Here is a 71,213-nt window from a genome sequence, read left to right as displayed (position 1 = left end):
AATGAAGGGAGAGTTTTATGTGGCAGGACCCAAGGCAACATCTAGGACAACTCATGGGAGGAAGCTTGGAGATTCAGAAAGAAAACATACTTCCTCTTCAAGGCAAGAGATAAGGAAGATTGCAGAGCAGCCCCCTGGAGCCTGAGGAGATGACCTAAAATTTTCATCTTGAAGGGAAGACTAGAAAACAAGGTCTAGACACCACCTATTTTGGAAGGACATTGTTGTATGGCATGCTTTAGAAAGTGGGTTCTGACATTCTTCTTTTTCTCATTTCCATTTCTTAAAAAATTGTTCTTTTTAAACCTTCTAGACAGTTGTGAGTTGGTTAAGAGAAAGATTTAAATGTCTTCACGTTTATGCTAATACAGCCTCTGCAGCAGTTATGCCTTTGGTGGCTGGCTATGGTGGTGGCACTGATAACATAGCTCTCTAAGATTTTTAAAAATTAAGATCTATTGGTGTTTTGGTTATTTTTGTCTTTATCTCTGGTTTCAGGAGTTTGGATATGATGTGTTTAAGTGGTGTGTGTGTGTGTGTGCGTGTATTTAGTCTGCTTATAGTTCTCTCAGCTTCTTGGATCTATGGTTTGATAACTTCTATTATTTTTGAAAAACTCTTGGCCATTATCTCTTAAAATGTTTCTTCTCCCCATTTTTTCTCTCTTCTTTGGGATTTCTATTACACATACATTATACCAATTTATAATTATTTCACACTTCTTAGATGTTCTATTTTCTTTCTTTTTTCACATTTTTTCCTTTGAATTTCAGTTTGGATAATTTCTGTGAATCCATTTTCAAAGTACTGATTATTTCTCAGCTGTATGGAGTCTACTGATGAGCCTATTGAACATATTCTGCCTCTCTCTTACCATGTTTTAACATTTTCTAACATTTTCATGTGACTCTTCTTATAGTTTCTCTCTATTGAAATTCCCCATCTGTTCATGCATGTTGTCCATGTTTTCTACCAAAGCCTTTAACATATACTTATAATTAGTGCCAACATCTAGATCATCTCTAATACAGTTTCTCTTGCTTGAATTTTCTTTTGACAAGGTTGTTTTTATCTTGCTTTTTGGGGTAGTTTCATAATTTTTAATTGAATTCTAAATATCATATACAGGACAGTAGAGACTGAGGTTATTTATACTTATGCTTGGAAATGGGCACTCCTTTCTTCTGTTAAGTTATTAGTGTGGAGGTTGAGACAATTCAATCAGGGGTTGAGCTGGGTTTGGGTTTTCTTTTTGCCATATTTACCTTCAATTCTTCTAGTGTTATTTTGTGCTTGGGGTGGGGTCTGGTTTTCCTGGTTTTTTTTTCTCAGTGTTCCTGCTCCACCCTCAACTTTAGGCCTTCCTTGTGTACCTGCACCTCAGATGGTCTCTCTCCAGCAGTACTGTGCTACTGCTTCTTTTTCAGGACTTGCTAGCCTTGGAGGTGGGGCAGAGATTTACCTGTTGTCCTGGATTCACCTCAGTCTTAGGCAGGCCCTTTATCCCTGGATCTTGAGGATGGGACTTTCTCCAGTGATTCTGTACCTCTCCAGTTGCACTCATGTCCTCCTCCAGGGGTAGAGGGTTTTTTCTCTTCCCTTCCTCCAGGTGTAATGATCTTTTATCTGTGCTCTGGGTCCTTCTCCTAATAATTTAAGGTGTTTGCTCCTTAGGGAAAATGATTTAGGTGGGCTTCGTGCCCTTCCCACAGGGGCAGCTGCTCCTGTTATCTAGGCATGTGACACCAGGGAGGCTTTCTCTAGTCTCCCTCCTCGACCCCAGCTTTTTCCATGAGTACTGGATGGTGGTCCACAGAGAAGACCCTTTAAATGGGTGTGAACTCCTCTTGAATCAGCAGCTTCCAGTTCTTGGCCATGCTGGGCTTTGTTTAAAATGTTAGCTGAATTCTTCTAACCCATTTGTAAGATAGGTCCTTCTTCCTCCTATGCTTTGTTACAGGTAAGCCAGTGCTCATCTCCTAGCTCTCCTTGCAAGCACCTATCTTTCCCTCTATTCTGTTGCATTGGTCTGTGTGTCTATTTTTGTGCCAGTGCCATACTCTTTTTATTACTGTAGCTTTGTAGTATAGTTTGAAATCAGGAAGTGTGAGACCTCTGGCTTTGTTCTTTTTCCTAAGGATTGTTTTGGCTATTTGGTATCTTTTGTGGATTTTTTTAGGATTTTTTTTCCTATTTCTGTGAAGAATGCTGTTGGTATGTTGATGGGGATTGAATCTATAGATGACTTGGTGTATATAGACATTTTAACAATACTAATTGTTCTGATCCATGAACATGGAATGTTCTTCCATTTGTTTATGTCTTCTTCAGTTTCTTTCAGCAAAGTCTTGTAGTTTCAGTAGTACAAATCTTTCACTTCCTTGGTTAAATTTATACCTAAATATTTTATTGTATTTGAAGCTATTGTGAATGGAATAGTTTTCTTTATTTCTTTTTCAGATGTTTCATCATTTGTGTATAGAAATGCAACTGATTTCTGTATGTTGATTTTTGTAGCCTGCAATTTTACTGAAATCGTTGATTAGTTCCAAAGGTTTTTTGGTTGAGTCTTTGGAATTATCTGTATACAAAATCATATCATCTGCAGATAGTGAAAGTTTTACTTCTTCCTTCCTGATCCGGATACTTTTTATTTGTTTGTCTTGACTAATTGGCCTAGCTAGGATTTCCAGTACTATATTGAATAAGAGTGGTGAGAGTGGGCATCCTCTTTGTGTTCCTGATCTTAGAGGAAAAGTTTTCAACTTTTCTCCATTAAGTAAAATGTTAGCTGTGGATTTATCATATATGGCCTTTATTATGTTGAGCTATATTCCTTCTATCCCCAGTTTTCTGAGGGTTTTTATCATGAAAGAATGTTGTATCTTGTCAGATGCTTTTCTTGCATCTATTGAGACAATCATGCGATTTTATCTTTCATTTTATTAATGTGGTATATTACACTTACTGATTTACATATGTTGAATCATCCTTGCATTCCAGGGATAAATCCCACGTGACTATGGTATAAGGTATTCCTGGCCTTGTAGAATGAGTTTGGAAGTATTCCCTTCTCCTCAATTTTTTGGAAGAGTTTGAGAAGGATTGGTGTTACTTGTTCTTTGAATGTTTGGTGTAATTCTCCAGAGAGGTCATTTGTTCCTGGGTTTTTCTCTGTGGGGAGGTTTTTGATTACCAATTAAATCTCTTGTTATTGATTTGTTCAGATTTTCTATTTCTTCATGATTCAGTCTTTGTAGGTTGTATGCTTCTTGAAATTTATCCACTTCTTCTAGATTATCTGATTTTTTGGCATATCATTGTTCATAATAGTCTCTTATGATTCTATGTATTTCTGTAGTCAGTTGTAATGTCTCCTTTTTCATTCCTAATTTTATTTGAGTCTTTTCTCTTTTTTTCCTTAGTCTAGCTAAATGTTTGTCAATTTTGTTTAGTTTTTTTGAAGAACCAACTCTTAGTTTTGTCAATCTTTTCTGTTGTTTTTCTGGTGTCTATTTTATTTATTTCCACTCTGACTTTTATTATTTCCTTCCTTCTGCTAACTTTGAGTTTAATTAGTTCTTCTTTTTCTAGTTCCCTGAGGTGTAAATTTAGGTGGTTTTTTGGAAATCTTTCTAGTTTCTTAATAAATGAATTTATTGCTATTAACTGTCCTTTCAGAACTGCTTTTGCTGCATCCCACATGTGTTGATATGGTGTATTTCCATTTTCATTTGCTTAGAGATCATTTTTATTTCCCCTTTGACTTCTTCTTTGACCCATTGGTTGTTTAGAAGTGTGTTGTTTATTTTCCACAAATTTGTAGATTTTCCAGCTTTCCTCACTTGTTGATTCCTAGTTTCATACCACTGTGGTCAGAGAAGATAGTTGGATTGAGTTAAATTTTCTTATATTTGCTAAGTTTTGTGTCCTATCTTATGATCTATCCTGGAGAGTGTTCCATGTGCACTGTAAAAGAATGTGTATTCTGCTACTCTTGGATGGAATGTTCTATATGTGTTTGCTAAGTCAATTTGTTCTAGTCCATTGTTGACTTTCTGTCTGGATGACTTATCCATTGCTGACAACGGGGTATGAAAGTCCCATACTATTATTATATTATTGTCTATTTCTCCCTTTATATCACTTAGTATTTGCTTAATATAGTTTGGTGCTCTGATATTGGGTGTATATATGATGTATTGACCCTTTCATAACTACATAATGACTGTCTTTGTTGTTTGTTACTGTTTTGGGCTTGAAGTATATTTTGTCTGATGTAAGTATGGCTATGCCTTTCTTTTGGTTTCCACTTGCATGGAATATCCTTTTTCATACCTTCACTTTGAGCCTATGTGTGTCTTTAGAGCTGAAATGAATCTCTTGTAGACAGTACATAGTTGGGTCTTGTTCTTTTCATTTTTATTTTTTAATCCATCCAGCCACTCTGTATTTTTTGATTGGTGAATTCAATCCATTTATCTTTAGCATGATTATTGATTTGTAAGGACTTACTACTGCCATCTTATCATTTACCTTCTGGTTGTTTTGTATGTCCATCGTTTCTTTTTCCTTCTGTTTCTGTCTCAAAATGGTGTGTTTTAAAGCTCCTTATCAAAAGTGACTAAGAGTTAGACCCTAACTATGACTAAGGTGTTACACAAGCAGGAGGCATGCTATAATGGCAGGATTTCTATATGTTCTTCTCATCACTACTTCAATTTGCAATCTTTCTTTTTGCTAAATTTTCACCACCTGTGATATTGGTATTTGTTTTCCCTGAGGCTGTACCGTTTGTAACACAAACATGATTTCAATTTTATGACTACCATAACACTTTATGGTGCAAACCTGCCTCTCTTAGCTGCTGTATTCTTCATTGTTTTCTCACATTTATGTTATTACTGCTTGATCTTCAGACCTACCCTGCAGCTAACCTGCAAATGTGTCTGAAATCAAATCCCTTTTTGATAAAATGATTTAGCTCTACAATTAATAATTACCTTGTCTAATACTCATACTTTTCCCCAATTTTAAATTCCAGTCACAAACTCAAAGCTCCTTTCTACTATACTAATACAGGTGAAAGACAGGACGTGTTTGTGTTGCTTTGTACCTATCTCTTGCATGTATCCTGTCTTCCCCATTATAATGAGAGTTCCTCAGGGCAAAGACTCCTGCCTCTATTTATTTCTTCATCTTCTCCTCCCACCATTAACCCATTTTATTTTATTTTTTATTGAAGTATAGTTGATTTACAATATTGTGTTAATTTCTGCTATACAGAAAAGTGATTCATATATATATATATGTATTCTTTTTTAATATTCTTTTCCATTCTGGTTTATCATAGGATATTGAATATAGTTCCCTGTGCTATATATAGTAGGACCTTATTGTTTAATCACCCCATTTTATCAGCAGAGAGTCAACACTGGGTGCTGACTGAGTCACTCAGTCTCCAGTTAATTGCTTCCCTGTGGGCAAGTTCTTCCTTGCACAGCATTTGGTGCTATTGCCAGCCTCAGTATCCAGTTGTCCCAGAAGACCTAGCTTCACTTCTGCAATTCTGCCAGGGCCCAAGTTTACTCCAGCCTGCCACCTGCTTTGCACCTTTGCCAGAGAAAATTCTTTTTCTGGGGTCCTCTACTGAGACTAGGGGCCACAGGAAAGAACAGATGCTAAACTGAGAACTCCCACTGTCTTCTTGTACAAAATAACTTCCCAGTTTCTAGATTGATAAAGTGACCCCCATGGAGGAACTTTTCCATAAGGCTCCTCAACCAGAAACAACACTAGCTTTATATTTGTGACATTACTCAACTGCTATGGTCAGAGGAGATCTCCTTTATTTATATTCTTATCCTTTTAGGGATCTGTCCTTTCCTAGCAGTCTGCCAACCAATGCTTGAGAGGAATGAATGATGGGAACTTCATTTTGGCAAGATTTGTTCCAAACTGAATCTGGACCCACCACTTCTCTGGATACCTTCCTGACTTCTCATCCTCCAGTACTTCTGCTCTGGATACCTGATTAATGGCCCTCTCTGGCTCCTCACTCTTCTTTCTCTCCAGGTGATGGCATGCCTCCTTCCTCATGGCACAGCACCTGCTTAGGATAGCAGTTATGGTAAGATATCTCTTGGTTCCACCCTTCTGTGTGTTGCCCCAAAGAGCAGCCTGCCCGGGTGTGACCTAGGATTCCAGCACTCTCTTGTCCTTGACAGGTTGTGGAAGATTGGTCACTCTCAGCCTAGGAATCACTATTGAAGAGAAAGTACAGTCTGGAGCCTTAACTGAGTAAAATTGGAAATGAACCAGTGTTTATCTTCATTAACATATAGTTTAATGACCAGGAAGAACTGGTTAGAACAGGAAGAGCTCTCAAAGAACATCCTATTATCGGCAAAAGAATAGACAAATAAATCACTGGAACAGAATAGAGAGCCCAGAAATTGACCCTTATAAATGTAGTCAACTGATCTTCGACAAAGAAGCAAAGGCAACACAACAGAGAAAACACAGTCTTTTCAACAAATGGTGCTGGAACAGCTGGACATCCACATGCAAAAAAAAAAAAGAAAAATCTAGACACCAACCTTACACACTTCACAAAAATTAACTCGAAATAGATCATAGACTTAAATGTAAAATGCAAAGCTATAAAATTCCTAGAAGATAACAAAGGACAGGGGACACAGGTTCGAGCCCTGGTACGGGAAGATCCCACATGCTGCGGAGCAACTAAGCCTGTGCTCCACAACTACTGAGCCTGTGCTCTAGAGCCCGCAAGCCACAACTACTAAAGCCCGCATGCCTAGAGCCCGTGCTCCACAGCGAAGAGTAGTCCCCGCTCAACGCAATTAGGGAAAGCCCACACGCAGCAACAAAGACCCAACGCAGCCATAAATAAATAAATAAATAAATTTATATTTAAAAAAAGATAACAAAGGAGAAAAATCTAGATGACCTTGGGTATGACAATGACTTTTTAGATACAACATCAAAAGTATGATTCATGAAACAAATAATTGATAATTGACTATTAAAATTTAAAACTTATGCTCTGCACAAGACTGTCAAGAGAAAAAGACAAGCCACACACTGGGAGAAAATATTTGCAAAAGTCATTTCTGATAAAGAGCATCCTGTCCATTCCCCTCATTTCACTGAGGTCCAGAGAAGCAAAGTGCCTTGCCCAATACCACACTGTGGCAAAGATGGCTCTGAAATCTGGTCTCATCTCTCCCTTCCTAACCTAGGTCCTCAGAGATAAATAGCCCTCTGTTGTCTAAGCCCCTCACTTTGTCATGGGTCTCTGCTTCCTGAAAAATAGCCCTTCCTCTCTCATATTATTTCTCTCTCCTTTCATCAAAATTCTTCAGCACTCTGCTGTTCTGAAAAAGAGTGACTGGTGAGCAGATCCTCACTCTGAAGTTAACGATCAACATAGCTTAGGGTATTTGCATTTCTAAAAGGTTGTTAAAGGTGACAATGCTTTAACGCAAAGACCTGAATTCCTAAAGGAAGTTTTCAGGCTGGACTGTTGATGCTAGTGTGTGGGCCTGGCTGAGCCCCATCAAACCAGAGCTTCTATAACTCCATCATTTTTTCTCCCCTCTTCCCTTCTGTGGTTGCCTTTCCTTCCAGACTTCCTCCTCCTTTGGGGGTCAGCGGTTGATTGTAGTGTTGCCTGGGTGTCTTGGCTCTTGAGGAAGTGGCTGTAACAAGGAAACCCTAGGAAGGACTGATAAAGCAATTACAGAGATCTGCTGATATGGTGGTCAGGGTATTAAGAAGACGAGAAACAGAACCCAACCAAGCAGAGAAACAAAGAAAAAAGCAGCTTCTAATTCAAGTGGCTGGAATCCGAGAGTATCTAGAGTGGGGTCAATTGAGTTTCTAGCATTTATCTGTCCTTCCCAAAGTGGGAAGGACACCATCCCCCACTGGAAGCAGTGGACTAGATTCTCCTAGTCTTCTTTTTTTAACTCACTATATGGCCCACACTGTACCTTTCATATCCATGACTCATTTATTTTGCAAGTGAAAGTTTGTACCTCTTAGTCTCCCTCATCTATTTCTCTCTTTGGCACCCTCCTCCCCTCTGGCAACCACCTGTCTGTTCTCTGTGTCTATGACTCTATTATGTTTGTTCTTTTGTCCTGCTTTGTAGATTCCACATATAAGTGAAGTTATATAGTATTTGTCTTCCTCTGACTAATTTCACTTAGCATAATACTCTCTCTAGGTCCATCCATGGTGTCACAAATGCAAGGTTTCTTTTTTTTTTAATGACTGAGAAATCTTCTATTGTGTATATACACCATACCTTCTTTAATCCATTCATTTATAGATGGACACTAATGTTGCTTCCATATCTTGGCTTTGTAAATAATGCTGCAATGAATGTAGGGGTGCATATAACTTTTCAATTAGTATTTTCATTTTCTTCAAATACCCAGGAGTAGAATTGCTGGATCATATGGTAGTTTTGTTTTTAATTTTTTGAGGAATCTCCTCAAATACTGTTTTCCATAGTGGCTGCACAATTTGCATTACCAACAGTGTATGAGGGTTTTCTTTTCTCCACATCCTTAGCAACACTTGTTATTTGTTGTCTTTTGATAATACCCATTCTGAGAGGTGTGTGGTGATATTTCATTGTGGTTTTGATTTGCATTTCCCTGATGATTAGTGATGTTGAGCATCTTTTTATGTGCCTGTTGGCCATCTGTAAGTCTTCTTGGGAAAAATGTCTATTCAAGTTCTCTGCTGTTTTTAATTTTTATTTATTTATTTAGTTAGTTATTTTTATTTGGTTGTACTGGCTCCTTAGTTGTGGCATGTGAACTCTTAGTTGCAGCATGCATGTGGGATCTAGTTCCCTGACCAGGGATCAAACCTGGGCCCCCTGCATTGAGAGTGCAGAGTCTTAACCACACTGCAGCACCAGAGAAGTCCCATCTCTGCCATTTTTTAATTGGTTTGTTTTTTTTTGTTTTTGTTGTGCAGTTGTATGAGTTATTTGTATACTTTGGATGTTAACCCCTTGTCAGATACATTGTTTGCAAATATCTTCTCCCATTTGGTAGGTAGCCTCTTCATTTTGGTGATAGTTTCCTTTGCTGTGCAAAAATTTTAGTTTGATGTAGTCCCATTTGTTTATTTTTGCTTTTGTTTCCCTTGCCTGAGGAGACATATCAAAAAAAATATTGTAAAGACCAATGTCAAAGAGTGTACTGCCTATGTTTTATTCTAGAATTTTTATGGTTTGTGTCTTACAGTTAATTCTTTAACCCATCTTGTATTTTTTTTTTGTATATGGTGTGGAAAAGTCCAGTTTGATTATTTTGCATATAGATATCCAGTTTTCCCAACACTATTTACTGAAGAGGCTGTCTTTTCCCTATGGTATATTCTTGTCTCCTATGTCATAGATTAACTGACCATGTAAGTATAGGTTCATTTCTGGGCTCTGTATTCTGTTTCAATGATTTATGTGTTTGTTTTTGTGCCAGTACCTTATTGTTTTGATGACTATAGCTTTACAGTATAGTTTAAAATCAGAGCATGTGATGCTTCCTGCTTTGTTCTTCTTTCTTAAGATTGTTTTGGCTGTTCAGGGTCTTTTGTGTTTCCATTCAAATTTTAGAATTATTTGCTCTAGTTCTGTGAAAAATGCCATTGATATATTAGTAGGGATTGCTTTGAATCTATAGATTGCCATGGGTAGTATGAACTATTTCACAATATTGATTCTTCCAATCCCTGAGAATGGGATACATCTTTCCATTGGTTTGTGTCATCTTCAATTTCTTTCATCATCTCCTAGTCTTTTAACTGTAATGATAAAGACTAAATTTGTTTGCCAGGTTCTGTATGAAACATTGTTAAAAACAACGGGCCCCAAATGGAGTCACTTATGCTAAATACCACATCATGAAACTGAGACTTACTGCAGTTTTGGCTCTCCCAGAAATGGAATCTTAAACCCGTCAATCAGGAATTGCCTAATAAGCACCAGTTAGGTAATCTGCCTGATAGACCCTTGCCATCCCTTAAAGGAAAGTAACCCTGCCATAACCAATCTGTTTTTTTAGCCTAGTACAACTTCCTTGTTCCTGCTCCTATCTGCCTATAAAAGTCTTTCATTTTGTACAGCTCCTCAGAACTCCTTTCTGTCTGCTAGATTGCATGCTGCCTGATTCATGAATTATTGAATAAAGCCAATAAGACATTTAAAATTTACTCTGTTGAATTTTATTTATTAACAGCACAATTTATGGATTTTCTCATTTAATCTTTGCAGCATTATATGGTAAGTAGTAATCTCCATTTTACAGATGAAGCAATGGAGCTTACAAGGGAAGATTAATATGTTTAAGATTACACAGCTGGTAAGGGATGAGGGTTTTGATCTGTGTCTGCCTGTCTACAAAGTCCATACTCTTAATCACTGGACTTTTCTGACTTTTGAGTTATTCATACATTTCCTATCTCCAGACATATACATTTTATTTTATTTTATTTTTGGGGGGTGAAAGTGTTTCTATTTTTCTTTCACTTTTTAAGGATATTTTCACTGGATACAGAATTTCTAGGTTGACACTTTTGTTTTCTTTCAACACTGCAAAAATATCATTATATTGTCTTTTGGCTTCCATACTGCCTGTTGAGAAGTCTGGGGTAAATCTTGTTGCTTCTTTGAAGGAATGTGTTTTCTCCTCTGGCTGCTTTACAATTTTTCTGTTTGTATTTGAGTTTAAAGCAGTTTTTTATTTTTTATTTTGTGCCTAGATGTGCTTTTACTTCAGACATATACATTTTAGATCGAGCCGTTCCTTTTAAAGAATTCTCCTTTCTCACTGGCATATTTCAGTTTTGAATAAATTGTGTGCCCCTATATTTATAATCACTTTCTTTTAGAAACATCTTGTACTTTGTTCTTTCTTTAGTTTTGTTGTTGTTGTTGTTTGTTTGTTTGTTTTTTCCCCCAGCTCTGATGGGAAAGAAAGGCTCCTCTGTTTTGCTTCTGCCAGGGAGGAAAAATAGTTTTCCCTCCACCCTTCTAAGGTCTTGACTGAGACATCCCCCCACCCTAATAAAAAAACAGATTAACAGGAGAAAAACAGACAGAATTTTAATAATACGCATAACTCCTCCTGTATACATGGGAGATACCCAGGAAAACTGAGTGACTACCTGAAATGGTCAAGCCATCACCTTAAATACTATCTTCTGCTAAAGGCAAAAGAAAGATTTTGGAGTTGGGGAGCCAGTTTTGGGAGGTTATCAAGAAAAGCACAGTAAAGAATAAGGTTGTTTTGCAGATTTAAGTCTGTGACTTCTCCATTGATAAGAGTTCCTTGTGATTTAGAGTCATCCTTCTCTTCCTGGTGTATATAGACACCTTATAGTGGAGATTTCCCTTATAAATGTAAATTTCCCTTACAGCAGGTAACTTCTCAGTTTTCAGAACTTTTCCAGTGTCTGCTGTTTCTTAAAAACAACCAGATCAAGATAATTCTTATGCCAAAGAAGCATATTTTGGAGTGGCATATTCTGCTCCCCTTCACAATGAATTACAAACAGCCAACTACTCTTTTCCAAATAATGCAAATGCTTAAGCTATAGCTAATCAAATAATTTCCTTGCTTTGCTGTCACCTTTTCTCTATAAAAGTCTTTCTCCAGGTTCCTATTTGTGGAGCACTCCTAACCACTTTCAGTTCATCACTGCCCAATTGGAATTGATTTTTGCTCAAATAAACTCTTAAAAAATTGTTAATACACATCAGTTTATCTCTCAATAGTTTGTGTGCAAATGAGGATTATGTAATTTACCTTCCAAAATTGTAAGTATTAGAGGTAATATATGTAAAGTGCCTCCTCCATAGTAAGCATTCATATGCTTACATACTAACTATTAATTTTGGTCTCTTAGTGTGTAAACTATATATTGCTCTTTGCTTTTGTCTTGTCAAATGACAAAACTAAAACAATTAAAGAACAAGTTTGATGATTTTTATTGAAGGAAAAGCAGTCTTTGGATTGGGGGTGTATAGTGCCTCACAAGAAGTGGAGCACATTTCCTGAGGGATTTTGGGCAAGAGTGTTGTTTTCTTTTTTATTTTAATGTTTTTTTTTGGACACGCAGGCCCAGCCGCTCCACGGCATGTGGGATCTTCCCAGACTGGGGCACGAACCCATGTCCCCTGCATTGGCAGGGGGACTCTCAATCACTGCGCCACCAGGGAAGCCCCTGTTTTCTTTTTTAATAAATTTATTATTCATTTATTTATTTTAGCTGCGTTGGCTTTCGTTGCTGTGTGCGGGCTTTCTCTAGCTGCGGTGAGCGGGGGCTGCTCTTTGTTGTGGTGCGCGGATTTCTCATTGCAGTGGCTTCTCTTGTTGCGGAGCGCAGTCTCTAGGCTCACGGGCTTCAATAGTTGTGGCACGTGGGCTAAGTAGTTGTGGCTCGCAGGCTCTAAAGCACAGGCTCAGTAGTTGTGGTGCATGGGCTTAGTTGCTCTGTGGCATGTGGGATCTTCCCGGACCAGGGCTCGAACCCGTGTCCCCTGCATTGGCAGGTGGATTCTTAATGACTGCACCACCAGGGAAGCCCCCAAGAGTGAGTTTTATCGGGAATTATAGGAGGCAATGTGAAAACAAGGCATGACTGGCTAGGAGGGCAGGTATTTTTCTATAAGGCTGGAAAGTCCTATTTTCTAGGAAAAGGTAAGCTAGTTAGATTTGAGTTTGAAAATTCTAGTTGATGTATTTTAGGTTTCCTTGATAGGTGTTTTCTATAAGTGCAGGCTAACTTAGATTTAAATCTGTGATGCGGAAGGCCCCTGGGGCAGCTGACATTTTTGTGGATCCCAGTATACTAATTAACTGTATCAATTCCCCCCATTTTGATCAAACTTTCAGTTGCACTGAGAGTATTGATCAAAACGTAAGGCATTAGCCTCACTCTAAGCTATCACTTCTTGTCGATATTGGAGTCAGGTTGACTCTCGCCACGGGTTAGTATATGGAGGTCTCAGTCCTTTAGTTGGCTGTTTTCTTCATCTCATTTTTGACATTCTAGGCAAAGGGAGATCATTTGTCTCATTGCCAGTGGCTACATATTTGCACTTAAAGCTTTTGAGACAACACAGCACACCAGGGAGACTATTAAAATGACTATAAGCAGAATAATTCCCACTCCAAAGCCACAGTCCCCATGGCCCAAAACAACTTATATCAAATAGATCAAAGAAAGACTGCATTGAAGAAGACAATTGAGGGCTTCCCTGGTGGCGCAGTGGTTGAGAGTCCGCCTGCCGATGCGGGGAACACAGGTTCGTGCTCCTGTCTGGGAAGATCCCATATGCCGCGGAGCGGCTAGGCTCGTGAGCCATGGCCGCTGAGCTTGCGCGTCCGGAGCCTGTGCTCCGCAACAGGAGAGGCCACAACAGTGAGAGGACCACATATCGCTAAAAAAAAAAAAAAAAAAAAAAATTAAAAAAAAATTTATTGGCGTATAGTTGATTTACAATGTTGTGTTAGTTTCTGCTCTACAGCAAAGTGAATCAGTTATACATTTACATATATCCACTCTTTTTTAGCTTCTTTTCCCATATAGGTTATTACAGTATATTGAGAAGAGTTCCCTGTGCTATACAGTAGGTCCTTATTAGTTATCTATTTTATATATAGTAGTGTGTAGATGTCAATCCCAATGTCCCAGTTTATCCCTCAGCACCCCCCACCACTTTCCCCCTGGTAACCATAAGTTTGTTTTCTACATCTGTGACTATATTTCTGTCTTGAAAATAAGTTCTTTTGTACCGTTTTTTTAGATTCCACATATAAGTGATATCATATATTTGTCTTTGTCTGTTTGACTTACTTCACGAAGTATGACAATCTCTAGGTTTATCCATGTTGCTGCAAATGGCATTATTTTGTTCCTTTCTTATGGCTGAGTAATATTCCATTGTATATATGTACCACATTTTCTTTATCCATTCCTCTGTTGATGGACATTTAGGTTGCTTCCATGTCCTGGCTATTGTAAATAGTGCTGCAATGAATATTCGGGGGTGCACGTATCATTTCAAATTATGGTTTTCTTAGGATATATGCCCAGGTGTGGGATTGCGGGATATGGTAGCTGTATTTTTAATTTTCTAAGGAACCTTCATACTGTGTATGAACCTTCATACTCCACAGTGGCTGTACCAATTTACATTCCCACCAGCAGTGTAGGAGGGTTCCCCCTTCTCCACACTCTCTCTAGCACTTATTGTTTGTAGATTTTTTTTTTTTCTGTACGCGGGCCTCTCACTGTTGTGGCCTCTCCTGTTGCGGAGCACAGGCTCCGGACGCGCAGGCTCAGCGGCCATGGCTCACGGGCCCAGCTGCTCTGCGGCATGTGGGATCCTCCCGGACCGGGGCACGAACCCGCCTCCCCTGCATCGGCAGGTGGACTCTCAACCACTGCGCCACCAGGGAAGCCCTGTAGACTTTTTGATCATGGCCATTCTGACTTGTGTGAGGTGATACCTCATTGTAGTTTTGATTTGAATTTCTCTAATAATTAGTGATGTTGGGCATCTTTTCATGTGCTTGTTGACCATCTTTATGTCTTCTTTGGAGAAATGTCTATTTAGATCTTCCATGCATTTTTTGATTGGGTTGTTTATTTTTTTTGATATTGAGCTGCATGAGCTGTTTGTATATTTTGGAGATTAATCCCTTGTTGGTCACTTTGTTTGCAAATATTTTCTCCCATTTTATGGGTTGTCTTTTCGTTTTGTTTATAGTTTCCTTTGCTGTGCAAAAGGTTTTCAGTTTAATTAGGTCCCATTTGTTTATTTTTGTTTTTATTTTCATTACTATAGGAGGTGGTTCAAAAAAGATCTGGCTGCGATGTATGTCAGAGAGTGTTCTGCCTATGTTTTCCTCTAAAGTTTTATGGTATCCAGCCTTACATTTAGGTCTTTAATCCATTTTGAGTTTATTTTTGTGTATGGTGTTATTAGGAAGTGTTCTAATTTCATTCTTTTACATGTAGCTGTCCAGTTTTCCCATCATGTGTCATTGATCTATATTTCTGGTTTTGTGCCAGTACCATACTGTTTTGATGACTATAGCTTTGTAGTATAGTCTGAAGTCAGGGAACCTGATTCATCCAGCTCCGTTTTTCTTTCTCAGGATTGCTTTGGCTATTCAGGGTCTTTTGTGTTTCCATACAAATTGTAAAATTTTTTGTTCTAATTCTGTGAAAAATGCCATTGGTAATTTGATAGGGATTGCCTTGAATCTGTAGATTGCTTTGGGTAGTATAGTCATTTTGACAATATTGATTCTTCCAATCCAAGAACATGGTATATCTCTCTGTTTGTGTCATCTTTGATCTTTCATCAATATCTTATAATTTTCTGAATACAGATCTTTTGCCACCTTAGGTAAGTTTATTCCTAGGTATTTTATTCTTTTTGATATGATGGTAAGTGGGGTTGTTTACTTAGTTTCTCTTTCTGATCTTTCATTGTTAGTGTTTAGGAATGCAAGAGATTTCTGTGTATTAATTTTGTATCCTGCATCTTTACCAAATTAACTGATGAGCTCTAGTAGCTTTCTGGTAGCATCTTCAGGATTTTCTATGTAGGGTATCATGTCATCTGCAAGCAGTGACAGTTTTACTTCTTCTCTTCCAATTTTGATTCCTTTTATTTCTTTTTCTTCTCTGAAAAAGTCTTAGCTGCGGCTAGGACTTCCAAAACTATGTTGAATAAAAATGGCAAGAGTGGACATCCTTGTCTTGTGATCTTACAGGAAATGCTTTCAGTGTTTCACCATTGAGAATGATGTTTGCTCTGGGTTTGTCATATATGACCTGTATTATGTTGAGGTAGTTTCCCTCTATGCTCACTTTCTGGCAAGTTTTTGTCATAGGAGACACTTTCTTAAGCCAAGTGGCTTTTTCAGTAATCTTAGGTAGCTGAGTTTCAACTTCCCCAGAAGTGTGACTCCAAGTACAGCAAGTGGTGTTGGCTAGAGCACAGACACCTTCTTTGGGTCTAAAAGATAATCAAGGTCTATTCTATTACAAGAACAACTTTGGCCAGAGAGTCTACAGATTATTGTCAGGCAGCTATTGCTTTGCCAGTAGCTTCTGTGATAACTTTAAGAGTTAAGGAGAGGTTCCTGATCACAGCCTCATTTACACTTCCTGCTAATCAGGGAAGTAGGAATCTGCCACAGGAAGCAAATTTTTTTTTAAATTAATTAATTAATTTATTTATTTTTGGCTGTGTTGGGTCTTCGTTTCTGTGCGAGGGCTTTCTCCAGTTGTGGTGAGCGGGGGCCACTCTTCATCGCCGGGCGCGGGCCTCTCACTGTTGCGGCCTCTCCTGTTGCGGAGCACAGGCTCAGTAGTTGTGGCTCACGGGCTTAGTTGCTCCGCGGCATGTGGGATCTTCCCAGACCAGGGCTCGAACCCGTGTCCCCTGCATTGGCAGGCAGGTTCCCAACCACTGTGTCACCAGGGAAGCCCAGGAAGCAAATTTTGAATCAGGAATGCCTCCTGGTAATTCTCAATTTATCTGTAATTTTAGTTGAGAGGAGCAGCCCAACGTGAAGCCTTGGTTTGATTGTGGACAGTCAGAGACATAAAGAGTTAGCTCAGGACATAGCGTCCTACCATTTCCCAATTACTTAAACATTGAGCTTCCCGTGCATGAAGGGGCACTATCCTCCACAGATAAAGATAAACCTGGGAGGAGCACAGATGGCACCACCGAAAAAGGTATTCCATGATGGAGAATATTGGAATAGGAGTGTAGAGTGATCAGCCAAGCCCTGGAGGTCAGATGATTTATGATTTAAGAGTTAAGGGTCTGTAGACTGCACAGAGAGTATTGTTCTGATTTCTCTTTGTTAGTTCTTATTTCTCTTTGTATTAGTTGTTAACTGAACGCAGAGAAATTGACTTACAGGGTCAAGGTTAGGAGTCCAACAGGATATAGAGGGTACTTCATTTGGTCCAGAGAAACTGAGGCATTGGAAATCAGGGAGACGTTTGTAACAGGCAGACTACAAAATCACCCCAGCATCATAGACCAACTGGGGTCTTTGGTGGCAAGCCCAATAATCAAATAGGTCTCCCCTTTTGCAAAAGCCCCAGAAATACAGATGCTAGCATTATCTTTACAAGTGACAGAAAGAAAAAGAAGAGTGGTGAAGCAGGTACAAAGGGGAGAAGGTATTTCATGATGATAGTGAAAGGACCAGGATTCTTTTTCCAAAGTCTCGGGTGGAAGCATTCTACTTCGTGAAATCAGCAGCTTCTCATTGAAGTAAACTTGATTTTGAGCATTTGTACAGGACCAGATGTCAGGTGGAACCTTTTCAGTTGTGAAATATGCATGCAAGATTTGATACCTTGTAATTTGGTAGCAGTGTCAGTGGTCAAGGATTCTTGGTAGAGTCCTTTCCATGAGTCTCACTTTTGCAAAAGCATTAGAGTAAAATAATAACTGTCTGTTAATGACAAAAGACTTAAAATGCCCATGGATAAAAATCTGATAATTCATTTGATAAGGAAATGTAGTGACTTCTGTGTTATACAATAAGTTAGGATGATAATTGGACACTGAGTGTATTGACACAATTCTAGAATCTTTAAACAATTTCTGGAATACCTGTATCAGTAACATATATCCATACACATATAACCTAAGAAGGTTTATCATCACTTATTTGACAATGCTTCCCATGTAATTTAGCATACCAAATAAACCTAATTAGTTCAACATCTCTCCTTTACAAGCTGAGAGACAAATCCCTTGAGAATTCCCAGGGGGTCTCTGGGAAATCTCAGTGTTACCTCTGAGGTAAAAAGTGCTGCATTTAGAATTTGATTTTGGGAACGTGTGAACATGACAAAAGGTTTGAACGTTTGACTAAATAGGATCACAGATCATTATGAAATAATACTTAATTATCTATTTAACTAAAGTGACAATAAAAGATTTTAAAGGCAAATGCAGAAGGTTGCATAGTTATGAACAAAACTTAGCTCTTTTAATATTGAGAAGACTGTGTTTTCTTAAGTAGTCAATGACCTGGTAAAGGCAACATGAAGCACAGGAAATTATTCTGGTAAGATACAAAATATTTGCTTTCCAGGTAGGTTATCAGAAAGATTAAAAAATAATAATAATAAACTTTCACAGCCTTTTATATTAAGAGCAGACCAATAGTACAATAAAACTTTTTTTTAACAGACAGAAGACCAAGTCTAATTTTGCCCCAGGATACTTTTTGATATTAAAATTCATTAAAAAAAATTTTAAATAGATCCATTCCGATCTTAGCCACACCTTCCTGCTTGACTACACCCAAAATTTCTTTTCCAAGAATCCTTTTCCACAAATATTCTCCAACTTTTTATATCCATTCTAGTTTTGTCCTGTTTTTAATTTTTTCTTTTTTTTTCCCCTTTCTCATTCTGGAATAAACATTTTACTTTAGGACAAAATTACTCTTTTTTCCCTAACAAGAACACATCTCCATGTCTTGCATAGAAATGTTTCCCTTATTATTTTTAGTAGTTTTATATTAATTATAATTCTTATCCTTAAGAATCCCTTGATTCCTAGTGAAAACTAAAAAGTAAGCAATTATGGACTGTCATCTGCCAATTCTGTGGATTGGCAAATTTGCAAGTACATTTCCTAATTTCGAAAAACATATTCTTCCTCATAGTACATTTTTTCAATGTGACACAAACCATGTTTACCAAGAGATCAAAATATCTCTAGTTCCTCTGTAAAAGGAAGTCAAAAGTAGATAAACCTATGTTCAGTACTTAATGTTTCAGTATTTTATCTTACTTGGAAATGATCTAGATATTCAACAAATATCCATCATTTAAGTTACCTTAGTGTAACTTTAGGATTCAAATAACCAAAGTAATTTTGGAAACTGTTTTTAAGTAGATGTACCATAAAGCATAATAATTGTTGAAAAGTTCACTTACAAACTTGTATCTTATTTACATATATTTAATTTACTTGTTCTGAACATTTATGTTTAGATTCCTCATGACAATTTAAGAGTCATTAAACAGCTAACCATCATCATAAGTTAGCTTTCTTGCTGACAAATTCTCTAACAGAGATAAAGTGAGCTTATTTGACTTTTAGTAAACCCAGGTAAAATAAAAGTATTGTATTTAACGCTGATAACTCTGAAGACATGCCTGTTGGAATTAAACAAATTTAAACTAGCTTTATTTTACAGAAGCTTATCTTACATCATGTGACCTTGGCAAACATTTGGGTTAATTTCTGTATTACTGAGAGTATAGTTGATTTATATAACTGCTTAAATTTCTTTAAGCCAATTAAGTTGAGCTCGTTACAAATTAATTTTGGCAGTACCACCTGAAGGTAGAAAAAACCTATGTATGTATGTATTATAACATATAGACATACATAAACATACAGACAGATGCAAACAGAAGTCTTACAACTTTCATTTTAAAATTTTAGTCATGAGACAGCTATGATAATACAAAACTCAGTGGTTTATAAAAGAACAGTTGGGTCAAAATTGTATTTCTGGCAGGTGGAATAAGTTAAAACTACCTGCTCAGATGGCTTAAATTTTTTACTAATATTTGTGAAGACTGAAAATTTTTCATGTATGTAGTTTCCAAATAGCCTTTCCTTTTTTTTTTTTCCTAATAAGGATTACTTCTCTGAAGTCTGAATTTCAAAGAAATGGCACAGAGAAAGAATGCAAGTTCCTCCAAGAAGGACTTTTATTTTCTATATCTAGAATTTTATGATACCTACAAGATTTTTGAGATGAATGGGGAGGTTTGGGAATTGGTAAAAAGGATAGGTTGGCTTTGCATTTTTTCTAGAGCTGCATTTCTGATCTTACAAGACAAGGACAGTTTTTTTCCTAATTAATTAATTAATTAATTTTTGGCTGTGTTGGGTCTTCCTTGCTGTGCGCCGGCTCTCTCTAGTTGCGGCGAGCAGGGGCTACTCTTAGTTGCACTGCGCGTGCTTCTCATTGTGGTGGCTTTTCTTGTTGCAGACCACGGGCTCTAGGCACGCAGGCTTCAGTAGCTGTGGCATGAGGGCTCAGTAGTTGTGGCTCACGGGCTGTAGAGCTCAGGCTCAGTAGTTGTGGCGCACGGGCTTAGTTGCTCTGCGGCATGTGGGAGCTTCCCAGACGAGGGCTCGAACCTATGTCCCCTGCATTGGCAGACAGATTCTTAACCACTGCACCACCAGGGAAGTCCCAGGACAGTTGTTTTTAATTCCTCAAAGAATTGGGTTGCAGCCTGAATGATCTCAAAGCATTGATCCACCCATCCAACTATATATTATCTTCATTTTGCTTCTTTATATCAGGGAAATCTTTAAGATACAAATCAAAAGAACGCTATGTTCTAGATTTGTAGGGTTTTTTTTTTTTTTTTTAGTATTTTCTTTCATTCAGCTTAGGGAAGACGGCCTTAAAGAAAGGTCCTATCAGGCTCTGAATATCAGCTTCCAATTTGACCGACTTCTGACCATAGAGCTGCTTAAAAAAAATCCTTTCAAATATCTTGTCAGGTTTCAGCTGGGAAAAATAGTAAATAATTCTGGCAGTGTTGAACAACCCCATGAACCCAAGGGCGTCCTGAAAGAGGGTACAAAAGATACGAACCCTCCCAAGGTCCAGAGTGACTTGCAGAGATAGCCACGAGAAAGAAGACTTAGACAATTCCCCTGAGAGCTGGCAAAAGTCAGCAGAACCCCAGAAGCCAATGGGGTGCAACCCTGTTTTGTGCTGATCTCAGCCTATCAATAACCAGTGTTGTGGTTGGACCAGCTCTTGGGGTTCTTATAATGATTGCCAGATGCCCTTCAGCAATAACCATCAGGAAACTTTGAAAAAAAAAGAGGCTCATTACTTATAACACCTGGAAATTACACAGCACACCTGGGGCCACACAGCAAGGTCATGGGGAGACAGAGAGTGCATGTGGGCCTGGGGTTCTGCTTTTATTGGGGCTGAGGGTGGGTCCTAGGGTTTGCGGGGCTCACTCTTTATTGGTGAATTTAAAACATAAGAGCAGGAATTTAAAGGACAGGATGGAATAAAAGAAAAACCTTGTAGACCAATTGGTCAGTTATTTAAATGTACCAAAATCTCTAAAACAAAGGAGCCTCAGTGAGTGGAGGTGGCCCGGCTCTTTATCTACTTGTGTGGTTGGTACTGTGTTTAGCTGAGACAGCCTTCTTTGAAAGGGCCGCCCCTTGAAATGGATGCCTTGGCAATCAAAGCTTAAGTCAGCCACTTGTATTGCAAAAAAGAAGAAAACTGTCATGGCTTACACTACAGACCCATATTTCTGCCTGGCCATATTTTGGGGGCCCTGACCGGATGGTTGCCAAGTCCAGTTCTCAACACAAAATGAGACAAACAGAAGAAAATAGCTGTCCCTGGGAGAGAAGAATTGACAACCAATAGGTACTCCAAAACCAAAATCAAAAAAGCCTGAATTTGGAAAAGAAAGGACCACATGAAATTTTATTTTCCTCTCTTGACCAGGCACTACAGAGATCTGGGAGACCTGACTGTGGTAAGAATCCTCATCCTTCACCAGCTTCTGCCAGTTTTTCCAGGATCCCTTCTGGAGGCTCTGGAGCATGAGGTATTTAGAGTGTAGCTCTGGTATCTATCAGAATTTAACAAGGGTTTCCATTAATCTTAGTTTTAGTGTCCCCTTGGCTGTTTAAGGGAATAATTGATAGCAGTTTACCAGAGACTCCCTCAGTCTCACCATCCCTGAGAGGGGCCATTTGGTGACCTTCCTTTGAGGGTAGATACAGGGTATCTGTAAGGCCGCTAACTTGGCAGACTTTTGTTTACAGTTCTACAGTCTGTTCGGAGTGGAAAGGCAGTTCAGACAGAGGATTAGCAGACTGTGGGTACTCAGGTAAAGGAGGACAGAGGGGAGTAGTAGTCACATCAGTCTTGTAGTCTTTTGTTTTAGGTACCTCTTGTGTCTTTACTTTTTCATTACCCTTTTGCAATGAATCTTTCAATGAAGCTCTCTGGGACTCTTGAAGCCTTTTGGAGGCATACCAATTAAAATAGGTATCCCATTCTGTTTGTTTGATTTGAGGACTCTTACTTTCAAGTGCACTCGTAAATGAGCCATCTTGTCTAACGGGAAGATTCCCTATAACGGCCGTTGTCATTCTAGGTTGTCTTAGTAAGATGTTGCCATTTTTGTAGATATTTATAGCCTCTTGGACCGCATTTATCAGACATAAAGTAGGCAGGTGTGCCAGAAGGTGGCAAGCTTAATTCTTTGATATTTGAGGGTCCCACTTCTGTAGCTAAGCCTTGGATCTCTTAGAGCCAAATTAATGCCTAATAAGGATGTGCCACCAGATTATGTGGTATTTTTTTTAAGCAAATTTATGTATTTATTTACTTTTGGCTGCGTTGGATCTTAGTTGCTGTGTGCGGGCTTTCTCTAGTTGCAGCGAGCGGGGGCTGCTCTTTGTTGCGGTTTGTGGGCTTCTCATTGTGGTGGCTTCTCTTGTTGTGGAGCATGGGCTTTAAGTGCATGGGCTCCAGGAGTTGTGGCACGTGGGCTCAGTAGTTATGGCTTGCGGGGTCTAGAGTACAGGATTAGTAGTTGTGGCACACAGGCTTAGTTGCTCCGTGGCATGTGAGATCTTCCCCGACCAGGGCTTGAACCTGTGTTGCCTGCATTGGCAGGTGGATTCTTAACCACTGTGCCACCAGGGAAGCCCTGATTACGTGGTATTTAACAGTGTACCTTGTTACATGGAAATTTTCCTGAGGTTGGCATGTGACCACTGTTGTTCTAACCCATTCCTTGACCAGCTTATCCTAGCCCAGGAGTCTGAGAGTGACGTGGTGAGCACTCAGTACAGTCCACATTTATTGTCTTAATTTAATTCCCCAAGTCCCTCAGCAGTTCATGCTGTGGACTTACCTCAAGCTTTGTGAGTTTCCTAATGGCTGCCATCATGGTTTCTTTTGCTTCAGGGGCACCTATTATTTTCCCTCATTTAAATAATTCTCCCTAGTTCAACCAGACTTACTGTTTCTGACCGCTTGAGCACTGTTCCTGAGATCTGTCAGTACCTCCTGAAGGTGCTTACACTGTAGCTCAGATGGGGCATAAACTCAAATGTTGTGGCCTACTAGGTCTCACCATGAAATATCTGAAGTCTCTCATACCCCAAATTTCCACCTAAAAGGATTAGAACAAACAAACTTGAGCTTCAAATGGGTACTATGTGGAGCTCAATCTAAGAGAATTTACCAGAGATACTGGAGAGCAGCTGGAGAGGTAGCAAACTACAGTGGCTCTGTAGGAACCTTCACCTTCATCTAGGAGCCAACCCTGGAATCTTCAGTAGCTGTTTTCACATCACACCTCATTGACAATAGAGGCTATACCTTGCAAAGATTGGGGGTTCACTTCCAGACCACTGTAATAAAGACAATATTGCAATAAAATGAGTCACACAAATGTTTTGGTTTCCCAGTGCATATAAAAGTTACGTTTACACTGTAGTCTATGAAGTGTGCAATAGCATCATGTCTATAAAACAACATACATACCTTAATTTAAGATGATTTTATTGCTAAAAATACCTAAACAATTTCAATAATAACATCAAAGATCACTGATCACAGATCATTATAACACATAATAATAACGAAAAAGTTCAAAATATTGTGAGAATTACTAAAATATGACACAGAGACACAAGGTGAGCCAAATGCAGTAGGGAAAAATGGCACTGATAGACTTACTCAACAAGGGTTGCCACAAACCTTCAATTTGTAAAAAATGCAATATCTGCAAAGTGCAGTTAAGTTAGCACAATAAAATGAGATATGCCTGACCTGTCCAATGGTAAAACTAAAACAATTTAGTTACAACATTATTCAAGGGAAAACAAGCCATGGATTGAGGTAGTACAGTTCCTCATAAGCAGTGGAGAACTCTTCCCAAGGGATTTGGGCAAGACCAAGTTTTATAGAGCTTTAGAAGAGGCAATGTGGAGACAGGGCATGACTGGCTAGGAGGTTGGGAATTTCCTTATAAGGCTAACAGGTCCTGATTTCTAGAGTAAGGTAAGCTAAGTAAAGCTGAGTTGGAGGATTGCGATTGGTGTATGTTACCCTGGACAGGTTTTTCCTGTTAAGTGCAGGCTGACTTAGGTTTAGATTTAAAATGTGGTCTGGTCCAGTGGGGTGGCTCCAATGTGTGGGTCCCATTATATAAATTAACCTTTAAAGTGTTGCACACCATTGTAAAACAGTTATAACTCCAATAAAGATGTTAAAAAAAAAAGTGTTGATGTCAGCTCACTGGAGTCTTTTCAGTGGTTAAAGAAATTTTTTCACCTAAAAATCAGATAAGGGTTGGAGGTAGATTGGGGGTGGGAGGTGGGGTAGAACGGGGCCAGCAGAAAAGCCCTGGCCAAAGGAGTGTGGTCGTTGAGGTTTCTGAAGACCACAGAGTGTAAGAACAGGTTTTACAATGTCATTTCCTTGAGTATTACAGCTCGCTTCCTGAGAGAGCTTTTGGGAGAGAGGCCCCAGCAGAGGGTCCCAAGAGAAACCCCAGAGCAACTCATATTCTGGAGATGTTGAGGGTGAACTAATGTTGATGAGAATGACTACAGAAAGCAAAAAAAGGGAAACTAGCATTTACTGGATACCCACAACGCACCAGGGACTTTGCTAGCATGCAAATTCTCTTTTAATTTTCAAAAACCTTGAGTGCAGTGGTTCTCAACCAGGGGAAAATTTGCCCCCTAGAGAACATTTGCCAATGTCTAGAGACATTTTTATTTTCACAACTAGGGGGTTCCCCTGGCATTCTAGTGGGTAGAGGTCAGGGATGCTGCTAAACATCCTACAGTGTATAGGACAGGTCCTCACAATGGGAATTATTTGGCCCCAAATGTCAGTAGTACTGAGGCTGAGAAACCCTGCTTGAAGGACAGGCATGCTAATCTTCATTTATACAGGTGAGGAATCTGAGAAGTTCTGAGAAGCTACCTGTCATTCAAAATTAGACTTACACAGCTCTAAAGCCCTGCTCTTTGACCATGCCACAGTGATAAGAACAGTGATGGGTAAGAAAGATAAAGAACCAGGGCGCTAATTGCTGCTCAAAGATATTTGTTGGAGGAGTACAAGAGGAGTACAAGAGTGAACGACGAAGGGGAATAAGAGGGTGGGTGTGATCATCCTAGTGCCACTCTGACACACGTCTTTGTCCTTGTTCCACAATCCAAAACAGAGTCAGGATTATGATAATAAAGAAAATCCAGTGGTGGGGGCTGGCCTCAAGTTGCTATGCTCGATCTCAGGAGGAGTCTGATGCCAGTGCCTGCGCCTCTAAATAGATCTAAAAGTATGGGGAGTCTGCTGACACACTCTCCTCCATCGCCTTTTCTAAGCAGAGAGACAGACAGGAGGTTCTGAGCTGAGTTTGGGTCACCATTTATTCCCCTCTTCCTCCCAGAGGCTGAGCCCAGCTGTGGCCCCAGAGGAAGAGGAGAATCTGTTTCCCAGTTTCCACATTTTCTGTGAATTTGGAGTGGGACTGAGCCAGATTGATTCTGGGAAGCCCTGAAACTTCTGGGAGGGAAAAGTTGAGATGAAAGAGGGTGGAAGGGGAGGAGCCAGTGATAAAAAAAAAACCACTTCTTTTCACTTCCTCTTTTGGACTCCAGAATTTGTCTGTTCTCTGCGGTGGAATCTGTCAAGCCTCGAGAGAAGTCTGTGCCTGCTGTGCTGGGCTGTCAGAGCCAACCTGCTCGCTCCAGGAGGTGATGGGGATCCCCTCATTCCTAGTCCTCCCTGCTGCCAGGAGTGACCGAGCTGACTGCACACCCTGCCATCCTTCGGGCCACATGCTACTGTGGACGGCTCTGCTATTCCTGGGTGAGGCAGGGTCCCCAGGAGGGCAGTGGAGCAGAGACAGAGGCAGGCAAGCTTTTCTAACTCAGCTGCTGCCACCTCGGTTGGGGCTGAGCTTGGGCAAGGATGAGGGCTGGCGCGGGAAGCATGTCAGGAAAGTCAGGAGGGTGAAGGCAGGCTGATGAAAATCAGATTCTGACAACCTTGCTGGCCTTGGCAAATTATGAAATTGGCAGAGTTCTTTTTTTCTTAAATTAATTAATTTATTTTTGGCTGAGTTGGATCTTTCTTGCTGCACGTGAGCTTTCTCTAGTTGCAGTGAGCGGGGGCTACTCTTTGTTGTGGTGTGTGGGCTTCTCATCGCGGTGGCTTCTCTTGTTGCGGAGCACAGGCTCTAGGTGCGTGGGCTCAGTAGTTGTGGCGTGTGGGCTCAGTAGTTGTAGCTCGCGGGCTCCAGGGCGCAGGCTCAGTAGTTGTGGCGCAGGGGCTTAGTTGCTCCACGGCATGTGGGATCTTCCTGGACCAGGGCTCAAACCCGTGTCCCCTACATTGGCAGGCAGATCCTTAACCACCGCGCTACCAGGGAAGCCCAGCAGAGTTCATTTCTTTTTAAGTCTTTTGCCAGTTTCACTCGGCACCAAGGTCGCTGGTGCTCTGCCACCCCCCAGAGCGGAGCCAGCTGTGAGGAAAGTCTAGTGACCTAGACTTGAAGGACTAATGAGTGGCCAAGGTGTTTGCCTTCCTTAGAAATTGTGTTTCACTGGGACCATATCTTAGGTGGGAGGGCTAATGCCGTCTTAGGCAAATAGGAGGTGGGAGGAACACATTTTGGTTGGGGGCAGTGGCTGTTCTCTGTGCTCCTGAAACCACTTCAGGCAGCAGAAGCCTATTCTCTTTATGTGAAAGGAGATTCCCCTGGGAAAAAGCACAGGAGGGTGTGGGTTATCCAGTGGATGGGGATCAGAGAATACATAAGCCATGCAATTCTAGAATCAGTTGTGGGACCAGAGGAATCATGCATGTCTCTCTGCATTGCTCAAACATGGGGATACATCCTGTCACTGATCGAATAGAAAGACAGGATCTTAGGCTGCACTTGAGCGCTCCTTGCTGACCATGTTCTCAGCTGTGAGCTAGGGACCAGGGAGTGATAGTGCTGGTGGGTGGAAGAGTCTAGGGAAGGCCAAGTAGGGGAGGCTTATTGCCAGTAATGTCTCCCCAAAGCTCAATTTCTAGAGTATCTACCCTCAAATCTGCTTCAGTATGGTCCCAGAGGACATGCAGCCGCTTTCCAAGTTAGGTACTATGATCGATAGTACAATCTGTTCAGCTCTGGGAGCCTTGGCCCTCAATGCTGGATGATACTGGGACAGGAGGTGGAGGTGAGGAAGAGAGAGTATCTGGGACAGGAGGTGGAGGTGAGGAAGAGAGAGTATCCTCCCATGAGCAGGATGAAATGGATTGAAGCAGAATAGCGTGAAAAAGGAGCACTGAACTACCTCACTTTTCGTATGGAGAAGCTCAGGCCTGGAGTAGTGGCATGCTTCCCTACCTCTGCTATAGTGATACCAATGTGATGCCTAGACAAGACTCCTGGGAGAGACTTTTGGAATTTTTATCCATTTGCCCTCTTGCTAAGTCACAAAGATTTACTCCATCTTTTCCATTCTCATCTGGGCCGCCATATTCAGGTCTTCATTGCTCAGTAACTCAATTTTTACACCACCTTCTGATCCAGTCTTGACTGTCCTGTCTCCTGTTCTCCAAATCTATGCTGTACACTGAGGCCTTGACTTCTTCAACTACAGCTATGGCTGAGTCACTGTACTTCATAAATGCCTTCAGTGCTGCTCCATTGCCTACTTTATAAAGCTCCAATTCTACTCTTAAAAGTAGAGCCAGGCAGTGTGTACACATATTCTCTGCTTTCCAAGATTCCACAAACTGCCTTGTTTAAACATTAAATAAATGCTATGTGCAGGCTCTGTTCTAGCACTTGGAGATTTATCACTGAACAAGAGAGACATTGGGACTTCCGTGGTGGCGCAGTGGTTAAGAATCCTCCTGCCAGTGCAGGGGACACGGGTTCGAGCCCTGGTCCGGGAAGATCCCACATACCGCAGAGCAACTAGGCCCGTGCGCCACAACTACTGAGCCCACGTGCCACAACTACTGAAGCTCGCGTGCCTAGAGCCTGCGCCCCACAGCGGGAGAAGCCACCGCGATGAGAAGCCCGTGCATCGAAACGAAGAGTAGCCCCCGCTCACTACAACTAGAGAAAAGCCCGTGTGCAGCCAAAAATATAAATAAATAAATAATTAAAAAAAAAAAAAAAAAAAAAAGAGACAGCCTTCCTGACCTAAAGCACAAGGTCTTTGCCTCCCTCACAGTGACAGTATTATACTGAGTATGAACATATTTAGTATTCACTAATATTTGTTGAATGAATAAATGGAAGGTGCCTTCTCTCTACTTTTCTCATCTCTTACTTGTTTCTTCTCTTCCTCCTCCTCTTAGTCCCACTTCTTTACCCATTCCCTGCACTGCCACATTGTCACCCCTACACACTCTGCTTTTCAGCTATCACTTCTGTGTCAATAATTTCCAAACCTATCTTTCTTGTTTGTGTCAAGTACAATTTCATATTTCCACCTGCTGGTTGGAGACCTCCAAATTGATTTGTCAGCTCAGAAACAAAACACATTCAAACTCCAACTATCATCTTCCCCTCACAAATGTTCTTCTCCTCCTAACATTTATATTTGTGTCAGCACAACTAATGTTTTTCCTAGTCACCCATTTACAAGACCCCCATATCTCTTCAAGGGCCATGTTCTCTCTCCGTCTTAAATTTCTCTCACGCCTGTGTCCTCATCTTTACGTTCTATTGTCAACGCAATTTTGGGCTCTCTTATCTCCCAACTAGATGGACTCAGTGAATGATTTCCAGAGCATTGGCAAATAAAATTAATATGGCCACTGCCCTCTTTGAGCTTACAGTCTACTGAGGGATATAAACAGTAAATAAAGGAGCACAAATGCATAAATATGAATTGGAAAATGGCTATGAAGCTGTAAACAGGATACTCTGATAAGATCACTTGTTGCGGGGGACATGAGAGAACAGCCTACATTAACAGGATGATATGGCAAGAATCTTCTGAGAAAGTGACTTTTAAGCTAGGACCTGAAGCCTGATAAGGATTAAGCCATTTGAAGATACAAAGGAAGCAGGTTTAGAGTAGAGGGATCAGCATACAGAAAAGCGCCAAGTTTGAAGAATGTGAAGAGGTCTGGTGTTATTGGAGCTCAATGAGTAGGGGAAGTGTGGCTCGAGATGAGGCTGGAGAGGTGAGCAGGGCTTGTGTCAGGTGTGACCTTGTAAATATTTACATTTTATTTTCAGAGCAAAGGAAGAGCACTGAAGGCATGTAAGCAGAAGAGTGATATTATCTGATTTGTTATTTTAAAAATAACTCTAGCTTCTCTGTGGGGAATGAATTGTCGGGGGAACAAAATAAGGGAAGAGATAAGTTAGGAGATGGGAGAAAGCTGCTGGTGACCTAAAATAGTGTGGACATGGACTGAAGCTGACGCATTCAAGAACTAACTGGAAGCAGGATGATCACGACTTTACTGGTGGCAAAGGCTGATGGGCTTTGGGAGAGAGAGAGAGGAATAAAAGAGGGCTTGCGGTTTTCAGGCACAAGTACCTGGGCAGATGGTGAAGATATACACTTATATGGGGGAACCTGGGAGAGAAATAGAATGTGTCCACTTGATTTGACATTGAGATCATTGGTGATTTTGACAAGAAAAGTTTTAGTGGACTGGTGAGGGCAGAGTTCAAATTGCAGAGAATGAAACAGTGATTGGAAAGAGAAGAAATGACGACAGCCTTTGTAGAAAAAGAATTGAGAAATCAGGCTGGGAAAGGGAGCAGAAAAATAATTTTGGAATTATATGTGGTGTCCAGTGAGATTTTTTCCTTTCAGTGAAAGATCCTGGAATATATTTATGTTGATAGGAAAGGTCCATCTGAGAAGGAGAAATGGGTGAGGCAGAGGAGAAAGGGAATAACAGAGAGAGGAAAATCCTTGAGCGGATTGAAAGGGAATGTGACCTAGGTTAGAGACTGACCACAGATAGGAGGAGAGATGTCCCCAGTGAAAACCAAGGAAGGAAGATGGATGGAGATGCAATAGGTTAGATGATTTAGTTGGGGGAAGATGTGAGACCTCCTGTCTAACTGTGTTTGTTTTCTCTGTGAAGGATAAAGGAAGGCATCATCTTTGAGTGAGACGGGACTGGAGGCAAAGGACTGGAAAGTTTGAGGAGTGAGGAAAAAATGAGTGTCCCTACCAAGAGCCAGAGAGCAAACGTACTAGAGAAAAGTGTCAGAACGGCAGTTTAGTGTTCTTTTGAATATGGAGACAGTAAATTTGCAGAGATACCAACCTGCCTGCTTATGTGGTAATTTCATTAACACACAGCTGAAGAAGTAAAGGCATGGACAACCCAGGTGGAACGTAATGCAGACAGAGACTGGCAAGAGAGTTAAGGAGATTTGCAAGGAGGTGATTATTTATCATGATGAATCATCATATCTAATGAGAAAGTAGGCTGATCTTTGCTTTCTCTCTTACAGCTCCTGTTGCTGGGAAACCTGGTAAGTGCTTACCACATCCTCTCCCTCCCCCAGCTACCCTCTCTCTCTGCTCCCTGCACCCTGTCTGGAGGTGCTCTGGATGCACCAGCAACCCAGGACTGAGGTAGAACCAGGAAAGAGTAATTGCTGCCACAAGATGCCCTGCCCCCTTCTCCTTCCTCCTTCCCTTCCTCCCAGGGAAGCCAGGGATGGGCAGCCACGGGGCACAGCCTTCTGCTTCTGTTACAGTGAGACCTCACAGATTCTGTCACAGAAAATAACTGTCTTCTGTCTCACTTGCCTTCCTCTCTCCAAACTAAATCACGAACCCAGGCCATTTTAGTTTCAGCCACATGCAAAATCACATGACTTGCTTAGGTTAACCCCATGGGTTGATAAATCCTCTACTTTGCATGTATCTGAAGGCTTCAGGGCCTGTTCCTCTGGACACAAATAGGAGATACCACCGGTTCTGGTGGGATGAACACTGCTGGGCACTGCTTTCTCTGCACCACTAACCTCTCCACCTCCCAGGACTGGTAGTGGAGTGTGGCTCTACCTGGGCCACTGAACGCGAGCTCCCTAGACTGGCCTGCCAGCCTTTCTCCTCTTTCTTATTCTTCTGAGGCCACAGAGACTCCTCTGTGCTTGGGTGTCAGGACAGGTCTATTCTAAAGGATGAAGAATGGGGACTTCCCTGGCGGTCCAGTGGTAAAGAATCTGCCTTACAATGCGGGGGACACAGGTTCGATCCCTGGTCAGGGAACTAAGCCCGTGCCTCAACTAGAGCCCACGGACCACAAATTACAGAGCCCACGTGCCCTGGAGCCTGCGTGTCACAACTAGAGAAGTGAAAACCCACACGCCATAACTAGAAAGAAGCCCGCACACCTCAAGGAAAGATCCCACACCACAACGAAGATCCCTCATGCTGCAACTAAGACCCCACACAGACAAAAAATAAATGAATAAATACAGCTTTTTTGTTGATCTGACTCCTTCCATTCTTTTTTTTTAAGATGTATTTATTTCTAAATAAAAAGAAATAAATACATTAAAAGAAATGAATGGAAGAAGTCAGAACAGAAACGTGATGTCTGACTCTCAGCCTGGCACCTCCACCAGATGTCCCCATTTGTCTTCTTTCAGCTGTGGAGAGAGTTTATCCACTAGTGTCCAAATGCCTCAGTTTACAGGGGAGGAAAGTGATTCCCCAAAGGATGTATGTGTAGTATGTGTGTCTGTGTGTGTGTGTCTGTGTGTGTGTGTTTGTTGCCCCCTCTCCCATTCCCCTACCTCTTGTCCTCTCCCCTGGGGAGGAGGCAAGCTCCCTGAGAGAACCTGGGTTCCTGGGGGCCCCTGTTTGGGCTGCATGAGTTGGAGGAACTGCCTTTGGTTGCACAACAGTTCTGGGTTGGGTTCCTCTCTTGATGTCTCCAGCATGGCCACAGTTTTCCATCATCTGAGATTTGGGGTCTGCTTAGGCCCTTGGGGTCCCTTTCCTCATGCTGCCTTCTCTCTCTGCCCCTCAGCAGGTCTCCCGAAGGCTGTGGTGAACATTCAGCCTGCGTGGATCAGTGTGCTCAAGGAGGATTATGTGACGCTGATGTGTCAGGGGACCGACTTGTATGAAGGCAACCTCACCCAGTGGTTCCATAATGGGAGCTTCATCCAGAGCCAGAACCAGCCCAGCTATAGCTTTAAGGCCAGCAGCAATGACAGCGGAGACTACAGGTGTCAGAGAGAGCAGACCAGCCTCAGCGACCCTGTGCATCTGGATGTGATTTCCGGTCAGTGGATGAAGGCCTGAGAGAGTCTGGGGGAATGAGGATAGAAGAAATCTGCTTATGTGGCAGAGGTTTTTCGGAAAGGGGAATTGCCTGCTTACTGGGAAGCATGGCTGTGGGTTGTTTGAAGGGGTTTTGGTCTACTCATTTCCCTTTTCACGTATCCCATTGCTTTGTATGTGTGGTGAGGTGGAAGTTCCTAAGAAATTTTCCAGAATATGTTGGGCTCTTTTGTCTCGGTGCTGATTGAGCACGAAGGTGACAAGGCCACTGACAGGCAGCTGGGTATGAGAGAAACAGAAGGAAATCCCTAATTCATAGAAATCCTTGCATTTTTATGGCAGAGTCAAATGCACAGACAGACCACAGCTGAATCCTAGTGCTGGAAATTACTAGCCTTGTAAACATGATGATTTCATTTACCTTTGAGTTTCAGTTTCCTCATCTGCTCAGTGGAGATACTACTGCCTCCCCCGTCAGGTTCCGGTGGTAAGAATCAGCATTTCCCTGCCCCCCTGCCCTCTGTGCAACTTGAGGTGAAAGTTGTATCTTAACCACCTTTTATATCCAGCCCCAGGCACGGGACAGGGCTTAATAAATGTTTGCTGAACAGATCAATGATCCTCCAAAGCTCCTGGCAAGAAAACGTTCTCCACAGAGAAAAGCTGCAGTGTGATTAGGATGAATACTGTCATTGCTATTCTTCACTTAGTCCCCTTCCCTCACCCAATTCTCAAATTCTCCTCAAAGGTATCTAGGCCCGGTGGGCCTGCAGCTCCAGGCCTGCAATCTCTACCCTCTGTGCTCAGCAGGAAAAGACAGTCCTGGAGGGAAGCCCCAGAGGCCTGGCAGGGCCTCAACCTCAGTGCTCCTGCTTCTCTAGGAAGGGGCGGAGGTGAGGGATCCCTCCCCCAAGACTGAGCAAGTTCCCACCCGACCAGCAGGTGCGTTGACAAGGAACCCTGGCACATGAGGTGGACACCACCCTGAAGGACCTAGGTGAAGAGCTAGATGTGAAGGCCTGGAGCCAGAGCACCAGCCTTGGGGACCCTGAACCACTATCATGGAGGATAGAGTCAACAGAATGCCGACTGCACCAATGGGAGTCCCTACTCAGGTGGTGGCGCTAGTTCCCAGAAGCTCAATGCCAGGTATGAACAGCAGGCAGAGCAGGCACTGCAGGGGCAGCTCCGTGGGCCTCAGTATCTCCACCAGTTCATGTCCAGCAGCAGCTCAGCAGGCCCAGCCGCACAGCCTGGCTGCTATCGAGTGGCCACAACTGCTGCCAGTCAGCAGGCCAGCTCCCCCAAACACCAGCACAACGCAGCAGCCGAGCACCACCCAGGCCTCAGTCAATCTGGCCACAACATCAGCCTCCCAACTCACCAGCTAGTCCTGGAGTGAACTCTCCCAGTGTTACCACTTTGACCCAATCTGTGCTACTGGGGAACACCACCTCCTCCCCCTCAACCTGTCCCAGGCCAGATGTATCTAGGACCACAGCTGAGAAACCTATTCCAGGTAAACCAGACCTTGGCCCAGAATGTGCCTCTAGCTTCTCAACTCATCCTGAAGCCTATTAGGGCAGTGGCAGTAGTCCAGCCGGAGGGGCTGTCTGCTCAGGCTGCTGGAGTCCATGTAGATGCAGTTTAGGTAAAGAACTTGGCACTGAGGAACAACAGGCTCAGCCCAAAGCTCCACCCCGAAAGCTATTCCCCTGTTTAGCCTCCCCCAGGCCTCTAGCCAGGCCCTAGCTGTGGCTCAGTCTCCCTCTAGGGCCTCAGGCCAGTTCTTTAGCCTTAGTCCAGCTGGTGGGGTCAGTGGGAGGAGCATTCTAAGGTACATGGGTCCAGGCAGAAGTGGCCACCCACCTGGGCCTTTGTGTCAGTGGCCCTCCTCAGGAATAGGTGGTGCTTGGAGCTATCCCAGGAAAGGCACAGGAGTGGTGGAGCCCTTGCCTGCATCCCAAACAGTGACTGATCCAGGGCCCGTGAGCCATGGCTGCTGACCCTGCGTGTCCGGAGCCTGTGCTCCGCAACGGGGAGAGGCCACAACAGTGAGAGGCCTGCATACTGCAAAAAAAAAAAAAAGATCTTCACAATTCTCAGCATTCCCACCTACCCCAATCCAACCTTTATAAAAGAGGCAGTCTAGGGAACCAGGACTGCTCACCTAATTCTGGAGTGGAATGTCTAGCCAGGGCCTGAGTTCCTCAAGAGGAGGAATACACAGGATGGTATGGGAGGAAATGGGTGGAATGCAGGGGTGCCTCCCCAGTGGGAGAGGTGGGGTTTTCTAGCTTGTGTGACCCGAGTCGCAAGATCTGGTGCTCCCCACCTTCCCTCTGGATTGTCCCACTGTAGCCATGGCCCAGAGTTTTCTCTTCGTTGTCACGCCCTCCCTCAGTATTGAACATTTTCACCTGCATTTGTGGCAGGCTCAGCAGCCAGTGTAGAGACTTTTTTGGCATCATTCCGATCTGCTGAAGGGGCTAAGCGTGGTTGACTAGCACACGTGTGGCTGTTGTCATTTCTTTCTCATGTCCCGGCTCCCTTCCAACGTATCTATTGTTTTCTACCCTTTCTTTCCAATTCCAACTCTACTCTGTCCTATAGCTTTAGGAAAAAGGAGTGCGTGGGCTGAGGTCAGATTATAAGTACCCACCTTAGCCTCTATTCCCTATACGACAAAGAAATTAAATATCTTTTTCCTCAGTAAAAGGATGAAAATCAGGGGAAAAAAGTACACAGCAGGCTAATGGCCCACCCATGTCACTGCTGCCTTTAGACAAAGTCCCCGCTGAAGTGAAATTCCACATATACTAGCATGCACCAGATAAGCTAATATTTATATGTCCGTGACTTTCCGCAAAGACACTTGACTCTGCTGTGTCCCCCTCACATGTTGTCTCCTATGTCAGACTGGGTCCTTCCCTCCCTCCCTTCCTCAGGGAAGGGACTGTACTCCTGGGTCTCCTGTATCCTTCTTGTAGAGGCCTGTTGGGCAGGACAGGAACAGGAAGACAAGCATATCCTGAGCACCTACTATGTGCCGGGAACTACTGTAGATAGCTAATGGTATTATTGTGACTATTTTCACATACGAGGAAACGGAGGCCCAGAAAGAGTTAAATTATTTGCCCAAGATCACAGAGCTCATACATGATGGAGCCAGAATTAGAGACCAGGGGTGTCTGATTCCCTCCACACACAGTGGCCCACCAGTAAGGATGGTCTGGGTCTCAGATTTGAGTCAAGACAACCTGGGTCCTGTGGTCTCTTTGTGTCTTTCAGACTGGCTGCTGCTCCAGACCCCTAGCCTCGTGTTCCAGGAAGGGGAGCCCATCATGCTGAGGTGCCACAGCTGGAAAAACAGCCCTCTGAATAAGGTCATATTCTTCCAGAATGGAAAATCCAAGACATTTTCCTATTTGCGTTCCAACTTCTGTATCCCACAAGCGAACCTCAGTCACAGTGGCGAGTACCACTGCACGGCATTTATCGGGCAGACACTGCACTCATCACAGCCTGTGACCATCACTGTCCAAGGTGGGAACTCTGTGAAGATGAAGGAAGGGGAGAAGAGGGGTTAGACAATTAGGGGTAAGGTCACGTGGACCTACAGGGAGATCTGAGAAATGCCCTAGCAGGAAAACTGGGCTCTGGGGCAAAGGGCAGGGGCATGGCACCTTGCTAAGTACTGGCCAGAGCTTGGAGCCCTCAGCTTCCAGGTGATAGGTGACAAGGCTGTTGTTCCACTTTGAAATATAGACCCCATCACACCGAGCCCAGCAGTGGAACAGAGCTCTCTCATTGGTGCAGAAGTTCTCTAAGCTCCTGGACATTCCTAAGAGCTGAGGTTTTCCTAATTTCTTCTCATGTCTCAGGATATGTCCATTCACTCTCAAAGGCATGGCATGTCCTTGACAGTTCAAGGCTGTGCTGGGTACAGTGGTGGAGGCGTCAGGTCCATCCTCGCTGCCATCCCCGAGGGCTAAGAGGAACCCTTCCCTCTCCCTTACACACTCAACAGCGTGCCTTCATTTGATTAGCAGAGAAATGTGGGTTTGGGAGAGGCACAAGCCCAGTTCCAGAAATCCTGTGCAGGTGAGGTTGAGGGTGGAAGTGAGTGTTGCGTTGGAGGAGGGACAGGGACGGGTACTGCCTGTTCTGACGCCTGTGTTTCCCAGGGTCCAGCTCGAGCAGCTTCTCGTCGGTGACGATAGCGGTGGCTGTAGTCGCTTGGATTGCTGCAGTGGCTATTGCTGGTGCCATAGTAGCCTGGTTCTGCCTCAGGCGAAAGCAGATTTCAGGTTTGTGCCTCCTCTTGGCCCCTCTGGTTATCAGTTCCTACTTAGTCAAGGCCCTAACCCCAAACATTGCTAGAACCCTTATCTTTGGGCTAGAGAATCCTTAGCATTCAAATATAGTCCCATAGTTTATTCATTCATTCATTTAACAGGCCTGAACAAACTTGCTTATGTGTCAAGCACTGTGATAGACTCTGTGGATGATGCCAGGATAAAGAAGTTCAGTCTCTGCCCTCAGGGAGTTCATAATATTGTGGGGAAGACTGAAATGCAAATAGATCAGTATAATTAGAGGGGATAAGACCAGTATTCGAGAATGCAAAGGCTGTGATGGGGGACAGAAGAGCTGGCGCAACCCAGCATGGGCCGGGGCAGTTAGAGAAGGCTTCACAGGAATGCCGTGTTGTGTCGTGACTGAAGCACACCTGGTGGGGCCAGACGGCCTGAGATTAAATCCCAGCCCGTCAGCTCACCAGCTGGATAACGTTGGGGGAGTTATGCAATATGTTGAGAAGATGGAGTTGGTGTATTAATTTAAGTATATGCAGATCATGACCTGCTGAAAGAGGAGGCACAAGCCACCCACACGGTAGGTGGATGCTCCCTCAGCATCTGATCTCACTTCCCAGACTGGGGAAGTGAAAACCCCGGGGTCATTTTGATTGAAAGTACAGTTTCGGTACACTCACACAAAGGAAGTAGAGTCACAAGACTTGCTACTTACAGATCCCAGAAATGGGAAGCGGGGTGGCAGTCCTCTGTCCCCCATGATGGGTGAGCAGGAGAGAGAGAGCAGTGTAGCAAGCAGCTATTACTTGTAAGGTGATTGGGGTGGAGGACACTATTTTGCGGGCTTCACTCTAAGTGGTTATTTTAAGAGGTGCCCCAGGAAAAGCAAAGCGAAAACTTATGGAGGGAATCCTAAACTCAAGTCCTTATCTTAAATGTTCCGATTCTGGGTGCAAGCAGGTTATCATACTGTAAGATGCCTAGGCAGCAACTCAGGAAAACAAAGTTGTTTTTTCAGGAAAATACAAGTTGTTTTTCTCATCACATTCAACTTCTCTGTGCCTCAGTTTCTTCATCTGAAAAATGAGGCCACGAATAGAACCTACCTCACAGGGTTATGAGGGTGAATGAGTCGGCAGCTAGCAGAGACAGCAAACATCACACAGTATGAGTTGTTATCGTTATGGGGGAGGTGATGCTTGAGGGTAGCAGTTAACCAGGCAAAGGGGGCTAGAAGAGCATTCCAGGCATGGGGGCCAAGACATGGAAATGAGAAACATTGTGGCTAGGATGGGGATCAGGGGAAGAGTAAGGAGGTTGCTGTAGGCAGTTTGATGCCATTGAAGCCATACATTATGAGGCAGAAAACAAGGAGAGATGAAGCAGGGCGGAAGGATGTATTCCAGGTCATGGAATCCACGTAGGCTACCTTTGAAGAACTAAGCTGTATTCCAAAGGGGTTGGCAAGAGCACAGGAGGGCAGTAACCACGTCTCCTTGTTCTGCGCTCCCCCCCCACCTCCACCCGCCGCCAGCACCTAGCACATGCTTGCCACGCAGCAAGAGGGTCAGTAAACATTTGTTCACTGACCGATCAGCTGAAGAACTTCAACTCTTGGAAAGCAGCCTCCTTCCCCCATAGGACTAACGTAAAAGAGCCGAGAGAGAAGGGGAGGTGCCATACAAATCTAATAAGCAAAGGGTCACAATTCATAACACTGAAAAGCTAGCTTGCTGGTGAGAGAAAGCGCTAAAGATATCCAGATACAGAGAAAGTAAAAGGGAAAAAAGACTCAGAGCCATTGACATAGAGAAAATAATACTACTAATACCTCACAAAGCACTTTGCAATTGGTTCAGAGCCAAGACCTCAGTTACTGATGATAAGTAAATGTAGAGATTCAGGGAGAGATACCGAGAGGGAGAAAGAGGTGATTTTTAAAAGGCAGAGCAAGCTTAAGAAGGATGCAATAGAATGGCCTTTCTGACAGTCCCAGGAGTCCCTACTGTTAACCTAGCCAACTTACATCTCTCTAGACCAGCCCTTTTACAGGCTAGGGCAGTCCCCGGGGAGTGGGGAGGAGAGGAGGCGTCTGTGTGGGAGAAGGGTGTGTGTTGGTTCTAACCCAAATCTTGCCTCTGGTGGTCCTTGGTCCTGAAGACTCAGGTCCTACCCCATAATCCTACTAACCTCCTGTGTGCCCCTCCTAGCTCTCCCAGGAACCCCTGAGCACAGGGAAATGGGAGATACCCTCCCTGAGGAACCAGGTGAGTGCAGCCCCCCCTCTGGGGGCTCAATGACACCCTGCCTTGTGCATCAAGAAGCTGCTTGTGTGAGTTCTGCTGGGAGCACAGGAGAGGGAGGGGTCGGTGGGAGGAGGGCAGGGGCTCAAATCTCTTGGTCAGTTCTGAGACTAACTCCTGGGCCTAAAGAGGACCTCACTGGAGACAAGGAGAAGATGAACACCTGTCCTAGATAGAGAGGCGAAGGCCTTGTCTGAGTTTCTGGGGTCAGAAGTGCTGGGGATATTTCCAGAGCAGGACATCAGAGATACTTAGGTCTTTCTGTGGAGCTTTGGAAGAGCTGGCAGAGGACTGGGGTTAGATGCTGTAAGACTAAGGCAAATAGAATTGAGGGGATAAAATTCTAGAGGAAAGGAGAAAGAGCTCTAAGGAATAAAACCTAGATTTGCTGCAGACTCTGTCTCTATGGAATGATTGGGTAAGGGTAACAGGGCTCAGCTCTTAGTGGAACATTAAGAGGAGATTTTGGCCTGAGAAAGTTGTGGGGTACTAGGTGCATTAGTGGGCTTTACTCTGTGGGCAAAGCTTGGTTCTAATGCCCACTCATGTAGGTTTATTAAAATGCAGGCCTGACCCTTGCTCTGTCACTATCATATAATGGAATCTTGAGTGTCATTCCCCCTCTTGGGGTTTAGTCACCTCATTGAAGAGATGAGTGGGTTGGCCTGGGTGATCTCTAAGCCCTTCTAGGTCTGACATTCTGAGAGTCAGTGACCATCCAAGCCCTGGCCCAAGTGGGAATGTGTTAAAGGAGCAGTAATATTCCAGGTGACTTCCTGACTGCACTTAAAGCCAGAGCACGAGGGAAACTGGAGCTTTCTCTGGGGACAGCAGAAACGGACAGGAAAAAGAAGCCCTTGAGGACTCCACCTCAGCTGGCTGGAGTATGACTCAGAGCAGAGCCAACAGGTTTGAGAGCTTGAGCAAAATGGCACAGCTCTCCAGCTGCGCTTTGAGCAAGGCCCCTATGTCCTGTGGCCAAATGGGGATATGGACCAAAGTCTTCACCAGGGCCAAACTGCTGTAGAAAAAAGTGCAAACACAAGTGGATTAGCCATTTTGATGTTTGCTTCTACCTACACTGGCATAAATATATTTCACAAGACATTTATTTCACAGGAAGGCATTGGGGCTGATGGTTTCCCAAAAGGCACAGCTAAGTTGCCGGGATGGTTGAGGGATGCATTAGAAGGAGAATTCAGGACGTGGTTTGTTCCAGAAGTTGGAGCATGGCACACAGGGACTCATTGTGTCCTGGAGATGAATGAAGACACTAGATGCATTGTCTCAGACTCCCTCCCCACTTCCTGAGGAATGCTGCTTTGCAGTTACTGAGGCTGCTTTTCGCACTGGCAAAGTGAGTTTATTGGCAAAAACATGAGGACATTTGGAAGAGTTTTAGATATTTACCAGGGAGAGTACTGGCTGGGTTGCTTGCTTCCTTCTTTCCTTCCCTGCAGCCTCCCTTGCTGACTCTCACTCTCATGCTTTTTTTCTTTATGAGATCAGGAAGTGTCAGATTCTTCAAAGTTCCAACTTTGGAACTTTGAAGAATATATTCCCAAGATATACTACATCTGGCCAATGTGGAAAGGCCACCATCTGTGGCTGGCAAAAAATCTGGATTACTTTACTCTAATACTCAACAACCCCCATCTCCTCCCCAGTATATCTCAGATCCCCGAAGTTGCCTGGTTGCTTTGAGGAAAACTCAGTGATCCTCTGAAATGAGTGCAGCACAAATGAGCGCGTCCCTGCTAGTGTGGCCCGTGCGGGAGGCCATGTCTGGGATACCAAGGGTGGGTAGGGGATGAAGCTTTTGGCCTGCAGGCCTGAGTTGGGGTTCCGTGGTCCTCGCTTCAAGCAGCAGCGTGGATAGGCAGTGCCCCCGCTGATCTCTGTTCTTTTTGCCCACAGCCAATCTCACTGATGCTGAAGAGGCTGCCAAAATGCAGGTGAGCCATCCCAGCCACCTCCTTCTCCTTCTCCCCTGCCGCTTCTTCTGTTGCCTTCATTCTTGTGACCTCTCTGTGGATCCCCATTGCTCCCTTTTGCTTTCTCTAGGCTGAGAATACAGTCACCTATTCACTTCTCTCGTATCCGGAAGTTGCAGAGGAAGAAACAGAGTCGTCAGATTACCAGAACCACATTTAGTTGTCATTGTCTTGCCTGGGACTTGGGGAAGAGAATCAGAGAGGCCAAGATCTGGTGTCTTCTGTCTTGCATTCCTCTGAAGGAGGAGAAGAGGATGCTGCAGTTCTAAAGGAGAATGACTCTTCCAGAGTTATCTATGTGAATCCTGAAGCTCCCTGTTTTGAAAACCACAGACGATATGGTCTCAGATAACTGACTGCTGATTTCTTCTGTGCTTCAGCACTTCTCACCATCAGGACTCTTCTGTTATACATCCACAAAGCCAGTGAAAATTACCTTTATTAAGAGATTGCAGAAACATGGGAAATGCTTATGTTACAGGTTACATGAGAAAAATTAGATAAGTATGTATGATTTCAAAAATGTTGAGATAGACTAACATATGCCAATATATTAAAAGTGATTGTTTCACGGTGGTGGAATTATTGGTGCTTTTCATTTTCTCTGTTAAATTTTCTGTACAGATCATATATTACTTTTATAATAAAATACTACACTAACAACATTACCTTTTAAACGCTGTACCGGTTGGAGTGTAGACTGATTTGGGGTCTGTTTCTTTTCAATGGTAAGAATCTTGGGAAGGTAGTAATGGGTAGGAAGTGAGGGAGAAAAAAGATTTGGAGTGTAGGACGAGTACGCGTCTTCTAAAAACTGAATATCCGTCTTCCAAAGAATTTGTGTTCTTGTTTTCATGTCTTCTTCCCCTTCCTCCCATGGCAAATAAACACCAGTTCTCAGGAAGCCAAACTTCAGATGAGTCCTCAGTGGAGACTGCTGACTCTGCCCTGCTCTTTCCTATTATAGTTAACAGAAGGACGTGAACTTCTCAGAGAAGTTCCCGGTAGGTTAGCAACGTGACTGACGGCTTCATTGGGAGTTTGGTTGGTGCCCTTGGAGAGGGCTCCTTTTCCTGGGACTCTAAGAGCTTCACTGTGCAACATTCTTGCAATCAGGATTTAGCAGCTTCCTTTGTTGGGTAGTTTCCATAGCTTTCTATAATACTCACGTATTTCACACTCACATATTGTTATAATAATAAGGAATAGTAATTGCAATGACTGGGTTATTGAGGGGCTTACTTTATGCCAAACTACATGCTTTAGAATTAGAGCATTTAAGAGTATTAGCCATTCATAGTTCTTCTTTTGCGATTTTCTTGTTCACTTACTCATGCCCATTTTTATAGTAACAATGTATGTCCCTTTATTTATACATTGCATGGTAGCAACTTATTTATATGTAAATTATTTTACTCTGCTAATTTTTAAAATAAAATTAAAATACAGATAAGCAAAAAAGATAATTAAGATTACCTATAAATTCACAAATCAGAAACAATCAATGCTAAGTTTTTTTTTTTCGGTTTTAATATTTCTTTATTGAAGTATAGTTGATTTACAATATTGTGTTAATTTCTGCTGTACAGCAAAGTGATTCCATTATATATATACATTCTTTTTTTAATATTTTCTTCCATTATGGTTTATCATAGGATATTGAATATAGGTCTCTGTGCTATACAGTAGGACCTTGTTGTTTATCCATTCTGTATATAAAAGCTTGCATCTGATGCTAAGGTTTAAAAGATGTCAATCCACATTCCTGTCTATAGCAATATGTATAAGCATATGGATCACAGTAGATTTTTACACATAGGCAAAAACTCATACTCGTGAGCATGAAAACTCAAATAATACAGAAATATAAAGAGGAAAATTGAGAGTTCCATTTTGTCCTTGCCCCCCATCCCCATTCAGTTCTCCCTTCTGTGGGTAACCACTGTCGCACATTTGGAGTATATTTGTTTATTTTTTTTGATATGCATCTAATACATATTTATAGTTTTTTTAAGGCCATAAATGGGATCACACTTTACATATGCTTATGCATTTGGTATATTTTGATTAATAGTTTATTATGGAGCTCTTCCATGGAAGTATTTTTTTAAGGTTTATATAGTATGCTATAGAACAGATACTATGCCATATTGTATTTAACCAACATTTTAAATAGTAGCACTTTTTCATTGTTATACACAATACTTCAAAGACCAACATTCTTGGATGATTATTTTGACTACACGTGTATTTCTGCACGATAAATTCCTAGCAGTAGAATCATTGGCTCAAAGGATACTCTCATATTATCTTTAAGAAGGCAGTTTACGGGCTTCCCTGGTGGAGCAGTGGTTGGGGGTCCGCCTGCCGGTGCGGGGGACGCGGGTTCGTGCCCCGGTCTGGGAGGATCCCGCGTGCCGCGGAGCGGCTGGGCCCGTGAGCCGTGGCCGCTGGGCCTGCGCGTCTGGAGCCTGTGCTCCGCGGCGGGGGGGGCCACAGCAGTGAGAGGTCCGCATACTGCAAAAAAAAAAAAAAAAAAAAAGAAAGCAGTTTACATGTCCTCCCAAAGGAGGACATATTAGGGTACCCATTTCCTGACCCCCTTGCCAATGTTGAGTGTTTTTAATTTTTGCCAATCCAATTATAATGGACAGTGTTCCTATCCATTATGAATTTCCCCTGATTCCAGTAACAGAGCCTGATTTCCCTTTGACTAAATAGCTCTACCTCCCCTCAGTCCAAGTGTGTAGGTGGGCTGACTTCATGCCTGATTTTGGAGGAGAACATGCACCCCAAACTGGGTCAGTCAGGAGCTCTTTCCCTGGAATTTAAATCTTGAGCAGAGTGACACTATGACTGAAAACAAGTGAAGTTCATTCATCCCAATGGCACTGCCCAGATGAGACTAACTTCCTACAGCCCTGAATTGGCCCTGTTTCTTATAGTTTCTAAGATCCTTCAACTTCCTTTTATATCAGTTAATTTAGATTTGATAGAATTCTCCTATAATATCCTATGGGCTTGATACCTTTTTTAGGATAGCCCTTTGACAAACTTTTTTTTTTTTTTTTTTTTTTTTGCGGCACGCGGGCCTCTCACCGCTGCGGACCCTCGCGCCGCGGAGCACAGGCTCCGGACGCGCAGGCCCAGCGGCGACGGCCCACGGGCCCAGCCCCTCCGCAGCACGTGGGATCCTCCCGGACCAGGGCACAAACCCACGTCCCCCGCATCGGCAGGCAGACTCCCAACCACTGCGCCACCAGGGAAGCCCTGACAAACTTTTTTTCCTGTCATTATTTGTCTGATCAGGCTTTTCTAGCTCTTTTGGAGTCAATTTTGAAAAATGTTACTTTCCTAGAAAATCATCCATTTTATTGGTATGCAGCTGTACACTGTATTTCCTTCTATTTTTTGGTAATAATTTGTGTCTGTACTTACATCCCCCCTCTCATACCTAGCTTTTGGGCTTGCTTGCTTTTTTGTCAGATGACTTCCGCTGGAAATAACAGGAAATCTGATTCAAGTTGGCTTAAACAATAAGGAAATGTATTATCTCACACAACAAAAAGTTCAGAGACAGGGTGTCTCCAGTGCATCAGGACTCTGGATCTGCTTTTCTACAATCCTTTGGGCATTGCCCTTGGCCTAGCAGCATGATGATTATAGCAGTTCCAGGCATCACTCCCAAAGATCTATAGGAAGAAGGGACTAACTCTCTCTTCTATGTGTCTCTTTCTTAAGAGTGAGAAAACCTTTCTCCAGCAATCTTCCCATCACATCATATTGGTCAGGAATGGGTCACATGTCCATTTCTAAATCAGTCACTAGAAGGGGAATAACATACTTTAGCTTAACCATTTTGAGGTGGAATGATTTTTTGAAGAGTCAGCCACCTTGACCGTTATATCTGTTTACCTTAATCAGGCTTGCCAAATGTTTGTCTGTCTTTTTTGGTCTTGTCACAGCTTTGGACTGAATGATCAAGTCTTTGCCTTTTGTTTGTTTTCTTTTCTTTTTCTTTTTTTCCTTTTTTTTTTTTTGGCCACACTGTGTGGCATGCAGGATCTTACTTTCCCAACCAGGGATCAAACCCGTGCCCCCTGCAGTGGAAGGTGGAGTCTTAACCACTGGACCACCAGGGAAGTCCCCTTTTTGTTTGTTTTCTAATGTAGTATTTCTTTCTTCTACTTAATTTCTTTATTTTTAAAATATTTATTTATTTTCTTTACCTATTTTCTTTTAATTTTTTTGGCTGCCTCTGGTCTTAGATACACATGGCATGCAAGATCTTTCCTTGTGGTGCGTGGGCTCTTCGTTGCAGTGTGCGGGCTTCTCTCTAGTTGTGGTGTGCAGGCTCCAGGGAGTGTGGGCTCTGTACTTTGTGGCATGCGGGCTCTCTTGCTGAGGAGTGCGAGCTCAATAGTTGTGGCGCACGGGCTTAGTTGCCCCACAGTATGTGGGATCTTAGTTCCCCGCCCGACCAGGGATTGAACCAGCATCCCCTGAATAGGAAGGAGGATTCTTTTCCACTGGGCCACCAGGGAAGTCCCTCTTCTACTTTATTTAGATTTACTGTATTATTCATTTATTTCTAAACTTCTGTTTTTAAACAAATTCACAAAAGGCTATAACTTTTCCTCTTATTGCTATTTTGGCCACATCTGTTAGATTTTGATATGTATTTCTGTCATTGCTATCTGTCTCTAAATAATCTATAACTTTTGTTTTATTTCCTTCTTAACTCAAGGTTTATTAAATGTTTCATTCTGTTTGTTTTCTTTCTAAGGGGAATGAGCACTATCTTTTTTGTTGTTATTTTTCACTTTTATTGCACAGTGATGTGGTCTGTACGATTTTTCTGCATGTGAATGTTTTAAATGTGTATGTGAAGACAAAGCTTTCTTTCATTTTTAAATAAATTTAAAATTTTCTGTTAAAGTAATACACACATAATTTGAATTATATAACAGAATACAAGGCATATAACAAGAAATAACTGATTCTTGTCCCTTCCCTCACATCTCCTCAGTCCTGTTCCCCAGAGGCAATCATTTTCAACAAGTTTGGATATGTAGTCTGTTAATTTATCTCCGTATTTCCAAATAATACAATATGCTACGATTTCTTGATTTAAATTTATTTTATTTTATTTTTTGCGGTATGGGGGCCTCTCACTGTTGTGGCCTCTCCCATTGCAGAGCACAGGCTCTGGACGTGCAGGCTCAGCGGCCATGGCTCATGGGCCTAGCCACTCCGCGGCATGTGGGATCTTCCTGGACTGGGACACGAGCCTGTGTTTCCTGCATCAGCAGGTGGACTCTCAACCACTGTGCCACCAGGGAAGCCTGATTTCTTGATTTTAAATGTTAGATATTATTCATTTGATTTCCTACTATAGTATATGAAGACTGTTCTTATTATACCATGATTACTCAGTTCCCACTTTCCTTACCCAGTGCTCCAATATAGTTTTATCACCATTTATGGCTACTGTTCATTCCTGAGACAAATAGTATTTTCTGATTATGTTTCTTCTCCTAAATAATCTCTTTTTTTCCATCTAGAGATAGTTACTGCTTCATTTTTGTCACGTGCTTAGTTTTCTATGTGCCTATTATTAGCTTTTTCCAAAATTTTCAAAAAGTTTCTGAAGCAGATTAACGCTATTTCCCACGTGGGCAAATGCACCAAATAGTTTTTCATTTTCTTTTTCTTTCTTCTTCTTTTTCTTCTTTTTCCATCAGCAAGAAGTTTCTCCTGGAAATCTTTCTTTGACACTAATTTGGATTGTTTGATCTCTAGGCCCCCTGCACAGCTGTTGTCCAGGGACTTCCCTTCATCTGTTTTTTGTATTAAATCCATTTTTCCTGAATATTATGTATTCCCATTTCTTGATTTACTTGGTTGGAGCAAGTTTGCCATGTGTCCTGAGAAAGGGTGTGTGGGTGATATAACAGATGCCGTTGATGCCCAACCTCATATTCACTCAACTCACCTGAGTTCACCTGCACTTGCTGGCTGGTTCAATTTCTCCTGAGAATTAAACTAAGGTAAAGGAAAATTAGTCACCTGGAAACACCTACTCCCCCTGGATATGAGAGAGGCCCTAAGAGTCTAACTTCTCCTTTTATAGATTTTCCAGCTATCCCCTATTTTCAGAATCATTCCTGATCCACATCTTATGTTGTACCTAATTCCTCCAATTCCTGAACTTTTCTGGGAACTTCCAGGAAAATTGTTTTGCTTCTCAATACCATTCCCCTCATTAGGGAAATAAAATCAATTCCCTATGACTCAATTTTCTATAACAGCATGACCAAGATTTGTGGTCATCCCAACATTGCTTCATAGATATTAAATAAAATATTATTGTTAAATGGCTGAATACTAAAGAGACATCTTTATACCCCTGTTTATCTTAATCAGACTTGTCAAAGGTTTATTTCATTGGTCTTTTCACAGAATTAACTTTTGATTGATCAAGTCTTTTGTTTTCTTTTTATTTTGTACATTGAAATCTCTTCCATATTTGTAATAATTTTTACTCTTGAATAATATCTCCTTTCTTATTTCTAATTTTACTTTTTTTTTTTTTTTTTTTTTGCAGTACGCGGGCCTCTCACTGTTGTGGCCTCTCCTGTTGTGGAGCACAGGCTCCGGATGCGCAGGCCCAGCGGCCATGGCTCACGGGCCCAGCCGCTCCGCGGCATGTGGGATCCTCCCAGACCTGGGCACGAACCCATGTCCCCTGCTTCGGCAGGTGGACTCTCAACCACTGCGCCACAAGGGAAGCCCAATTCTTTCAAATTTGTTGGATTGTTTTTTTTTGTTTTGTTTTTGCCCAGGATGTGACCCAGCTTGGTGTATATTCCATGGACACTTGAAAAGAAATTAGTGTTCCACTGTTACCGGGTGAAGTGTTCTACAAATATTAGATCCTGTGGGTTGATGGTGTTGTTGAGTTCTTCCATATCCTTGTTGACTTTCTCTCTAGTTGGTTTCTCGATAGTTGAAAGAGAGACATTGAAGCCTCCAACTGTAATTGTAGATTTGTCAAGTCCTCCTTCCATTCTATCACTTTTGCTTCACATATTTTACAGCTCTACTATTTGCTACATATTAATGTAGGGTCTTTTTGGTGGATTGATCCTTTTATCATTATATAATGTCCCTCTCTGTCTATGGTAATATCCTCTGTTCTGAAGTTTACTTTATCTGATGCTTTTGTGGGTAGGGTGGGGCCACATTTTCCCCTGCGATATTGCTGGAGTGGAGCATTCATTGTCTGAATGTGTTTGGTAATGCTAAGCTGGTCCTTTTCTAGTCATTTGGCTAGAGAGAACATACTTCTGCTGGGGTTTCTTTTTTTGGCTGTGCCATTGGTATTTCTGGGTCTCTGGTTTTCAACTCCAAATTTGAGATATAAAGCAAAGAGAAAACCCAGGGAACATACCACTGTGTCATTCTTCAGGTCCTAAAGTCTCTAGCTGTTCTACTTTCTTCTCCCCAATTTTTAAGAATCTTATTACATTATATGTAATGTCCAGGACTTTTATTTGTGCTTAGTAGGAGGAATAGGGAAAAGTGCCTTTTGCCCACATTCCCAGAAGATGTCTGAAGCATTATATTTTTAATATGCATACTTAAACTTATGTTTTCTATCAATATATAGAGTTAATCATAGGCTATATTTTCCTCCTGAACTTGTTGTTGGGAAAAACTCCCAACCAAACTCTCCACAGGAAAAGTCTCTAGGTGAAGGAATTATGTGTGATTTTCCCTTTATTTCCTTTGTCTGTGTTTTCTACACTTTTTACAATTAGCATGTATCATTATAAATTATATTTGGAAGCTCGATGTTCTATGTGCCTTATGTTACTATTGTGAAGTAAAACCCTATCCGTTTCTACATCACTTCTACCGCAAAATAGAATTTTATAGGCCTTCTTTTTGCTTGTAGTGCTAAACAATTAAAACTGCAGGTTCTAATCTGAAAAATGCATCTTCATAACTAATAAAAGAAGTCTCAGAAAGAGATGTCCCCTCTCTCCTGGATCAACAGAGGGGGCATTATCCTTCTGCCTAATAACGCTGGCTCAGAGAATCCAATTTGATACATTGTTAAACTGAAGACTTTGATAAGAATATCAGAAGATCTGAAATGCATAATTCTATTTGGTTATCTCATTTCATAATTTGTTACTTGGGCAATAATGCAGTTGACATCTCTGTATTCCTGCACAGAATAAATACTTATAAAATTGCTCTGTCAAAGAAGAGGCAGTTATTGACACTTGCACTTTCTCAGTCATGTGTCGGGGGAAAGAAGCCTATGGCTCTGCTAGATAGTCTCAATCAACAAAGACATTGAGAGACTTATTACAATTAATTAACACATTACATCAGTAAATCCATGTGGGGCTGAAAGCTGAAGGCTGTGCTCTGTGCTGACAGGCCCCAATAAAGCAGCAAAGAGAAGGCAGATAGACCATCATTTTGGGCACCAGCAAGAGCCTGCTTGCTTCTGTGACGTACCTCTTGCTGGCTCAGAATAACTCTGATTTGCTGAATCAATCTGCAGAGCCATCACAAAGAGAGTAAGGGACTTCCCTGGTGGTGCAGTGGTTAAGAATCCGCCAGCCAATTCAGAGGACACAGGTTCAAACCCTGGTCCGGGAAGACCCCACATGCTGTGGAGCAACTAAGCCTGCGCGCCACAACTACTGAGCCTGTGCTCTAGAGCCGGTGAGCCACAACTACTGAAGCCCGCGTAACTAGAACCCATGTTCTGCAACAAGAGAAGCCACTGCAATGAGAAGCCTGTGCACCGCAACAAAGAGTAGCCCCCGCTCACCACAACTAGAGAAAGCCCACGTGCAGCAACAAGGACACAACGCAGCCAAAAATAAATAAATAACAAAGAGAATAAGAAAAAATGCACACAGATATATTGTTTAATCCTCTGTGGTCCAAGAACCTCAAGCAGTTTCACTTTCTCAAGGAGAAAGAGCCCAGGGCACTATCCTCTGAAATAATTCTTTTATTTGCTGCCAGCAATCGGGTTAAAGGAATAGTTCCGAGCACTATCTTCCAGGAATATGTGAGTTTTCTTTATGAAAATGAGGTCCACCTGGCAGCAGGGTGAGTTTCCTCATACTTCTAGTCTCTTGGAGGTAAGGAATTGGCTTTATTTGGGAACAGGGAACTGCTTCCTGGAAGAGAAACAATAGCGTGAGAGGTCTCGTGCATCGGGGAGCTCAGAGCATCTTTTTTTTTTTTTTTTTTTTTTTTGTGGTACGCGGGCCTCTCCCTGTTGCGGCCACTCCCGTTGCGGAGCACAGGCTCCGGACGCGCAGGCTCAGCGGCCATGGTTCACGGGCCCAGCCGCTCCGCGGCATGTGGGATCTTCCCGGACTGGGGCACGAACCCGTGTCCCCTGCATCGGCAGGCGGATTCTCAACCACTGCGCCACCAGGGAAGCCCTATGCCAATAAATTTGATAACTTAGACAAAATGGACAAATTCCTGGATGTACAAAAACTATCCAAGTTTATTCAAGGAGAAATAGATAACCTCAATAGCCCTATATCTATTAAAGAAATTGAAATTATTATCAAAACTTTCCCACATAAAAACCTCGAGTTTAAGATGGCTTCACTGGTGAATTCTAACAAACATTTAAGGAATAAATAATACTAATTTTACACAAAGTCTTCCAGAAAATAAGAGGAAAGAACACTTCTCAACTCAGACATCCAGGCAAAGACATTATAAGAAAAGAAACCTAGAGACCAATATTTCTCATGATCATAGATGCAAAAAATGTTAAATCAAATTTTAGCAAGCCCAACAGTATAAAAAAGGACAGGATATCTTACCAATGCAAGGTTGGTTTTATATTTGAAAACCAATTAATGTAATTCACTGTATTAATAGAGCAAAAAAAATCATTTTTTCAATAGATGCAGAAAAAGCATTTGATAGAATTCAACACCCATTAATTGTTTTTTAAAAATAATAAGTGGGAACAGAAGAAAACTTCCTTAACCTGATAAAGGGCATATATAAAAAACTTACATCTATCGTCATTAATAGTGAAAGACTGCATCCTTTCTCCCCAAGATCAGAAACAAGGAGAAGATGTCTGCTCTTACTACTCTGATTCAGCATAGTCCTGGAAGTTCTAGCTAGTGAAATAAGGCAATAAAAGAAAAAATTTAAATGCACAGATGGAAAGGAAGAAATAAAATTTTCAGTATTTGAAAATGACCCAATGGTCTATGTAGAAGATCCCAAAGAATCTATATTTTAAAACTCCTATAACTAATGAGTGAGTTCAGCAAGGTTACAAAGTCAATAAACAAAACCGTTTAGTATTTCTATATACCAACAATGAACAATCAGAAATTTATTTTTTGAAGTACCATTTACAGTAGCATGAAGAATATGCCATATTTAGGGATACATTTGACAAAAGATGTGCAAGATATATATATATATATATATTAAAAACTGCTAAGAGAAATTCAGGAAGACTTAAATGGGGAGCATGCTGTGTTCGTGGATCAGAAGACTTGGAATTGTTAAGATGTCAATTCTCTCCAAATTGATCTATAGAATCAAAGTCCTAGCAGGCTTTTTTTAAGAAATAAATATATTTATTTTTGGCTACGTTGGGTCTTCGTTGCTGCGCGCAGGCTTTCTGTAGTTGCCGCGAGCAGGGGCTACTCTTCGTTGCGGTGCATGGGCCTCTCATTGCGGTGGCTTCTCTTGTTGCAGAGCATGGGCTCTGGGCGCGTGGGCTTCAGTAGTTGTGGCTCGTGGGCCCAGTAGTTGTGACTCATGGGCTTAGTTGCTCTGCGGCATGTGGGATTCCTGGACCAGGGCTCAAACCTGCATTCCCTGAGTTGGCTGGTGGATTCTTAACCACTGTGCCACCAGGGAAGTGCCCCCCCTTTTTTTTTTTAAATCGACATGCTGTTTTTAAATTTTATGTGGAAGTGCAACAATGTTTGTATGGAAATGCAAAATTTATATGCAATAGCTTTTAAAGTTTGAAAAAAAGAGCAAAGTTAAAGAGAGTGCAGACATACAATCACAAACATATGGCCGATTTATTTTTGATAAAGATGCCAAGGCAATTCAATGAGGAAAGTATAATCTTTTCAACAATGGTGCTGGAACAATTGATAGCCATATGTAAAAATTAAACCTCAACCCTCATTTCACACTATAAATAAAAAATTTACTTAAAATGGATCCTATATCTAAATGTAAGCACTAAGCCTATAAAACTAGAAGAAAACAGCAAAAAATCTTAATGACCTTAGGTTTGGCAGAGATTTATTAAATGATTAAAAACTATATATAAAAGAAAAAAATTATTCTATAAAAGAGAAACTGATAAATTGGACTTTATAAAAATTTTAAATGTCTGCTTTTCAAAAGACAATGAGTGGTGATCATTTGGTAGCACATAGAAATAACAACTCACTATGTTGTGCACCTGGAACTAACATAGTGTTGTAGGTCAATTATACTTCAATAATAAATTTTAAAAAAAGAAAAAGAAAAGAAATACTGGACCTCACGCACACAAACCCCACAAACACACAGACATAAATTATTTGGATGATACCCCTCCAAAAAGAAAGACAATGATTAGAAAATAAAATGACAAGTCAGATTGGGAGAAAATATTTCTAAAACATATTGCCTGACGAAGGACATATATCTAGAATAAAAAAAGCCCAAACTCTTACAACTCAATAATAAGAAAACAAACAAGCCAACTTGAAAACATGGGCAAAAGATTTGAATTAATGCTTCATTAAAGAATATATACAGTTAGACAGGAAAAAAAAGAGAATATGTACAATTAGTAAATAAATACATGAAAAGATGCTCCGCATCATTAGTACATGGGTGTTTATAGCAACTTTATTAATAATTGCCAATCCTTGGAAGCAACCAAGATGTCCTTCAGTAGGTGAATGGAAAAATAAACTGTGGTATATCTAAACAGTGGAATCTTTTTTTTAAAGCTTTATTTATTAAAATTAATTATTTTATTTATTTTTGGCTGTGTCCGGTCTTAGTTGCGGCACATGGAATCTTTGTGGAGGGAGGCATGCGGGATCTTTCACTGAGGCGCGCGGGCTCTTCGTTGTGGCGCGTGGGTTTCTCTCTAGTTGTGTCGTGCGGGTTTTCTTTTCTCTAGTTGTGGCGTGCAGGCTCCAGAGCGGGTGGGCTCTGTAGTTTGCTGCACACGGGCCCTAGTTGAGGCGAGTGAGCTCAGTGGTTGTGGCGCGTGGGCTTAATTTCCCTGCAGCATGCGGGATCTTAGTTCCCTGACCAGGGATCGGACCTGTGTCCCCTTCATTGTAAGGCGGATTCTTTACCACTGGACCACCGGGGAAGTCCCTGGAATCTTATTTCGGGCTGAAAAGAAATCAGCTATCAAGCCACGAAAAGAAATGGAGGAAACAAGTGCATATTGCTAAGTGAAAGAAGCCAATCTGAAAGGGCTACACAGTGTATGATTTCAACTATATGACATTCTGGAAGAGGCAAAACTATGGAGACAGTAGAAAGATTAGTGGTTTCCAGGGGTTGGGGAAGTAGATGGATGAATAGGCAGAGCACAGAGGATTTGTAGGGCAGTGAAAATACTCTATAGATACTATAATTATGGATACATTTGTCTAAACCCATAGAATGTACAACCCCAAGAATGCACCCTAATGTAAACTGTGGACTTTGGGTGATTATGATGTACTAGGTTTACCAGTTTTAACAGAGGTACCAATTCTGGTGGGAGCTGGCAATAAAGAGGGAGGCTGTGCGTGTGTGCGGGCAGGAGGGATGTGGGAACTCTCTGTACCTTCCCCTCAGTTTTGCGGTGAATCTAAAACTACTCTTAAAAAATAGTTTTCAGGGGCTTCCCTGGTGGCGCAGTGGTTGAGAATCCACCTGCTGATGCAGGGGACACGGGTTCGTGCGCCGGTCCGGGAAGATCCCACATGCCGCGGAGCGGCTGGGCCCGTGAGCCGTGACCACTGAGCCTGTGCATCCGGAGCCTGTGCTCCGCAACGGGAGAGGCCACAACAGTGAGAGGCCCACGTACAAATAGTTTTCAAACATGAAACACCCACACACATGCACACACACATATCTGACCTGAAGTGTGCCAGAAAAGGAATTAAGAACTTTTTGTCCCCACCAAAAGGCTAATAAAGAAATTCACAGAAAAAAGAGAAGAAAGTTTCAGAATAAATACAATATTATTCAATTTACTAAAGTTTATAGTGCAAAATTATATTTATTACAACTGTAAAATAAAGGGAGTGATACTTTGCTGTACACCAGAAAATGAACATAACATTGTAAATCAACTATACTTCAATTTTAAAAATAAATAAATAAAATTTAAAAAGCAAAAATAAATAAAATAAAAATAAAATAAAGGGAGTGATAAATGCAAGATCAGGATTGTGGTTGATTGTCACAGGGAAGGAAGAGGATGAAATCAGAAGAGACCCACACAGTACTTCAAGGATTATGGTAATACTCTATTTCCTCAACTGGGCGAGGGTGCAAAAGTCTGCATTGCATCATTATTCTTTATACCTTCACATCTTTTATAAATATCTTTTATCTACCCAATTAAAAATAAAGAAAAAATAAACATCAGCCCACTTGTGACAAGCCAGGAGCAGTTGGAGATGATATCAAAGGTCTAATTGGTACTGGGATGGGATGAGGACGGGGACTTACCCCGTTGCCCTGTGAGAATTCTGGGGTGATCTTGATGGCAGAACTAACTCAAGAAACTCAGGTTGGACTCCATAAGCATGTAACAGACCCAATGTTGCTCTTTTCCAAGTGAATCACATCTGTTCTAAATAGCTCATGGATCAGGCTTCAAGTGAGTAAAATTTTCTAGAGGCTTAGTAGAAATTTCAGGGTAAAGAACATGATAGTTTCATCCCGTATGTTCAGAGACCTTCTTGCTTTCCATTTTGACAGTAGGATCCTGTGAGAGTTGATGCAGACGGTATGTATAGATGAGAGCCTCTATTCAGGTACGACTCAATGGTAAGGACAGTTAAGGAGAAGGGGTGGCATGAGAAGGAAAAGATTTCTGGGGTTGGTTTGCAAGCCCCTTAAAGACCTAATTCTGAGAGTCTATATTTTAGGGAGTGCTAGGAGTGGAGGTCCATCTAAACACATTTCATTTTCTTAATTTTCATTAGGTCTGGCCCAGACTTCTCTTCCTCTTCTGAGGCTGCTGGTTCTTTCACATCACATCACATCACCTGCAAGGCTTACTGCCTCACTGCCTCCCCGCACACCCATATTCACCCCCTACTCTCACCAGATTCCCCGGGGCCACCTGCACAAAAACATTTGCGTCTCAGATAATGGAAAATTTATTCTAAATTCTCATTTTAGATTGAGAAGTCTCCACTCTCTCATGCCTCCGTTGCTAATATGTCTGTTCTGATGTGTGGTTTTTGCACAGTTGAAGGGTCATGCTGGCCCTCCTTCTGCCTTCAGGCAGGACTGCCTTCCCCCATTTCTGATGGCTCATTTCATCCCCAAGTAACCAGCTGAGGGCCTGGTGGGTGTTATGATGCGGAAGGGAGAGGAGTGTGGTCTCTGTGAAAAAAGGCATGGGCCCTGCCATTGAGGAGACCTCAGTGAAACAGCAAACGTTCGAAGGCAGGGACAATGGTTCCCATAAGGCACCCTGGAACTGAAGAGAGAGGCTGTGGCCTCCATATTGCCCCTATTCCTGACCCTCCTCAGGTTTCTCAAGCTATCGGATGCCTTCTGTCTCTAATTTCTTCAGGATCAGTGGTTTGTACTTCGGCCATGTGCCTGAGGCCTGGGCTTACTGCTAGGTCCTCTGGAAATTGACTTTCTTTTTCCCCTCTGCTCTTTCCCAGGGGACTCTCTCTGCCTTGTACTCAGATTTCCACTGAGACTGAATAGCCTTAGTCATACTGTAGAAACAGAGTTGAGGCATGAGTCTAGAAATATTTATGTACAAATTTGTGTGGGCTTTGGATGGTAGATTATACCAGGGGACTAATCTGATATCTAATTTGGTGCCATTCCCAATCTTCTTCCCCGTTCTGTCCTGCTCCAGTCTGGTTACTAGAAACATGTAAGGCTTGGAGCAGGACAGGGCAGGACACTTGAATTCTCACCATTGCTCTCCCTGTGACTTTCTGGGTAGGCTTCAAGCAATTTCCTGCCTCCTGTCCCCAGTTATTTCATCAGTGAGATGGATGATTGTTGTACTGACCTTTCCCAGAGTTTGTGAAGGCTGGTGGGATATCAGACAACTGTGTGCTTTGGAAGGTCTCTGAACTCTATGGGGGAATTTTTGAACAATTGAGAGGGCTATGATTTCATCCACAGCCCTAAGGGTGCTGTTGATGCTGGAACCAACCTGGTCAATCTGAAGGATGAAAGCTGATTGCAAAGTTGAAAATAGGCCCCAGGGACTTCCCTGGTGGTCCAGTAGTTAAGAATCCGCCTTCCAATGCAGGGGATGCAGGGTCTGTTCCCTGGTGGGGGAACTAAGATCACCCATGCCTCGGGGCAACTAAGCCCGTGCGCCACAACTACTGAGCCCACGCACTCTGGAGACTGCGCACTACAATTAGAGAGAAGCCCGCGCACCACAACTGAGACCCGACACAGCCAAAAATAAATAAGTAAATAAGTAAATAAATAAATAAATAAATTTTAAAAATAGGTCCCATATGAAAGGAGATCAGACAGTTAGATTTACTTCCTCTTTTCTAATTTGAGAGGTATCGTGTTGAAGAAAATCAGTGTGTTAGAAGCTGCAGGAGACCTAAACACAGTCACCATGAAGCTGGGCTGTGTCCTCATGGCTGGGGCCTTCTACTTTTCTCCTGTTATGCTCTGGGCAGCCCAGATGCTACTGGGTAAGTAAAATCTTTGAATGTGTGGAAATGGAGATATTCCTGACTTTGGGGAAAAGACCCAAAGGAAAGAAGCATGGACTAACTTCAGCCCTCCAAAGAAGCCGTGTTCAGGTGGGATAAGAAGGATAGTATAAGAAAGTTTGGTGTGCAGGACTGAATGGCTCTTTCTGAATATAAAAATCTTCAAACTTTTTCCATCCTAAAAGTCCCCTTGACTATGATGTCTTCTTAGGTTAAAATCTCAGTTCTTTTCTTCCTTTTCTCAGATAAATTTCTTGAAAGAGTAGTCTGAACTTGCTTTCTCCACTTCCCCACTTTTCATTCACTCCTCAATGCTTGCAGTCTGGCTTCCACTGGAATCAGTTTTGGTCAGGGTGCTATGACCTTTATATTGACACTGCACATTTTTAAAATCTTATCCTGCTGGACTTCTCTGTATTGGGCACTGTTGATCACTTATTCTTCCTCAGCAATCTCTACTCCCCTGGCTTCTCCCTGTACTCCATGTATCTCTCTTGGTCCCTTTGGTGGCTTCTCTTCTCCTTCTCTATTTTTAAAAAAAATTTTATTTTATTTATTTTAAATTAATGAATTTATTAAAATTTTTTTTTTTGGCTGCATTGGGTCTTCGTTGCTGTGCATGGGCTTTCTCTAGTTGTGGCGAGCGGGCGCTACTCTTCATTCTGGCGCACAGGCTTCTCATTGCGGTGGCTTCTCTTGTTGTGAAGTGTGGGCTCTAGGTGCACGGGCTTCGGTAGCTGTGGCATGCAGGCTCAGTAGTTGTGGCTCGCAGGTCTAGAGTGCAGTCTCAGTAGTTGTGGCGCACAGGCTTCGTTGCTCCGCGGCATGTGGGATCTTCCCAGACCAGGGCTTGAACCCATGTCCCCTGCATTGGCAGGCGGATTCTTAACCACTGCGCCACCAGGGAAATCCCTCTTTCTCTTAAAGACTGGTGTTTTCTACAGTTGCATCCTTGCCTCCCTACTTTTTAATTTACAGTCTCCTTAGTGAGCTATTTGTCTGTATAATTTTTACTACTACAACTCTATAATTAAGAGTTCTAAATCATATCTCCAGCCCTAATCATGCTTTTGAGTTTCATATTCAAACATCAAGCTTTGCACAAGACATAGCTACCTGTATGTTTCAAGATATCTCAGCACAATATGACCAGAGCTCTGTCCTCTTGGTCCCTCCCTCTCCTAATTTCATCTTTTTTTGTTTTTTTTGGCCGTGCCACACTGCTTGCGGGCTTGTGGGATCTCAGCTCCCTGACCAGGGATTGAACTCCGGGCCATGGAAGTGAAAGCCCAGAATCCTAACCACTAGGCCACAAGGGAATTCTCCTAATTTCATCTTTCACTATTTCTGATCTCAGTTAACGGTATCCACCCAGATATCCTGGTCAGAAACTTGGGAGACAACCTAGATTCCTCCTTCTCCTTCATCCTCTACACACGATCAATTATCAAGTTTGGCAATGTCTGCCTTCTAAGTTGGTCTTAGAGCCAGTCCCTTCCCTGAAACATAACTAACGGTATCCTAGGACAAGCCCTCATCATTTCTGTCTTGGGCTAGTCCAACAACTTCCTAACTAATCTTCATATCTCAGCCTTGTGTCCTTGAAATAAATTCTGCACTCTGCAGCCAGAGTGATTTCTAAAATTCAAGTCTGCTAGCCTAAGCTCCTTATCATGGCATTAAGGGTCCGCCATAACTTGGCCTCTTTTAAAGCTTTTCAGCCTCTTCTCTCACCCTTTGAGCCTTGCAATTTATTCTCTAATAAATCCCAACTTGCTTATATTCACACACCAGACTCTTACCTATCTCCACAGTTTTGCTCATACTGCTACCTCTGCCTGAAATGAGCTCTCCCCATTGTTCCCGAGTCCTCTCTCACTTACAAACTTCTGGGCATCCCTAAAGACTCAGCTTAGGTGGCATCTTTACCAGGAACTCTTCCTTGAACCCTCCTCTCTGCTTTGATGGCTGCCTGTGATAATTTTTTCATATTACTTTCTTCCTCGTGCTGAAACAATCTCTTCACATGCCTGTGCATCCACTGAACTGAGAGTTATTTGTAGGCAGGGACAATGCCTTTTTGTTTGTTTTTTAACTTTCTCTTACTTATCTTTGAATTCTCAGCACCTGCTTTATGCCTGCACAATAGTTGTTTTATTGAATTGTTTTATTGAACTCATAGAGACAGGACTGGGTGACTGTATTAAGATACAGCAGTGGTATTGTTGTGAGAACTCTAGACATGGAATCAGATGCTGTTTTCAAGCCCCTCTTCTTTTATTTACCAGCTCTATGCCACTTTGAAAAAGTCACTTTTCATATTTCTGAATTTGGTTTTCCTATCCATAAAATGAGAATAATAATAACTACCACATAGTTTATTGAGTGAAAGTGCCTGATAGCCCAACAGTATTTTATTTTAGAAAAAAGACAGGAGGCTGAGTCTAGTTGAATGACAGTGGAGGAACTGAAAATGGGTAGCAGAGTGATGAAAGGAGGTGAGAGAGGATCTAAAGAAAGCACTTGGTACTGATGTAATGAGAATTAGGAAGTAGAGAGGGGCCTTGCTAAGGGAAGTTACAAGGTCAAAGAAGAGTCCCGGGCCTTTGGAAGTGGAAGGGAACAAAAGCAAGTAGGACAGGCAAGGACAGAGTGAAGAACTGAGTACATGTTAATGACCATGGAACCAGAAGGGGAGGAGAGGCATTACAAGGGACAAGAAGTAGTCATGGAGATGGGAGAAATTTACCTTGCCTTGGTCAACCATGGAACTAAGAGATAGATTGAGGAGACATGTGGTGAGAAATCTGTAACTCTATTCAACCCCAAGCAAAGAAAGAATCGTTCCATAGTTACCAGTACAGACTGGGAGTAGAGGTTCAGGTGTAGAGAGAAAGACACAGGATGGACTCTACCATTGCCAGGGAAAGTTCAAGGGACAGAGGACATTAAGTTAGAGACGGCTGAAAAAGGAAGACCTGAAAGGGGGAGCAAGGAAGAAGATACTAAAAGCTAGTTTGTAGATAACATATTCAAGGATGAAGAACCAAGTGAATTTGGGGAAATGAAAATTTGGAAGAAAGCCCCCAAGGACGGTCTGAAGACTAAAGTAGATCACGTCTGAACAATGAAGTAAAAAGAACACTGATTTTGGACTCAGACATACCTGAGTTTCTTGCTCCGCTCCCTACTCTCTTTTTAAATTTGGGATAAATGAATTGACTTTTCTAAACCTGTTTCATTTAAGATTTATAAAATGGGAGTGAAATCACATACCTAGAAATCTTGCAAGATTTGTGTGATAAGGTGTGAATGTGCCTGGCAGTGTCTGGTATGTGGTAAACACCCAACAAATGTTAGAATCTGATCATCTCCCTTTCCCTCCTGTCCTGTGTCTGCCTGCTCTGGGGTCCTCGTTGTCTTTGGCCTCTGGTTTCCTGCACCTGCAGCTGGATGTCATGTTGGTGAGTTCACCATTCTCTCCCCCACACCCCTTCTTCAAACCACAGTCCATTCACTGACAGCACTTGGAAGCCAGTGAATCAAGTCAGCTGTATCCCTCTGAGAGATCCATATGGGACTCTTGGAAAAAATGTTTTGATATCTTCCTATTCTACTCTAAAAAATATAATTCCCTGAGGAGAGGGAGGAACACTTGAGGAAAGCAATTTCCTGTCCTCTTCCTCCAGTCACAGCATCATTTTCTGGTTCTTCTCGGACCATTCCCTCCTCAGCTGCCAGTTTTGAGGCGCTCCAGTGCGAAGGACCTGTCAGCACCCAGGAGAGCAGCTGCCACACTGAGGATGACTTGACGGACCCAAGGGAAGTCGACTTCCAGGTCAAGGGCTACACTTTCAGTGAACCCTTCCATCTGATTGTGTCCTACGGTGAGGTCCCAGGAAGGACTGACCAGTGCAGGCCAGGTCTTTCTCCCATTTCCCAAAGTTCTCCTTTCAGCCCCACAGCCCACTCAGGAAGGTGCCCCCTGAAACTGGCCATGGGATGAGATGTCATCTGCCCCACCTTCAGCCCAAGAAGCCAGGGTGCCCTCTGTGCTAGGCCCTAGAGAAGTTGTTCCATACTCCCAAGCAGTGGTGAAAGTTACCTGGCCCCTCAGAGAAAGATTAGAGGGGTCTCTTGTGGGCAGCCCTGAGGGAGCTCCCAAGAAAGGCAGTGGGTCACACTCAGCTCTTGCTTTGGACTGCAGACTGGCTGATCCTCCAAAGTCCATCCTGGCCTATATTTGAAGGAGACCCTCTGGTTCTGCTCTGCCAGGCCTGGCAAGACTGGCCACTGACCCAGGTCACCTTTTACCAAGATGGCTCAGCCCTGGGTCCCCCTGGACCTAACAAGGAATTCTCCATCGCCGTGGTGCAAAAGGCAGACAGTGGACACTACCACTGCAGTGCTATCTTCAGGAGCCCTGGTCCTGGGAGCCCAGAAACGGCATCTCCCGTGGCTATCACAGTTCAAGGTAAGAGCTAGAGGCAGTGTCATTGTGGCAGAGGCAGGTGGGGAGAGACAGAAGGACCAAAAATGTCTTTCATTGGAGATGGTAAGGTCACTGAAGGGTTAAGGAGTAGGTTGCTGGCAAATGTCCAAGTTGGGCTTCAAAAGGGGCAGCAATGCTAAGATGACTTTTCAAGTCATTTAGCCCAACTCCAAGTTCAGCATGTTTCCTGCTGCTTTGTCCTACAGTTCTATGCTTCCCAGTGTTCACTGACTGGACATCTGGATTACGGTCAGATTTGCCCATCTCTAGATCTTTTCTAGTCCTGTCTATTGAAGAGAGATAGGACTTGAAAGGTTCAAATGGAACTTTTCTAAGAGAACTCCTTCCCTATAGAAATAGGGGAAGGAAAGTGTGACTGGGGTTCTTTGCCTGTCATGGGTCCACCTGAATGTAGGATGGCTGACCTCTTCTTTCTCACCTATCTCTCCCCCAGAACTGTTTCGAGCCCCGGTTCTCAGAGCCACACCCTCAGCTGAACCCCAAGAGGGAAGCCCGGTAACCCTGAGCTGTCAGACAAAGCTGCCCCTGCAGAGGTCAGCTGCCCGCCTCCTCTTTTCCTTCTACAAGGACAGCAGGACAGTGCGCAGTAGGGGCCCTTCCTCAGAATTCCAGATCCCCACTGCTTCAGAGGCACACTCTGGGTCCTACTGGTGTGAAGCAGCCACTGAGGACAACCAAGTTTGGAAACAGAGCCCCAAGCTGGAGATCAGGGTGCAGGGTGAGTTAGTGTGTATATGTCTGGTGTGTGTGAAAAGGCAGGGGTAGTGGGGGGAATAGGACAATTGGGTTTTTGAGCTAAGGTTCAGTGTAAGCAGGTTAAGAAAGGACACATGGGAGGCAGGAACAATAAGCCAGAGTCCCTAGTGATGGAAGAAAGCACAAATAGGAAACTTCTCCCTCAGACTGTGGTGTATACCTCATCAAACGAAGACCTGAGCCAACTCCACAGCTGCTTCCCCATAGACTTTACACTCCCTACATGACCTCTGGGCATTTGTAGAAATGTAGTATCTAGTGTGAGGACGAAGTAGTCTGGAGTTTCTATTCAATTCTGGGAGTCCCCATTAAGAAGGCTGCATTTGGCCTGAAATATACCCAGAGGAGGTGTCCAGGGTAGTGAGGGTGCTTGAGTCATGTCATAGGGAAAATAATGGGAGGAATGGGAGATGCTCATTCTGAAGAGGAGGTGACTCGAGGGGCCAGCAGAGGTGTCCTCAAAACACTGAAGGCTGTCCCAAGGATAAGGAGTTACACTAATGTCATATACAATAAGAGGTTGACCTAGGGCCAGTTACCACATGCATGTTGTAAGGAATTAGACTGAAGGAGGAAGAACTGGCTAATATCCATAGCCCTGTAATGATGAGGCCTCGTTGTGCAAGATTTTCAAGCAGTAGTAACTATGCTTCACGTTCAAATTTGGGCCAGAGCCCTCAAGATTTTGTTGCCACTGGGCCCCACAGCTATTTTCAGAGAATAAGAAAGACTGACCAGGAATATGAGGGTAGGGCCACAGTCAGACTTCACTCTTGTCTGTGTCTCCTATCCCATAATCCAGGTCCCTCCAGCTCTGCTGCACCCCCCACCTTGAATCCAGCTCCTCAGAAATCAGCTGCTCCAGAAACTACTTCTACGGAGCCCCCTGGGCCTCTGCCTCCACTGCCCACCCCTTCTTCTAAGGATCTGGGCTCCTCTTCTCCTCTGCAGTTCCCAGATCCCCATCTGCATCACCAGATGGGTGTTCTCCTCAAACAAATGCAGGATATGAGGGTCATCCTTGGTCACCTGGTCATGGAGCTGAGGGAATTGTCTGGCCACCTGAAGCTTGAGACCACAAAGGGTCCTGCCAAATATGAGTAAACGATTCACCTGCCGTGTTGCTCAACTACCCCCAATAAATCCAACTCTTTCTATTTTTCCTCTTTCTGTTCCATACTTAAGCATAAGTAGTCTTACAAGTTGCCCAGTGTTTTGTTAGAGTAACAGGGATAGGTGAGTATAAATAAATGTGTACAAAGTGATAATTGGAATTTAGCTATAATTGTATATTTTCCCTTAACATGACAACATATTCCTGCTCTATCTAGACCAGGAGTTGCCTTCTGTTGCCCAGACCAGAATCTGGTGATTGAAAGAGAAGCAATGAGATGATAGATTTAATGCAGCAATCTCAACCAAGGGCAATCCCTCCCCACCCTAGGGGACATTTGGCAACGTCTGGAGAAATTTTTGATTGTTACATTGAGGGGAGGGTGTGCTACTGGTGTCTAGTGAGTAGAAGCCGGGGATGCTGCTAAACATCCTATAATACACAGAACAGCCTTCCACAACAAAGGATTATCTGGCCCAAAATGTCAATAGTGCTGAGGTTGGGAAACCCCAGCCTAACGGAGGTGTTGGACTCTGGGATGGACCTTTGCTTCTTCTACTTATTCTCTCCTCCTAGCCTTATTCAGCAAATATTAATTACTGGTATTTTGTTGGCCTCTGCTACATACCCAAGTTGATGCTATGTTAAGTATACCCATAAGACAGTGTCTCTGTCTATAGAAAGTTTACAGTTTGGGATGGAGGGGCAGTGATACTCCTACCCATTAAACAATTAAAGCAGGGTATATAAAAATTTCCCATAGGATCCTACTGGACTCAGAAACATGTGATCGAGTAGAACAATGCCAGATCAGCAATTATTTGATGTAATCCATCTCTGAAATATTTTTCTTTAAAAATATACATAAATCTATTTTGGTACCATAGTAATACTTTTTCTTCTTTGCTTGGACTGCTATTGTACATTCTCAGCCAATGAGAGCTAGCCTGCCAGATTCTACAGTAACCTTTGGTCAGTGAGTTAGCACACCATTTTATGACCTCAGCCAAAGAGCATTCTACCATGGTTCTCCTAAATCATGTGGTATGAGGTTATCCAGTGTACTTTTTCTTTGTGCCATTTATTCTGTGTGTAGTTTGGACCCACAGTGATTTACAAAGTATGTACATGTGATCGTTCCAGACATGCCACAAAGAAATAAAGGAATAGAATCATGCTGGATGTTAAAATTCGAGTTTTATGGTGGTTCCTAGCTCCCTCTAAAATACCAGTTTTATGGTGGCTCCTAACACCTTCAAGTGGAAAGATCAGAAAGCAACTGGAAATTGGTAAAAGTCCACAAATATCACTGCAGCATGAGAGGATCGATTAACAACTGTATGAATGGGAGTTGCAAGAAATTATGACCAGAGATATGTCATTTGGTGGATGACCAAAGTGAAAGCTCAACTGCCATTGGACTATGCCAGCTAATGGTACCATGTTCATGAATGCATCCTGCAAGCTTATGCTAAATAAGGAAGTCATGTACAGACAATAAAAGCTAACCGAGATCAAGGAAGGAAGAAATGGGTGCAGCTGGCACTTCTGTACTCCCCATCCATGTGTCTGTGTGGACCTCTATCGTCACACTGCATTTTAATTTTTTACTATCTTATTTCTGTTCACTAGAGGGTGAGCTCTTTGAGAGCTCCTTGAGCTCTCTGTTCCACATTGACTCTTTGGTGTCTAGTTTAATGAGGCATATTTAAACTCTCAGTAAATTTTGTTTCATTGAATTGAATTGGGTCAGCATAATAAGGGAAGGCATCGTGAAGAAGATGGGAATTAAGCTGAACCTTAAAGGATGATTGGTATGTCTGGCATCAGCAAAATCTCCAGATTCTCCCCAGGGGACCCAGATTAGGTCAGGAACTTGGAAGCCTCAGGGAGAGAATCTGCTATCATCAGGGATGAGGAAGGCAAAAACTTAACTGAAAGAATGAGAGAGAGAGAGAGAGTGAGAGAGCTTTTATCTGTCTCTACCTGTCCTGGAGAAGTTGGAGAGGGGGTGGGAAAGAGGAATTGTTATACTAGATTGGGTTTATGGCCTGTGCAGTTTAGGATTCTGTAACCCACAGAGGTCCTAATGCAGCTACACTGGCTGTTATCTCTGAACTAAACATTAGATACAAAGCACATCTATTATCTTGTAAAAGCGAATACTTGCATACCCTATAACCCAGAATTCCATGCCTGGGTATATATGCCGAGTACATGTATACCACAAGACAAGTACAATTATGTTCATAATAACACTATTTGTAAAATCAAAACTTTGGAGTCAATTCAGTTGTCCAACGGAAAAATGGATAAGTTGTGCTATCTTCACAGAACAGAATACTATACAAAAGTAGAATAAATGAACCATAGCTACAATGTAGCAACATAAAAGAATATCAGGAATATTAACATTCAGTGAAAAAAGCAAGTCCCAGAAGATACCATATGGTGTGATGCCCTTTATACAAAGGAATATATTGTTTAACCATTCACTCATACATATGATAAACCTTTTTAAAAAGACACAAAAATGGAAATACCAAGGCCAGGATAGTAGTTACCTCTGAGGGGCTAATGGGAGAAACCATCGGGGAGGAGCGCATAGGTAGATATAAATTATTAATTTTTTTTAATTTAAAAAACTTATTTATTTATTTTTGGCTGCATTGGGTTTTCGTTGCTGCACGCGGGCTTTTTTAGTTGCGGCGAGCGGGAGGCTACTCTTCGTTGCGGTGCTCAGGCTTCTCATTGCGGTGGCTTCTCTTGTTGTGGAGCATGGGCTTTAGGCGTGTGGGCTTCAGTAGTTGTGGCATGTGGGCTCTAGAGCGCAGGCTCAGTAGTTGTGGCGCACGGGCTTAGTTGCTCTGTGGCATGTAGGATCTTCCCGGACCAGGGCTCGAACCCGTGTTCCATGCATTGGCAGACGGATTCTTAACCACTGCCCCACCAGGGAAGCCCTAAATTATTAATTTTTAAAATCTTCTCAGATTAGGAATTTAGGCCTCCTTAAATATATGTATATATTTCTCTGAATCATCTTCAAATTCCTTTATGTTTTCTGCCATTGTCTTTTCTTAGAGGTAATAAGAAGCCAAGTTTATTACCTACAGTATGAAGTAGTTCTTTTCCTTTACTGATCCCCAAGTAACCCCAACTTACTAAAGATTGCCCCCAGTATACCCTTAGTATTGCTGGATTTGGTGAACATTTTTTTGCTGACCTTAAAGACATGACTGTAGATGTTTCACACATTTTCCCAGCCAGACAAGACAGCTAATTTTTGTCAGTACAGAAGCACCTTCATTTAATTTGATATTTATGTGCAAAGTACTGTGCAAGGTTCTATAAGAAAAAAGGAAGACAGATTTAACATGATCTCTGCTCTCAAAGGAGAGTTCAAATGGAAGCTTATGAAGAAAATCCCACCTCATAGATTTGTAGTTGCATTTTAAGAGCCTTTTCATATAATTGTGGATATTCTTCTACGATGCTTCCTGAAAACGCGACAAGGGGTAGTTTCTTAAACAGGAGCTGCATTATGGAATCTGAAACCATAGCAACAAGCGTTTCTTACTCTGTTACATTAAAATTCATTGGTCCTTCTTGTACTTTAAACAAGAAGGACTTTCACCCATGTTCAAATGGAAGCTTATGAAGAAAATCCCACCTCATAGATTTGTAGTTGCATTTTAAGAGCCTTTTCATATAATTGTGGATATTCTTCTACCATGCTTCCTGAAAACGCGACAAGGGGTAGTTTCTTAAACAGGAGCTGTATTATGGAATCTGAAACCATAGCAACAAGCGTTTCTTACTCTGTTACATTAAAATTCATTGGTCCTTCTTGTACTTTAAACAGATCTTTCACCCATGCATTGGTCGGTTGAAAATATTTGTTCACAAAGTTATACAGATCTTTCAAATGTTGATACCATCTCACTACATACAATATTTTAAAAATCGAATGTAATATCACCACCAGTATCTTCAGAAAAGTCTTTAATTACTGGGAAGCTGTCAAGCTCATGATCATGAATACAAATTTTTCCAAAATTCTAATTTTCATTTGAAAGCTTGAGTTTCATCATTGGCAATAATTACTGTCAGATGTTTTCCTTGAAGTGACAGACTCACTTTGTTCACCTTTGAGAAAATATCTGAGAAATACCCAAGTCTGAATGACCATAGTTTTTTAGTCATTCTTTCAATTAAAAATGGTATTCTGAGAAAAAGAGTAGCTTGTTCTGGTTCAGCTCAGAACTCAATTGTGTAACAGCTTTCAATGAAGACAGCCTTTGTATTTCAGTACAGAAGTACATACTTCCTATTTCATCACACAGCATATTAAAAATATGTATATTTTGAGCTCAAAATTTAATAAAACTAATTTTTAAAATTATTTCATCCAGGTTTTGTTTTGGTTTTGGTTTCTTACTGTGAGTGCATAACATAACGGTGAAAAATACAGTTTGGTGCCACTGCCTTAAATTGTGCTTTGGAGTTAGCAGTTTTATCCCCTGTTGCTTTATGCCATTAATGCAAGTGTCAACCTAGTGAAAAAGACAAATAACCTCTTAGTATTATTATAAACATAGTTTTGACTTTGCAGGCCCCTTAAAGGGTCATTAGAACCCCCAGGTATCTACAGACCAAAGTGAGAATTATTGAACTAGATCATTCTTAAAGCCCAGCCTGACACTACTCTCAGAAATGCCAATATTTATGCATTTCTGAAGAGAAGAACCCATTTATTTTTCTATTCCTAAATCAGTTCTCTAGGTATCATAAAATAATTTTGACCTCAACTTAGGTCAATCATTTTAATGCTTTTAATTGGATGCTTTTTAAAAGTCTAAGTTGGTTATATTACATGTTTCTTTATTCCTTTGTACATCTATGAGAAGAAGCATCAGCTTCTGCACAGCAATGGAAATAATCAACAGAGCGAAATGGGAGAAAATATTTGCAAACCCTGTATCTGATAAGGGGTTAACATCCAAAATATATAAGAAACTCAAACAACTTAATAGCAAAAAAACCAAGAACCAGATTAAAAAATGGGCAAAGAATCTGAATAGACATTTCTCAAAAAACGACATACAGATGGCCAATGGGTATATATAATAAAAAGGTGCTCTATGTCACTAATCATCAGGGAAATGCAAATTAAAACCACAATAGGATATCACCCCACACCTGTCAGAATGGCTGTTATCAAAAAGACAAAAGATAACAAGTGTTGGCAAGGCTGTGCAGAAAACGGAACACTTGTGCACTGTTGCTGGGAATGCAAATTGGTGCAGCCACTATGGAAAACAGTATGGAGATTACTCAAAAAATCAAAAATAGAACTGCCTAATGAACAGTAATCCCACTTCTGGATATATATCTAAAGGAAATGAAATCCGTATCTCAAAGAGACATCTGCATTCCCATGTTCATTACATCATTATTTACAATAGCCAAGATGTGAACACAACCTAAGTGTCAACAAATGAATGGATAAAGAAAATGTGATATATGTGTATATATACTATATTATATACACTATATATTGTATGTATTATATATATATATTATACAGACAATGGAATATTATTCAGCCATTAAAAAAAAGAAAATCCTGGGCTTCCCTGGTGGCGCAGTGGTTGAGAGTCCGCCTGCCGATGCAGGGGACACAGGTTCGTGCCCCTGTCCGGGAAGATCCCACATGCCGCAGAACGGCTGGGCCCGTGAGACATAGCCGCTGAGCCTGCGCGTCCGGAGCCTGTGCTCCGCAACGGGAGAGGCCACAGCAGTGAGAGGCCCGCGTACCACAAAAAAAAACAAAAACAAACAAAAAAAGAAAATCCTGCCGTTCACAACAATATGGATGAACTTGGAAGACATTATGCCAAGTGAAATAAGCCAGACACAGAAAGACAAATATTGCATGATCTCATTTACGTGTGGGATCTGAAATAGCCAAACTCGTAGAAGCAAAGAGTAGAATGGTGGTTGTCAGGGGCTGGGGGAGAGAGAGAGAGAGAAAGTTGAGTATGAGGAATTGGCTCACGAGATTATGGAGGCTGAGAAGTCCCATGATCTGCCATCTGCAAACTGGAGACCTAGGAGAGGATAACTGAGTCTGAATCCAAAGACCTGAGAACCAGGGGAGTCAATGATGTAAATCCCAGTTCAAGGGCCGGAGAAGGTGAGGTGAGATGTCTCAGCTCAATCATCGAGGAAGGAAAAAAAAAAAAAAAAAAAAGAGGCAAGACTTCCAGGTCAAGGGCTACACTTTCAGTGAACCCTTCCATCTGATTGTGTCCTACGGTGAGGTCCCAGGAAGGACTGACCAGTGCAGGCCAGGTCTTTCTCCCATTTCCCAAAGTTCTCCTTTCAGCCCCACAGCCCACTCAGGAAGGTGCCCCCTGAAACTGGCCATGGGATGAGATATCATCTGCCCCACCTTCAGCCCAAGAAGCCAGGGTGCCCTCTGTGCTAGGCCCTAGAGAAGTTGTTCCATACTCCCAAGCAGTGGTGAAAGTTACCTGGCCCCTCAGAGAAAGATTAGAGGGGTCTCTTGTGGGCAGCCCTGAGGGAGCTCCCAAGGAAGGCAGTGGGTCACACTCAGCTCTTGCTTTGGACTGCAGACTGGCTGATCCTCCAAAGTCCATCCTGGCCTATATTTGAAGGAGACCCTCTGGTTCTGCTCTGCCAGGCCTGGCAAGACTGGCCACTGACCCAGGTCACCTTTTACCAAGATGGCTCAGCCCTGGGTCCCCCTGGACCTAACAAGGAATTCTCCATCGCCGTGGTGCAAAAGGCAGACAGTGGACACTACCACTGCAGTGCTATCTTCAGGAGCCCTGGTCCTGGGAGCCCAGAAACGGCATCTCCCGTGGCTATCACAGTTCAAGGTAAGAGCTAGAGGCAGTGTCATTGTGGCAGAGGCAGGTGGGGAGAGACAGAAGGACCAAAAATGTCTTTCATTGGAGATGGTAAGGTCACTGAAGGGTTAAGGAGTAGGTTGCTGGCAAATGTCCAAGTTGGGCTTCAAAAGGGGCAGCAATGCTAAGATGACTTTTCAAGTCATTTAGCCCAACTCCAAGTTCAGCATGTTTCCTGCTGCTTTGTCCTACAGTTCTATGCTTCCCAGTGTTCACTGACTGGACATCTGGATTACGGTCAGATTTGCCCATCTCTAGATCTTTTCTAGTCCTGTCTATTGAAGAGAGATAGGACTTGAAAGGTTCAAATGGAACTTTTCTAAGAGAACTCCTTCCCTATAGAAATAGGGGAAGGAAAGTGTGACTGGGGTTCTTTGCCTGTCATGGGTCCACCTGAATGTAGGATGGCTGACCTCTTCTTTCTCACCTATCTCTCCCCCAGAACTGTTTCGAGCCCCGGTTCTCAGAGCCACACCCTCAGCTGAACCCCAAGAGGGAAGCCCGGTAACCCTGAGCTGTCAGACAAAGCTGCCCCTGCAGAGGTCAGCTGCCCGCCTCCTCTTTTCCTTCTACAAGGACAGCAGGACAGTGCGCAGTAGGGGCCCTTCCTCAGAATTCCAGATCCCCACTGCTTCAGAGGCACACTCTGGGTCCTACTGGTGTGAAGCAGCCACTGAGGACAACCAAGTTTGGAAACAGAGCCCCAAGCTGGAGATCAGGGTGCAGGGTGAGTTAGTGTGTATATGTCTGGTGTGTGTGAAAAGGCAGGGGTAGTGGGGGGAATAGGACAATTGGGTTTTTGAGCTAAGGTTCAGTGTAAGCAGGTTAAGAAAGGACACATGGGAGGCAGGAACAATAAGCCAGAGTC

The 71,213-nt window shown here is 42.4% G+C and overlaps 3 protein-coding genes across 4 annotated transcripts in view; all 3 read left to right on the top strand.

Moving 5' to 3' along the window:
- The first annotated feature begins 25,831 nt into the window (after nt 1-25,831).
- On the top strand, nt 25,832-41,575 carry LOC102983864 (low affinity immunoglobulin gamma Fc region receptor II). 2 transcript variants are annotated; one of them, XM_055083943.1, is made up of 8 exons: nt 25,848-26,015; nt 30,640-30,660; nt 32,172-32,429; nt 35,720-35,974; nt 36,616-36,738; nt 38,955-39,011; nt 40,965-41,002; nt 41,112-41,575. In XM_055083943.1, exons 1-8 carry the CDS (start codon nt 25,904-25,906, stop codon nt 41,199-41,201), a joined length of 954 nt encoding a protein of 317 aa, XP_054939918.1. In that variant the 5' UTR covers nt 25,848-25,903; the 3' UTR covers nt 41,202-41,575. The 2 variants fall into 2 exon arrangements, with proteins under 2 accessions (XP_023972606.1, XP_054939918.1); XM_024116838.3 differs by lacking the exon at nt 38,955-39,011 and having other exon boundaries at nt 25,832-26,015.
- Nucleotides 41,576-56,862: 15,287 nt separating this feature from the next.
- On the top strand, nt 56,863-64,296 carry LOC102983586 (Fc receptor-like A). Its single transcript, XM_024116846.1, has 5 exons — nt 56,863-57,006; nt 60,717-60,914; nt 61,235-61,501; nt 61,974-62,258; nt 63,099-64,296. Exons 1-5 carry the CDS (start codon nt 56,928-56,930, stop codon nt 63,398-63,400), a joined length of 1,131 nt encoding a protein of 376 aa, XP_023972614.1. The 5' UTR covers nt 56,863-56,927; the 3' UTR covers nt 63,401-64,296.
- A 5,320-nt stretch (nt 64,297-69,616) lies between these two features.
- Nucleotides 69,617-71,213, top strand: part of LOC112062431 (Fc receptor-like A) — a 2,598-nt gene continuing 1,001 nt past the window's right edge. Inside the window, exons 1-3 of the mRNA XM_024116834.1 lie at nt 69,617-69,728; nt 70,049-70,315; nt 70,788-71,072. Of these exons, the coding sequence (XP_023972602.1) occupies nt 69,617-69,728; nt 70,049-70,315; nt 70,788-71,072 (664 nt within the window). The remainder of the gene's footprint in view (nt 69,729-70,048; nt 70,316-70,787; nt 71,073-71,213) is intronic.

The sequence above is a fragment of the Physeter macrocephalus genome, chromosome 4 (genome assembly GCF_002837175.3).
Source record: "Physeter macrocephalus isolate SW-GA chromosome 4, ASM283717v5, whole genome shotgun sequence".
Taxonomy (NCBI): Eukaryota; Metazoa; Chordata; class Mammalia; order Artiodactyla; family Physeteridae; genus Physeter; species Physeter macrocephalus.
Note: the sequence above shows the minus strand (reverse complement) of the source record. Positions and strands in the feature narration are given on the sequence as shown.

Coding starts and splice junctions, on each gene's coding strand:
- LOC102983586 (XM_024116846.1), top strand. CDS start 56,928: ATGAAGCTGGGCTGTGTCCTCATGGCTGGGGCCTTCTACTTTTCTCCT. Junction 60,915..61,234: donor CCATCTGATTGTGTCCTACG/GTGAGGTCCCAG, acceptor TTTGGACTGCAG/ACTGGCTGATCCTCCAAAGT. Junction 61,502..61,973: donor CGTGGCTATCACAGTTCAAG/GTAAGAGCTAGA, acceptor TCTCTCCCCCAG/AACTGTTTCGAGCCCCGGTT.
- LOC102983864 (XM_055083943.1), top strand. CDS start 25,904: ATGGGGATCCCCTCATTCCTAGTCCTCCCTGCTGCCAGGAGTGACCGA. Junction 32,430..35,719: donor GCATCTGGATGTGATTTCCG/GTCAGTGGATGA, acceptor TGTGTCTTTCAG/ACTGGCTGCTGCTCCAGACC. Junction 36,739..38,954: donor CAGGCGAAAGCAGATTTCAG/GTTTGTGCCTCC, acceptor TGCCCCTCCTAG/CTCTCCCAGGAACCCCTGAG.